This window comes from Vespa velutina, chromosome 1, assembly GCF_912470025.1.
Source record: "Vespa velutina chromosome 1, iVesVel2.1, whole genome shotgun sequence".
NCBI classification, from domain to species: Eukaryota; Metazoa; Arthropoda; class Insecta; order Hymenoptera; family Vespidae; genus Vespa; species Vespa velutina.
The window spans coordinates 11,031,721-11,103,809 of record NC_062188.1 but is presented as its reverse complement, the minus strand read 5'-3'; the positions used below and the strand labels follow the sequence as shown (position 1 = coordinate 11,103,809).

At 32.1% G+C, this 72,089-nt stretch overlaps 1 pseudogene; it reads left to right on the top strand.

The window, feature by feature from the left end:
- The first annotated feature begins 46,030 nt into the window (after positions 1-46,030).
- LOC124947994 lies at positions 46,031-48,721 on the top strand (annotated as a pseudogene).
- The last annotated feature ends 23,368 nt before the right edge of the window (positions 48,722-72,089 follow it).

Below are 72,089 nucleotides of genomic sequence, written 5' to 3'. Positions count from 1 at the left end.
ATTTCTTCAATTCAATTTCTTTCGTTTAACTGTCGTTCGGTTTATTTCACACTTACACACACACACGTACACACACACACACTAGCAAGCTCTGGAACCTTGCAATTACAATATACATATATAATATATAATATTTCATTAATATTTATACAGAAAGAGAGAGAGGGAGAAAGAGAGAGAAATGCTGAGAATGCAATCGATAAGAATTTCTCGTTCAATGTATCTTTACAAGTAGTATTGTAAGGGATAAACGATACCGACTTTCGAAATCTTTTTTTTATTTATAGCGATCGCGAATACTAAAAAAAAATATATATATCTAAAAATATATTATATATAGCTAATGATTGGCAACTAAGTGATCGTGGACTTTAAATAAGTAGGAAAATGCAAAATTTTTGTTTAAAAATATAACTTTATTCAATTATGTATTGTCCGTTTTTGTGATGACATTTTGCCATCTTTCAGGCAGTATCATAATTCCATGTTCATAAAACTTCTGATTCTTGCCAGCAAAAAACTGAATTAAATGTTACACCACCAGCGTCATTAAAAATTTTACCGTTTAAGGAGTTCTGCATGGAACGAATTAAATGGTAATCTGAAGGCGCAAGGTCAGGGCTATATGATGGATGTGACAACACATCCCAACCTAGTTCCAATAATTTTTGGCAAGTATTAAAAATAATTTTTAAAGATGTGTGGGGCTTTGCATTATGCTGGAAAACAACACCCTTACGATTTGTCAATTCCGGCCGCTTTTCTCGAATTGCATCGCTCAGTTTGGCGAGTTGTTGAACGTACACGTTTGAATTAATCGTTTGGTTTTTTGGTAAAAGTTAAAAATGTAGAATTCCTTTATAATCTCACCAAACTAACAGCATAATCTTTTTTTTAGTGAATCTCAGCTTTTGGTATCATCTGGGCTGGTTTATTTTGCATCACCCACGATCTTTTCTGATTAACGTTGTTATAAACTATCCACTTTTCGTCGCCAGTTATCAGTCGTTTCAGAAATGAATTAATTTCATTGCGTTTCAGAAGCAAATCGCAGATGCTATTGCGTTGCATTAAATGAATTTCCTTAAGCTAATGAGGGATCCATAAATTGAGTTTCTTGACATAGCCAAGTTGTTTTAATTTTTTTTGAATGCATGTATGCGATACATTGAGCTTCTCTGCAATCTCATGTGTTGTGCTATGACGATTTGAATCGATGATGGCCTTGATATGGGTCTCATCAACCTCGACTGGACGGCCAGATCATTGCGCATTTTTCAGTGAAAAATCACCAAAATGAAATTTGGCAAACCAATTTTGACACTACTTTTCTTTCAAGGCTTCATTTCCCATATACAGCACATAACTTCTTGTCTGCTTGCGATGCGTTCTTGTCTTTTTGGAAATAATACAATAAAATATGTCTGAAATGCGCGTCTTGTTCTTCCATTTTTAAATTGGGATAAAAATGAAACTAATCGATACAATTTTTTGGCTAAATTAAAGGCGGAAGTCCAAACAACAAGAAAACAATATAGGTTAGGCGCTTTAAACACGTTGACAAACAAAAGAATGTGCTAAGACCATTTATTGACAAAATCCGCAATCACTTAGTTGCTAACCCAATATATATATGTTTCTGTTCTATATAAAGATTATAATATTATTGTTCCTATTTTTCCTTCATTAAAAAATGTCCTATAAATTTTCGCAAATTTTTTCCAATATTTACGATAAATCTCATAAAAAATCGTTTGAGTAATCGTGACAATAGTAATAGTGATAGTAATAATGGTAAGTTTAATTTGAATCAATGAAAATGCAAATTAATAAATATTAAAACTATCTATTTTTATGTAATGAACATAAATTAAATTAATGTTGTACCCAATAATGCGATGCTATGTTAAATGTAAATACATACATATGTGAAATGAAAACATTATATGTTGCTGTAAACTCGAACTTCTTTCAATGACGTTATTTCCATAAATTTTAAGTACAGACAGTATTATTGATCATAATAAAAGTGAAAGAACGAATTATAAATGCAACGAGAGCACATTAAAAAGTTATATTTCCTCATTTTCTAAACATGATCGATTATCACGATGAAAAAAGCATTAAAGAGAATTAGAAAAAAAATAAAAGAGACGAAGGGAAATGTATAGATGTGAGTCAATTTTACGAGAGAACATGGTTTGGTCGATTGTTTGAAAGATCATCTTTAAATAACCGAATAGAAATATATGTGTCTTACAGCTGTTCTTTGTAAATTGAGTTGAATTGTTTCTCTTTGTCGTCTCTCATTTATCATCCATTACCTTCCTTTATGCTTTGCCGATGACTTTGTCATCTTATCTAGGAATACGAATATTTTTTTCTCCTACGTCTGTGTGCTCATATTCTATGTTTACTAAGATAAATAATGTAGTGAAGAATATAAAAATATATGAATTGTTGAGATTTTATAGAATGTAGAAATGTTTCGGATTCAGTAGTCAATATTATTAAACGAATTTTAAGAATATTATCAATATTTACTATATATATAATAATATATATACAATCATATATATATTTATTTATTTTGGAATTCAAAAATTATGTTAATAGAATAATTTTGTGCAAAGTAATACGTCGTCGAGAAATAAAAGAAAATGTTCAAATATAATAATTTCATTATTATTTTTAACTACACAAAAGCAATTTATTCTTCAGTCAGATCAATAGTTAATGAAAGTTTGGTATACCTTCGAGCAAAAATAAGAGTTAGAAATAAAAGAACAAGAGGAAAAAAATCGTTCGAAGATGGATCAAATAAATGGTAGTCATTTTTAAGAAACTTCCGTTATCGTGTGTTTCTTCGTTCACGAAAGGAAAAGATTGTGCATGAAAAGGATAACCAAAAACGTTAGACGAAGACAAAAGAGCAACATATTTTAAGGAAGCGAAAGTAATATAGAAAGACGAAGAAGATGAAGAAGCTTTCGAGATTGTTGATTTATGCAAATGATAAGATGTGCGACATCCGTGTTATATCTACATACATATCTCTTTCATATAGGACGATTAGATTGATTATGAGAAATAAAAACTGGAACTTTCGGTATCTCCTTTGCTACAAAATTTTTCGTATAATATTTTGTAATTTAACGGAGTATTAAAAAATAACTTTGAAAGAATTGGTCCATGTAATGTCTATCTTTTATTTTTCACTGCATTTTTGTTGTTTTCTTTTCCTGCAGAAAGCACTGCTGCTGCAAGTGTCTTATAAGACCAGACAACGCGTTGTTTAGTTATAGAGATTTTTTAATTACATTTGAAATTCTCTACGAATCGTAATATTTTATAAATATGTGCATATTTTTTTTTATCCTAACAATTATCTTTCTTTTTCTACTTTCTTTATTTTAGATATGATTATCAATCTTCTGTGACAATGTTTCTTTTCATTGTTTGTCTATATGTAGAGTTCCGAGAATCAAGAAGAATTTCTGGCCAGTACGATCAACAATTGCCGTCAGTTTTCGTAAGTAGAAAGATGAGGATGGTTGATGGAAGAGACGATTTCTAGATGCAATTAACAAATTATTGGTTGTCTCAGGAGTAATTATTTATTTATTTATTGGTGAGAGATATACGCAAATTTGTGCAATGTATTTTAGTTCATTTCTCGTTGCTGGTGTCGGCAAGGCCTTTGTATTCGAGTATTTTAAAATAATTTTTATCAAAGCTTCGTCATTTTTATAATCACAGGTAACTATGACATTTTTTTATTTAAATTGGAGATTCTCTCAATATACCAATCGATATTTGAATATGCGCTTTCTAAGGTATAATGTTCATAAGTCGAAAGAATTTTGCATTCAAATGATTGCGTGACAATAAAATTCATGCATAATTGTGTTCACTGAAGGCCATTACGTTATACTTTTTTTTTAATTTTCTTCTCTTATTTCCGCGAAATATATGCTTCTTATGTTTTTTTGTTGGTCAATCTAAAAATTTGTAATTTGTACGTATTTTTATATTAAATAATATTTTTTTGAATAATATATATATATTATATGTATATTGTAGGTATACATAACACACACATACACGCTTGTTTTTATAAATCATAAGAATATGAGAGGACTGCAATTTATTGGTTCAGTAATTTTAAACATTTAACGAATTCATAAATGCATATAATAAAATATCAGTACATAATATAAATGACGTCGTCTTGCTTAATTATTTATTCTGACCAAAGTATTCATATATTAGGGGGACCAAAAAGTAATGTCGTTTTCTTAAATTAAATTCAAACGAATAAATTTTTAACAAATTTTTATTTTTAATCACAATCAAATATCGACATGCGCATAAATGACATTACTTTCCGGTCCATTTAATACATTGACCATTTATTTTTTCAAAGACACTTAACTGATAAATAGAAATACTGACTAAATAAAGGAAAGTGTCAGAAAAGTTATTTTTATTGTATTTGATATTAATCTTTTAAACATTATTTATATCTACATTCTCTTTTAAAAACAATTTGTATTGCACACAACACACACTTATATTGTTTATAATTCTAATCAAAAGGGAAATTTTGTTAATTTTATATAATAATATAATTTTAATTTAATAATTTTATATAATAATATTATTTTAATATAGTTTATGAAGTAATGTGTTTCACAGAAAATGACTGATTATAAACATAATTAATATTTTTCATGAAAAAATACTGAGTCGTTTTGAAAGATCTTACGTAAAAGAAAAAACCAAGGATGTCGAACTTGGTGAAAAATGAGAATCCTCATCGAGAACAATTCGACATCACAAATTCGAATTGAATTATATTTGATATTAATAAAATGCTATAAAATACTATAAATTTAATTTTTTTAATGATATAACAAACTCGTAAAATTAATAATATTTTCCAGGAAAAATTCATATGCAGTCCGTTTATTTTTCATTTAGTATGTTTTGCGTGGGAAGTTTTCATGACGTAAGTATTATTTTATTTATTTATATCAAGATTTTTTTTAATTGAAGGAATTGTGTCTAAATTTATTGATATGAAAACTGAGTATATAATAAACTCTAATTTAGTTGTCCTATATTATATTGACGTGAATAATATAAAACTTTATACTGTACATATATGAAATGTCTTTATTAGTATATATATACTATGTAGGTATTATAAACATAAATAATATATCAATTTTTGTGTATTATAAGAGTTTTAGAAATTTTACTTTCATTGCATTTAACATTATTTTTATCTTCTAAACATTATTTATATCTAGACATCCACTTTTTACAAATCTTGAGTAATGTGTGTATATAGTTTGTGCCGAAGGACAATTGGAATATATGAAAATACAAAATTATTACGACTGATTTAGAGCTGGTATGAATATATTGGCTGAATATTGCAGTATATGAGGCATAAAATGGTTAGATAGAACTGTTGAATTTGATACATTACGAGCTATTGATAATACTGAATATACATTCAGAGCAGTTGACACATTAATGATTTTTTATCCGATCAAATTTTTTTGAATACAACTGGCATAGCCCGATGTTGAAGGATCTTATATATTTATCATTAAAATTATAGACGTACGTTATTATCATCTCTCAATTTTTTTTGTATTATTTGTTATATTTATAATTATATTAACCGTTTGCGTAGCACGAGCTACTTTCGCGCTCTTCAGATTTTGTGTCGAAAAAAGTCAGGGCATTTGGCCGAAATAAACAACTGATGGCCCACACGAAATTTGTCGAAACGCGCTCAGACGCATGTACGTCGCATCGCTATCAGTAACCCAATTTGTATTGTATTGTTACCTATTCTGAATTAATAGAATATATATATATATATTTTTTTTTTCATTCATAACTGAATTTGGTATAAAAGAAATAAACACGAAAAGCGCGGTCCCGTTGTTTACCGCATTGAACATGACAAGTGCTATCGCGCTCTTCGGCTTTTTTCGATACGTAATCGAAGAACCGCGATCGCGCTGGCGTTTTTCGATCATATTTTGTCAAAACCCTCTGGTACGCAAACGATTAATATGAGTGCGAAAATAGTGTTACAGAATATTTGTAAGTCATTTGTTGTATATGCTGATAAAATGGCTACAAAAGCAAAGACTACAACAAAAAAGGCAGTAGAATTTTGCGAAATAAGTTCAATGATGGTTCGTTAAAAAATAACTACGCGTATTAGAGTCAGTACATCATTGAAGGATCTTAACCATCTTTAATGTCAACCTACTTCATATTAAACCACCTACGAATCATTCATTCTTAATTTTGACCTAAATAGTGGACGAATATTTTCATGCCATGGCAGAACTTCTTAAGTAGTAAATGTTTTAAGTCCCTTCAATCATAGCGAGGATGAAAGATCTGAATCTGCGATTAGCTGTAATTAATTAGTAGAAGAACATTGAGATGAAAATTAATAAATAAAATCTCTAAAAAAACATGAAATCAAAAAAGACAAATTATCTCCTTCTCTCTCTTTCATTCTCTCTCTATCTCTATCTTTCTATTTCTCTATCTCTATTCCACTATCTCTCTATCTCTTTCTCTCTATCTCTATCTTGCTATCTCTCTACCTTTCTATTTCTTTATTTCTCTACTTTCTTGGAACGACAAATTCGCTTCTATCGTTCCGATAAAAATTATTCTTTAGAATTATTTTCTATCGAGAACAAATTAGGGAAAATAATTATATCGCGAAAAGAATTAAATATTATGACCGGGAACGTCGAGAGAATTAAAAAACTTGCAATTAGAATAAAATATATAATACGAATGATCGAATTTATTTTACGTAATATAAAAATCGATGATACATTCATAGCAAATTTTTATGTGAAATATTTTTCTTTTTAATATAAATTATAGTACGAGTTTCACAAATTATTTTATTATTTTAATCATTTTATTGCATCCATAATTCGATACAATTAAGAATCGTTTGGAAAAATGATTTCACGTAGAAAAGAAAAGAAGAAGGAAAAAGATAATGATGATGATGCTTTTTTTTTCTTCTTTTACTTTCATAATTTCATTTATTTGTCTTTTCTTCTTTTTCGTTAACGAAATGTACGACCAAGTAAATGTTTCGATGGCCTTAAAACGTGAAGCAATTACGAGTTGAGATCCTTTCCACATGTGTATAAGAAAAACATATATATAAAGAGAGAAAGAGACAGAGAGAAGGGAAAAGAAGGAAATAGGTTTTTAAGGAAGGAAATGCCCTTTTTTGAATTATGCAAGCTAGTAAACATTTTTGCTACGATGATTTCGTGTTTAAACTAACTTCCAAGAGCTAGATAACTGGTAAAATTGATTAAACAGCGAAAAAGATCGAGTAGAAGTGCCGGAAAGTACATAAACAATGCATAATTTAAAAATGACTTGGTATACCTCGTGAGTTCATGTTTCGAATGAATGGTTCGCTTTGGGAGAGACAAAAAACGCTAGCTATACGAATGATATAAATTATAAAAAGCAAACAGGGCTGCATTGGTTATTATATATCCGACCGAACAAGCAGTACATACTTAGAAAGATAGAGAGAGACTGAGAGAGAGAAAGAGAAAGACAAAGAGAGAGAGAGAGAGAGAGAGAGAGAGAGAGAGAGAGAGAAAGGGAAAGTGAAAGAGTAATGAAAATACGAGAAGGGAGACGTTTTTCGATATTTTTCGTTTATTTGAACTCGAATAATATTTTTTACATACTGAAAATACTAAATACAGAAGATAGAAAAATAAAAAAAATAAAATAAATTTTAATTTGCACACAGGAAAATATCAATGATTCCTTTGTTAGAATCCGATGGTAGTAAACGAGTAGATGATAATATTTTAAGATTTAATCAGGTAGTCGTTCCTGCATAAGTAACTATTTCTTTGAATATCATTCCGACATGGTGAAGGATAAGACGAGAATTTGATTTTTTTTTATTATTACAATTTTTACTTCAATCAAGTGTGAAGAAAAAATTTTAAAAATGAAAAAAGGAAGAAAATGAATTGAAAAGTCGAGCCAAATGAGAAAGGAAAGAAATATCACAAAAAAATATTTAGAAAAATTCTTCTATTGAGAGTGATCCAAAAAAAAGAAAAAAAAGAAGAAAAAGAAAAGGAAAAAGAAGAAGAAGCAAAAAATAAATAAGAGAGAGAGAGAGAGAGAGAGAGAGAGAGAGAGAGAGAGAGAGAGAGAGAAAAGAATTATAGAACCGAGAAACTGATGTTATACATTCGTTATTATTTTTTTTTAAAATAAAGGCCCATAAAATTGATTCAATCGCATAGAATTTCTATAAAACGAACCCTTCGTTACGTACATACATACATACTGTACGATGAAATGACTCAATCTTCGGAAAAGGTTATATAATATCCTTGGTTCTGAGTGAACTATCTTTTACGATGGTTGGTTGATCAAAGCTATATACACGACGATAGGACGAAGAAAAATATTCGATTAATGGTCACCCAAAAATCCTCTCCTTAGAGCGATCCCGGCTCCTAGACCGTTTCTTTTTACCACCCATCGTATTTATAATTCGGGAAAGGATTAAAATTCAGAAACTTAAAATCACAATTTGATCTAAATATGTGGTCTATATAACATAAAAACAATGAATGAGTATTAACAGCCAGGAGACGTCACAGGTGCCAGAAACCGCGCGGAGATCAATTGTTTTGAGCTCTGAACTTGTGGTCTGAGACATGAAAGTAGTGATACTACCTTCGTAATCTCGAAGTGCGAGACACGAAGGATAATTATTCATCAAAATTGCATTAAAATATTTAAAATAATATAAAAGAGTTTAATGAGTGTGGTTATATGTGAGTGAATAAAATGAAAATGATACTGAAAATTCTTCTATAAAAAAAAGTTTTAAAAAAATATTCATTTAGACGTATGTTGAAATTTTAATAAAATCTAGTAGATTTAATAAATCCTCCTATTCTAATAAAAGAGTAATAATAGATTTAAACAATTGAAATAATTTTTTATTCAATCCGAAATGAAGTCTCATTTTTGAATACGGATCATTCATTTGATTTGATGTTCGTAAAGTAATATTTAATAAAGAATTTATTGAAACAAATTATCGTTCTATTATTTTGAAACAAATTTTGTTAAATTCAAAAAGACATAATATCTTTCCTTTCGGTATATCAGAAATAAATAAATAGAAATTCTTATTTAATTAGGTTGAACAGAAACGTCGAAATGTTTTTTTTTTCATAATTAACATGCCTGATGAAAATCAATCTTTAATAGGAATAATAAAAGTCAATATACGTGATTTTTATTGCGGTTTTATTCATCAGAATTTTATTATTAATGGACTATCATGGAGTTTAAATAAAATTAATTTAATATCGTTGGCAGATCTCTTTGACTGCATTTTTCAAATTGATCTTTTTAAAACGATTTGAACAGAGAAGATAGACTGGTGATTGGAGCATGTATAATAGATTTCTCATCTTATCTTTCTCTCTCATTTTCTCTCTCTCTCTCTCTCTCTCTTTTTCTCTCTTAACATATGTACGTACACCAATATAAAACAGATATTGATGATGAAGCAAAAACTTTGATCTATTTCGAATATCTCCGTTCTTTCTTAGAAATATTTAGAGAATTTCGATTTAGAAAACTTCGTTTTGGAAATAAGTAATAATTTTCTTTACAGGTGTATATTGATAAATGATATATGAAAGTTAAATGTATTGTCTTTCTTTCATTTTTTTGTTTTTTTCTTTTTAACGGAATCATATTCCATCTGAGATAATTTCTGTTTCTGATTGGTTCGTCGAGTTTGGCGTTTTCTGTAAAAAAGAAAAAAAAATTAATAAATAAAAAAAATATTGATCTCATACGCATATGTATATGTGCAGATATAAAATTATTAATTCAAGAGATATATTTTAATTTAAATATCGCTAATAGTGCAATTAAAAGAGAATTGTCCAATCAATCGATGCTATTGAAAAAAGTATAATTGCATTAAAAAGAAGGAAAAAAAAGAAAAAAGACTCATCTATTGATTTTTGTATATCCTTTACGCTTTCTCCTATAAGAAAATTGTCGCTGTGATATCACGGATCCCTTTGTACCGTACAACTGTTTTAAATGAAGTTGCTGGATATTTTTAAAAAGAATGGAGATATTCAAAGTTTTATTCTCATCCTATATATATATATATATATATATATATATATATATATATATATTATAATATTTATATTTTTTTCATAAAATTTTAATAATGCTTTAAATTACTTATGTTTGTATAACATTTTTTTCTTATTTAGAATCATAAAATACACTGACAAAATTTGACTATTAAATCTGCAAACATTCTGCACACTTATACACATACATATGTACGCAAAGATTGTTGACACTTTATGTACTTTAGCTTCTTTTACCTCTCTTGTAATTTTTGTAACGTGCGTCGAATCATACCGTATGTCTGGGCATTGCGTGAAAGGGAAATAAGCAGATTGCTTATGCAATAACATCAAGAAAGAACCATAACACTCTTTGATATCATACCATTAAACCATCGAAAGGAACGGTTTGCTCGAACCTGTATTCGTTTTCGAGTATTGATAGCGAAAGTGACTTAAGGAGTAATTATCGAATCAAAGGATATTTCTATCACTTTATCAGCAAGGTATACAAGTTTTTTGATTTCGATTAATTTTTCATCGTCCTATAACGTTTAATTTTTTAAACAGACTTTTTAATAATCGATGTATTATTTGTGTTAATAACTATCATAATCTTTCATGGGTAAATAATATATTGGAATATTTATTCGTATAATTTTCTTTTTTACATTGGATTTAAATAATATTCGGAAATATATTTTTAGTCCTCTCTCTCTCTCTCTCTCTTTTCAAATAAAAATATTTTAAAAATCAAGTCTGTAAAATCGAGCATTAAAATTATTTAACGCATTCGCTGTAAAATCAAATAAATTTTATAAAACAATATATACATATAATAATTTTTTTTTATAAATATTAGATACATATTTATTGAAATGTCGCATGAGAAATCTTAAAAATGTTTCAAACGCAACTTGTAAAGTAATTAATTAATAATAAATAATTGTTAATGTTTTCCCATTTTCTTTACAATTCGACTCACACGATTTCGACTAACAATCGTAACGACCCAACTGGATTAGATAAACAATAGTTCAGACTCTGTGGATGGACTAGACATGCTCGTGTAATGCAATATTAAAAATTCATTGAATCTTTGTCCTTTGATCCATCCTCTGTCCCAGATTTTTCTCACGTTCATCTAATAACATCATATATATATCTACTCTTGCGAATACAAATTTATGAGTGAATAATAAAAGGACAATTCTACTTTCATCGATTCAGACAAATTCTCTTTGATAAGAATATCTTTTATCAAAGCATATTCGAACGTACGAAATGACATGGGAAACTATCAAAGGAAATAATCGCTTGGTTAATACATTATGTTTCCGTAAATTAAGTCATTTCATTCAAGAGATCTAATAATGTTATAATAATAGATGCTCTCGTTATACTAATTATTTTTCTATCATACATTCTCTCTTTCGCTATCTATCTATCTATTTATTCATCTCTCAGTAAAAAAGAAAACTATGATTCCTTTATTTTTTTATATGATGTAATTTTCTTAAAAAATTCTCTACTTTTTCACTTCCTACATCGTATATATCGAAGGGCGAATGTTTAATACGATAAGCGAATATATATATATATATATATATATATATATATATATATATATATATATATATGTATACACAAATCTTACGCTCAAAGAATTGACGTTCAGATGCGATGAGTACTACATTGAGCATCGTTAGTGCATCGCACTTCAGCGTCAAGTTATCAGTTTTCTGTTCACAAAATACATATTATTTAACAAGGAAGATGAGAAAACCTATTAGCAAGGTTTAATGTAACCGATGATCACTGAAATTCATATTATGGGAATTTCTATAATCCCACTTCTGAAAATCTATGTATTCTATATATTCAGAAATAGCCGAGATTTATAAAGAAATAAAACAACAGATATTTAATATGTAACAGTAACAAAAGAAATAATATAATATACATATACAGAATGTTGATCTTTCCAGACCCGGAAATACTACGACTCTTCTTTGACCAGAAACTACTAACTCACTTGCTAGTTTTCTCCAAACCGTTCTGTCCGTTGTTCTTTTCTCACGCCCCGTAGTCAATTCATCTCCACTCATATCCGTACATACGCATTTGGCATATTATTACTCTTTATCCTATCCCTTGTTTTCGTTACTCATTTCACTCATACCGTATTTCCATCTCTTTTTCCCTTTCTGAACCTTAACCCGTTCTCTATTTCTTATGAACAATGTATTTTACGAAGGACGGACCACGCTTTGTCCGAATGTCGATAAACTTATTTACCTTATACACACGTATAGATACACAGTTCATTAATTCTTGAACCTTCTATCGTTTGTCTAATCGTCAATATGTTTAACACGTTGCCGCAAATGACGGCTATAACCGTCCGATTTTTGACGGTATGTAGGTAAATGACGGCTATAGCTGTCTTGCACATGACGACTGATGCTCAATTTCATATGGCAGTCATAAACAATTGAAAAAAAAAATGTGTTTCTAAGCACGATTGTCAAATTAAAAATGTGTGGCAATATGTTAATCTTGATACACACATCATACACACACACACACACACACACACACACACACACACACACACACACACACACACACACACACACACACATACACACTCAATTAGCTAATTCAGGAATCTTCTCCCTACAATAAAACCAGATTATATAAAAATTACATTTTCAAAGGATCTGAAATAAAGTACGATTTCCTTTCTAAAGAATACGTTACTCTTTAATATTAATCGAATCGACCGTTAAAAGCAACCAAGCAAGTAACTAACCAGATAAGTAAGGCATGTAATATAACAACTTTTCAAAGGGATTAGGTTTATATCGCGATTAATTTACACAGGTTATCGTTCAAATTACTTGAACAGTGATATCTGTGCACGTGGATGAAACTGATGGAGATAGATACAGATAGAAATATAGATAGATAGATAGATAGAAGAGAGAGAGAGAACCAAACACGAAATCCATTATCAGTTCATCAGACAATTGTCGACAAAGGTAGATGGATGTACACGTATATTGATCGTATAAATAGTTTCGAAGCCCTGAGAAATGGACAACATTGTGCAACGTGCCATCGTAATTCGCCTCTTAGATAGCCAACGTCAATACGGATCTCGGTTCTAACGAGATATTTGACACTCAACGTGTAAAGGTTTTCTTCTTGTCTTTTTCTTTCTCTCTCCCTCTCTCTCTCTCTCTCTCTTTTTCTCTCAACACCTAGGAGACAAAACTGAATGAGTTGCAAATATCGCAAAATTGGGCAATGAGAGTTATGTTGTAATGCAACAAATATATTACAATGGAACATATGTTGCAAGAGTTTAGGCAGAGGCCATGTTATAATGTAAATATATTTATTTTTAAGACTATAATGAATTTACTATCTAGAAAATTAACTAATAGGTTAGAGACAGTAAGTAATGAAAACGGAAGACATACATGATAAGGCGGAGATATTATACAATTTCGTAAAACAAGGAGTGCGCAAAATAGTATGTTTTTTGAAAGAGTGAAAATATACAATGACTTACTATCCGAAGTAAAATAATGAGAGATTATACTCGTTTAAAGGAATGGTAGAAGATTATATATATTTTAACTTTTAATGTAATTGTTGAGGAAGTTTAATCAATCTATCTGTTTCTTTCTCTCTTTCTCTCTCTTTCTTGTCCGTCTATATCTCTCTTTCTCTCTCCCACTAACTCTCTCTTCTTTTCATGGAATAATCCATTACGAAAATTAAGTTAAAATCTCGAAAAATAAATAAAATCAAAAAATACAAATCATTTTCCTCTCTCTCTCACTCATTCTTTACCTCCATATTTCTCTCTCACTCTATATCTCTTTTTCTCTATTGCTCTCTATCTCTTTGTTCATACATGGAAATATTCATTGGGAAAATTAGTAGTTAAAATTTTCTAAAATAAAAAAACAACCTCTCTCACTCTCTCTTAGACTCTCTTCCTCTTTCTATCTATCGTCATCTTTCTTTGTCTTTGTCTCTCTGCCTCTATCTGTCTCTTTCTTGTCTTTCTCTCTCTCTCCACATTTCCCGTTTCTATATGGAATTATTCATTGGAAAAAATAATAGTTAAAATATTAAAAAAAAAAACAAAAACAAACATCACAAATTATTTCCTTCCATCACGTATCACTCTCTTTTTCTCTTTGTCTCCTGTCTACATCTCTCTTTCTCTATTTCTCATTACCTTACTCTTCAATAGATAAAATAAAAAACACAAATTATTTCCCTCCCTCTCGTGCCTTTCTCTTTCTCTGTCTCTCTCTCTCTCTCTCTTTCTCTCTCTCTTTCTCTCTCTTTCTCTCTCTCTCTCTTTACCTCTCTCTACCTCTCTCTTCTTTACATGGAATTTTTCTAGGAGAAAAATAATAGTTAAAATCTCCATAAATAAATAAAATCAAAAAACATTTTATTTCCCTCTCATTCCCTCTCTCATTCTTTTTCTAAAAAGAGATCATTTTTGATAGAAACGTTTACTTATATACGATAGCATTTTGTATCTTTACTATTTTTATAAGAAACATTTTTTTTGACATTTTTATTACGATGTTTAACAAGAGCATGATTTCTTTTTTGTCATATTTCTATATGCAGTATCCAAGAGAGAAAATAAGTCTAATTGGATAGTTGTCAAAAATAAATAAAAAGAAATTTCCATTATCTTCTTTCCTTGTCTATTGTTCTATCATCTATATATATATATATATATATTTGTTCTATATAAAGGTTATAACATTATTGTTCCTTTTTGTCTTTTGAATTAGAAAATTTTCGACTTGTTTTACTGATACATCTTCTATCAGCGTATATGAGAGAAAACAGTATCAGCCAATATTGGAGCCTTTTTTTCGAAATCATAACGAATATATTGACACTTTTGATTGAAGGTAAGAAGAATTTTTCTCATATTTCTTTGCTTTGTTTACGAATTTTATAAATTCTTTTTACATGTAATGACGTCACAAATAAAACCATAAGTACATTGCGCATTTTGCTGCGCATATAGCTTTTGGTGTAACCTTCAAATAGTTAATATGGACATATCATTTTTTGGCACAATATATTTTCATTTCGTTAATATACCTGTATTTTCTTATTATTGAATAATATTAATTGATATTTTTTTATATGGGACTTGTATATATATAGATACGTACGATACAAAGAATAAAATAATTAAAGATTTAAAACACGATAATATGCAAAAAAATACTTGTGCTAGATTAATTTCTTTTTTTATTTTTATTTTATTTTATTTATTTATTTATCTTTTTTTTTGTTAACGAATAATTCATTAAAGTGATAATTCGTTTGAATATAATTTTTTTAAATTAATGGAAAAAATAAATATATTCTGTGTCTAGAAATGTTACTTAATAAAGCTCTAAAAGATTAATAAACTCAGTGAATAAGACAGAAAGCGATTAAGTTATTGGTTTTGTACGTTTACTAATTGATTTAAAAATTTTTCAGGTTATATGTGTAAAATATTGATAATGGATTATTTTACTACTCATAAATGGATGAAAAAATTGAATTGTTTATGGAATATGCATAAACTTACAAATACAAGAGCAGCAAGAAAACTAATTTAAAGGAAAAATAGTTAATGTAACATTCATTCTAATCTTGGATGTAATATAGCAGTATTTTTTTGTTGTTATCATCCTTAACAGAAGGTAAGAATTTAAAACTGATTATATTTTCAAGTATCAAATTTTGTCATTAGTTCTGCTTACACTTTAAGTACTTTATAAACATTTTTACATTCCATTTATATAAGTACAATATTTATAATAAGGTTCATTTATATTTTTTTCAGACTAAACGCAAGATCTTGACATATGAAAGTAATCGTTGATGTTGCAGAAAAAGATATATACATTTTTGTAGGAACTTTTGATCTAATTTCTGAAAGAGTTATCATTATTTTTTCATTCTTTTTCTCTTTTTTTTCTTTTGTTCTTATATCTTTGCAATTTGTTAGAAGTAAAGTAATGGTCATAATAAATTGTAGATATGTCTTTGTCGAACGCTTGACATTGTTCATTAATTTAAAATCATAATTACAACATTATTTTACGCGCGCGCGCAATATGTAGAATTATTATTTTACAATTACGTGATTATCATGGTTGCATCTTACAATTAATACATTGTGAATTGTCAAATATAATCAATTTTATTGAAAATTCGCAATATTTAGAGTCAGTGAAACAGTTGGTAGTCAATAAGGATCAACCTTCAGTAACATCAGAGCCAGACTACATATGTAAGTAATTATGTACTTGTAGAAATCCATATAAACTAGAAAACGTGTGTGTGTGTGTGTGTGTGTATATATATATATCAAATGATTATAATTATAACACACACACGATTGTGTGTGGACTACGCACGATTTCTATTTTTTATGCTAAGTCATGGAAATAGGAAACAACGTGTCTCGCATACTCATCCCTGCAGTCAACCAATAAGTATCTGCGAGCATATAGAAGATACATGAGTACATATTTAACTGCTCCTGGGTGTACCAAACATGTCGATGGATGAAAGGTCCGAACCTCAGTCGTATAGACGGGCAACAGTGACTGTTGACGCACATGTGCGTTTCTCTATTCTTCATGGTACTTTCTTTTAAGGGTCATATATCACCATCGAAAATATTTGTCCTTGGGAACCTATTGTATTAACTATCAAAACGCATATATAAAAAACACATTGTCTGGGCCTAGGTATTTTTAGTAAAGTATCTGGGTTTTGATAATATGTCATTCCGGGCAATAAGTAAACAGTGAAAGTAGATATGTAGGCGCGATAAGCCAAGGGTTATCTGGCTTCTAGCTTTGAAATATTCATTGGCATCCTCTAACCACACCATCATTAGAACAAAGAAGACATACATGGAATGTTTAATTCCGATGAACTATAACCAATCAATAGGCATTTATTCTTTCCCTTTCCATACTTTAACTCTGCCCTTTTTATTCTCTTTTCCAATCTCATTACAGTCTGCGTGGATAGTTCTAAAGACACTAAAAAGGTAGTCAAGTTACATCTTTCAGACTTACAACATCTAAGCTCTCAAATTTCCTTCAGATACAGCCAGTACCACTAATTACACATCATTACACGAAACACATAAACAATTGTAACTTATTTCATCAAATATACGGTGATAATTTCAACGCGCGCAACATTTAATATCGCGCATTTACTTTTCGAATCTCACGGAATCCTTTAAAAGAACGCGCGTTCTCATTAATTTGCGAGAACGCGGCGAGCGGTATTTTGCTGACGGTCTACAATGGTATTCTAGCCTAGTGTCGTCACCCTTATTCATCGTGACCAGTGGGTCTATAGCTCGGACAACAAGGATGAAACAGGGGATATTTCTCCGTGCAAATCGACTGTCATCGCTGGTCTGGTACGAGACGTGTATCTAAAATCGCTTTCGTAGTTGTGACGAAATAGACGACGCAATAGTGACGGTGATGTTAAATCTTTAAATCTGTCTTATTATTAAATCTGTTCGAACAATTTAGCGGTTTTACGAGAGTAACAAGAATATAACGTGTTTTCGAGGATACTAATCAAACTGTAACGAAACATGCTATTCTGGACATAGATAATTATGAAAGAAAATTATTCCGGCAAAAGTTGTACTACAGTTTTGGAAATGTTACCAAACGATTGGGCGGACTGAATTACATAAGGAGCAAATCATTGTTGAAATAGATTCGAGGTTTTTGATATCTTTGTATTACGTTTAATGTCGACTTTGATGTATATTAGCGTAGGCAAAACATGAAAAGTTGAAATCTCTTCTGATTCTTTCAAAACTGGATTTTATCGATACGGATTAACGAGAGTAACAGGAATATAACGTTCTTGCGGGGATACTATTCGAATTGAAACAGAGAATTGTCGCAATATCGAATAAACGTGCGATTCTGGATTCAAATGGATGACAATCGAAATAACTCCGACGAATTGTGCGACAGTTCTGGAACTGGTTATCAAACTATTCAGCGGATTGGATTATATATGTATTACGTCCAACGCCACTCTTACACTTAGCTGAATATTTATTATAGTCATTTTATTATATAATATCAGATATCTTTCCTTGTGTCTGTCATATAGGGAGTCATTTTATTAAATAACATATATAATATATATACTATTGTAATAATCCTTTACGCATGATATATTCTCTTAATATAAAATATAATCTTTTACTTATCGAACGCTATACTGTATAAATCGCTACTTCTTGAACATCATGTGTATTACACGAATTTCTACTTTTTTCGAAGTACATAGTTTTTATTACGAAAGTACAATAGCGTTAAAATAGCTGACTTATAACAATACATCTCGATTAGCTGCTTACGTCTAAAAAATAAACAGCAGGAAAACAACGTGACACGTCTCCAAGCGTTTGCATCGCCAAAAACAGATAACTGAAGGATACAAACAAGGCACGGGAACATGTGTTTAGTCCGCCGAAGAGCAAGTAACAGAAGGCCATTAACAAAAATACGTTACTACGTGTTTTCTTCGTTAATTCCTAAGACCGCACTATTACTTTCTTCATGCCCTACATTAAGTAGGCTCCCCTCCACGACGTCATAAGATTTTTCGAACTTCCTTCCTCAACGCCAAGGCAACGGCTCTATCCTTCACCTACGCTGGAGCTCTACGCATGACGCTCCAGAACAATGGCAGTGCAACATTATGGTCAACGTAACCTCATTGGCTGTCTTCTCTTCGCCTAAGATGAAGAAGAGGGCGGACCAATAGCAACGCAGCATCCAACTGCTTCACACTGATTGGACAACGAACGCAATATAAGCATTTCCACGAAGCTCCTTCACTGATATTGCACTTCATTCTTTGACCAATTAAATTTATTCCGATCTTTCGACACGAAGCGACTATTGTGAAACTTATAATTTCTTTCACTTTTTTAAGATTAATAAATCTAAGTTTTATTATACTTCGTGTTCATTCTATAACCCCGGTTGCGTTAATAGTAAAAGAAAAGTATTCTCGTATCGCGATAAGTTCTTAAATCATTCCGAGTTCGTCTTAATTTCGAACTGCTACGTACGGGCAATAACTATAGGTGAGAAAACTCGTATAGACGATATCTTTCCAGTTTTTTTCAAACTCACGTATGCCGAAGATACGACACGCGGGTAGAATATATCATTAGCGTAAACTTTACGTATCATTATATGACCCGGATCGAATCAATAGCAATACGATGAGTGTCGTAACATAGACAGAATCCATTTTTGGACGAATTAAATGAGATTTCATGTTCCGACTGTGACAATATACACGATAATAGAAGTAAAACGTAATGAAAAATTATCAAAAACCTCGAATCCGTCTCAATCACGACATATTTCTTATGTTATTCAGTCTGTTGATTCCATTGGTAACATTTCCAGAAATATAGTACATTCTCTGTCGCAGTTATTTTTAGTCATACCTATGTGAGGAAAGAATTTAAGGTTTCTCCAATATTACGTCAACTCTGCGTTGAAGTTCAAATAATATCTTCGACAGCATGAATCAGTATTGTTTTTCTCTTTAAACTAAATCGATAGAATCCGTTTTCAAAGGAATCAGATGAAATTTTAACTTTCCGTGTTCCGACGATTACCATATACGGACGGAGAGGCGTAAAACCTAGCAATATGATATCAAAAACCTTGAGTCCGTTTAAAATGAGATTTGATTTTTATGTGACATAATTTATTATATTGCTTGGTAACATAGTATAAATGGTGGCATAATTTCTTTCCGAGTTATTTCGAGTCTTCTTATCTTTGTCGAGAATCGCAGGTATCTTCGGTATTGCACACTAATATTCCGTTGCTGTACGTACTGTATTCTTGTAACTAAATTATACTCTGGTTACTCTCTTTATTCTGCGTTGAAAGAATGTCTCCAAATGTATTGGACTAGATTTCAACTTTTCATTCTCCGACGATGCCTGTATATTGACGAAGAGACTTAAAATGTAATAAAAAGATATTAAAATTCTTGAATCCGTTTAAAACTAGATTTGAATCTTATATAATGGAGACTGCTGAATCGTTTGTTAACCTTTTCTGAATTGTTGCACATCTTCCTTTTGAGTTATTTCGTTTTTTTATCTATCTTTATCGAGAATCGCTAGTTTCTCTGATATTTGGCATTAATTCTCCGATACTGTACGTATTGTATCCTCTCATACACTTTATTTTCTTGTTACTTTCTTTATTCTGGTTTGATAGAATCCGTTTGCAAAGGAATCGAACAAGATTTCAAATTTTCATTTTTCGACGATGGCCGTATTCGTGCAAAGAGGGGAAAAACATAACGAAATGAATTCAAAAACCTCGAATCCGTTTAAAACGAGCCTCGAATCCTAAGTAACTCAGTTTACTGAATCGTTTGGTAACATTTTCTTAATTATGGCACAACTTCTATGGGATTTATATTGTTTTCTCTTATCTTTATAGATAATTGCGCGTTTCTCAGATATTATTCGCTTATTCTCCGTTGCTGTTCGTATTATATATTCGCATGCAGTTAATTTTTTGTTACTCTCTCTATTCTAGGTCGATAGAATCCGCTTTCAAATGAATCGGACGAGATTACAACTTTTCACGTTCCGATGATGGACGCATACATAAGCGTAAAGACAAAAGTTGTGTCACATTTTCTTTTGTTTCAAAAGAATTCAGCAGACTGCTTTACGTAAGAATCAAGTTTTTGTTTCAAACGCTTTCGAGGTTTTTGAAAACATTTTGTTGTTTTTTGCTTCTTCGAACTTATACGCCAATCATGTATAAAGAAAAATGAAATCTCCGTTATATAAAAAGTTGAAATTTCTTCCGATTCCTTTGAAAACACATTTTTAGGAAGTAGGATAAATTGTGCCGTATGTGTGAGCATACTGCGTTCCAGCGCAACATCCGTCAGTTGAAATTGATATAGACAATGTGACTATTCGGTACGCAATGATATTGGCTTTCAGACCTGATATCTGCAGCGTAGAAGTTATCGATAGAATTTCAATATTGAACGTGGTCTTGCAGGCTTCTGAGGTCGTGCCCATTAGGTATATCTTTCTGCCTTTATGAACGACAGACTCGTATTATGCCATTCAGCAGTGATATATTAGGCGGTCCAGTTCTACACGGCACTGGTGTACATGTGTCTGTTCGTAATCTTCCAGGTGGAAGAGCTGGATATAGATTTGCGTGAAGTTTGGTGTCTGCATAGCGGTGTCGCAAATCCCGTGTCCAACAGTGATAGAGTCGTGATGTTCATAATCCCTTCTCCGCAATCATATTTCAAGAAAGCGGGGTAGATTTTTACCGAATATACGATTATTGCCGTTATTGATAACGTCTACGTCATTGTTCTGAAACAGAGTATTACCTATTCGACTTAGGCTTACATTTTTTTAATTTGTTACTGTTCACTATCTTTGTTCTCCCGTGCATCTGCAATCTAACGTTGTTTTGAGATAGCAGTTCTAGAATCTTATGGAGGCTATTGTTGATTTCCCAATTTTAATATAGGTTCTTTCAGTAAAAATATCTTGTCTCCTTCATTCAATGTTTAAGGATTTATCTTGCGATCATAATATTTCTTTGACGATTCTTTGACGCTTCTAAGATTTCGTCGTTCTACCTCTTACATATAATTAATTCTATTAACAAATTTTACTTAGTAATCTAGATATTTCTGATTCATGCTTTCGTCAAAGTGCGGGTCTATCGCCAGTAGCCAAGCTATCCTCCCGAAAACAAGTTAATGGGGTGAAAAATGTGTTCCCTCATGAGTGCTGATATTATACGAAAACATGGCAGTATCTAGCCATTCGTCCCAATCTTTTTCCTTACTTGTGAACTGTTTCAGATATTTCGATAGTACGTGATGTGATCTTTCGATCGACCCATTACATTGCGGATAGAATGCTGTTATCTTGTATTGCTTAATTCGGAATTTCATCGCTATCGCTTTCATTAGTGAACTTAGAAAGTTGATGGCTTAGTCCGTAATAATAGAGCACAATGCCCCGAATTTGCATATTAGGTGAGTAATCATTGCATTTGCAATGTCTATAGAGAGGTATTGTTGCGGAGGGGTACGGCGATGGAGAAGTTGATAAAATGATCCTATATTGTCAGAATGTATTGGACTACTAACTACCTTTATTGGAGGTACACACTACATTTATTGGAACCTTATTGAACGCAGCTCTGAGTGTATGAGTTTTGCATCTTTGTTTACCCTTGACCATCACTAACTTTTTTAATTGGCAATCCAGACAGTTCTGAATGAATGTCTGAATTTACTCCTTCATGTGTTCCCAATGATATCTTTGCCGCATTCGATTGAATGTTTTTGTGACCTTCTTATAACCATCCAGCTCCGACGAATGATTTTCGTGTATCAGATTTTCTTTCTCGTGCTCTTCAGGTTTTCTTATCATACTTTTGCACACACAAATTGTACAAATCTCTCGATCGAATAACTCTCTTAGCCTCCGTTGAATGTACGGCCAGGGTACGTAATCAATTACCGTTGTTTGCGATATACAGATCGAATGGAGATCCAGCTCCCATGTTACCGACAGAAGTTATTCTAAAGCGGAATCCAGTATCTCACTTTCTAATATGATGTTATCCGTTTCTTTGACAGGTAGAGATATTAACTTCTTTGTTCTTAAGATAGTCACACGTGCCCGCCCCAGCATCATGTCGTTATATTTCAGGAGCTCTCCTAATTCGGCTAACTGTCTTGCTCCTTCATCGCACGGCGCCCTACACATGGTAATGATGATTGATATGTTATCCATTTTCATCAAAATCCAATCGCGTGACTCTATTAAATTTCGCGAATCTCTTTATATCTCTTCGGATTGAGTATACGGGGACGAGGCCGGATCGAACATGTCATCTGAGCAGGCTTCTGAATCGTATTTGCTTTGATCGGGGTAGAGAGAGGTACTCGAATCACTTTCTGACACTTCATACAACACCTTACCCGATTCCGGACGGTCATAATGTTTCGTTAATGTGTGTGTCTAACGGTGTCGAGCTTTCTGTTGGTGGCTCTTTTCTCAGTTCTGTTATTCGTTTATTTAAACCAGTTCGTCGAGATGATTTACTCTACAATTGACTACAATTGACCAGCTACAATTGACCGGCTTAAGTATAATGGAGGAAAATTTGTTAGGTTGGTGAATGGACAATATCTGGTTCATCCCCGGAGGATTTCTGGATAAGGCGTCAGTGTTCGCGTTAACTGTTCCAGATTTGTACATTACTTTGTAATTGTACTCAATTAAACTTAGCTAGTTTAAGAGTCCGCTTAGTTAGGTGAAAGGCTCGGTCTTTGACCGATTTTAGCTACGCCAAAAGCTTATGGTCCTTAACTAGGTTAAATTCTCGCCTGTATAGGTATGGGAGGAAGTAGAGTACCGCGTAAACTATCGCTAGTAATTTCCTCTCAATCGTAGAATAATTCCATTCTGCTTGATTCAATAACTTCGAGCAGTACGAAATCGGAAGTTCCTTTCCAATTTGGTCTTATCTTAATATCCAATTGTATATTTCCATTGTAAGACTCCAATTGTATATTTTGATGTTCCGGAGGGAAATGAATGCGTCGTTCTGTGCCACGCATTCATTTCCCAAATGAAATTTCAATTTTTCACGTTCCTACAATTAACGTATTCTAGTGAAAATGCGTATTTAGAAGGAATAATTTGGAAAACTTCGATTCCGATTAAATCGAGACTTGGTTCTTATGTAATGCAGTCTATTGAGTCAGTTGGTAACCTTTTTTGAATTATAGCTAATCTTTCTTTCGAATTATTTTTATTCTTACATAACTGTGTAGATTATCTTAGATTTCTCTAATATATATTATTAATAATTCTCCATTGCTGTTCGTATTGTATTATCGCATGAACTTTATTTTTCTGTAATTCCTTATTCTGCGTCAATAGAATCGGTTTTTAAACGAATCTGAAGAGATTCCAACTTTACATGTACTAATGATGACCGTATACGTACAAAGAAACGTATGCCGTTACTTGATGATATCAGAAACTTTGACTCCGTTTAAAACTAGACTTGATTCTTATGTAACCAATATACTGAAACGTTTTGAAACATTTCCTAAACTGTAGTACAACTTTTATCGAGTTATTTGTTTTCTTATCTACCTTTGACGAGGTTCGCAAGTTTAGTTGAATTTACACGGTAATTCTCCGATGCTGTTCGTATTGTATCTTTGTATGAAATTTATTTTCTTGTTGATCTCCTTATTCAAAATCGATAGATTCGAAATCGATAGAAGCAGATCTGTTTTCAAATGGATCGGTATAGATTTCAAGTTTTTATGTTCTGGCGATTACCGATTATGTGTGAAGAAGGGTAAAACGTAAGTAAATGATATCAGAAACTTTGAAACCATGTAAAGTAGTCTTGATTTTTACTTAATGCTGTCTGCTGTAACGATTGATAACATTTTCTGAACTGTGGCACAACATTTTTTCGTATTATTTTGTTTCTTATTCATGTATGACCAGAATTGCACGTTTATCTGTTATTATGCGATAATTCTACGACACTGTTTGTATTGTATCCTTGCATGCACTTCAATATCTTGTTTCTTTCTTTGGCGTCGATATAATGTTACGCATCGTGTGACTTATTTCAGGACAATATAAAACTTTACGTTGAGCCATAGGATTACGCAGGAACTTGTTTTTTTATCATATATAGTATATATAATATCTTCTTTGTAAGTTTCACATGAGGGTCTTATATTTCGGACCGTTGGCAGTATACCTTTTACTTTAATCTAAATCATATATATATATAGTCTCACGATCGGCATTATGAAATATTTCTTCCTAATTATTAGTTAGTTAATAATTACAGTGTTGAGTAATGTCACTTACAATTACATTTTAATTAATCTTTTTTATTATATTACATTATTTATGTTCGTTTATCAAATATCCTAATACCTTCATTTACTTTATTTACTCAGTATATCGTTTAGAATGTAGTCATTTTAAAAGTTAATATCATCAGTAATGTTGTTATTTCCCTAGATTATATTAATAAAAGCATGTTACGTTATATCGATTGGATATATTGTCGGGATGAATTCCACCAGAACTATTCAACCCGTCGATAACCTACAATCAGTAATATTACTGTCGGTAATGCCACCACAGGTAAAAGTGGAATGTTGATAATAGTTAACTGTCGGTAATAACTACCTGTCAGTAACCTCATTTGTCGGTAACTGGTAAACAATGAAATACTTCTAGATAATCAACAGCAATAATAATAATGATAATAATACTTTATAATTTACAATGAATAACAACTTGAAATGACGGTTAACAATATACTGAATTTACTAATAACTAATTTTTATTATTATTATTATTAAATCATATTTTCAAGTAATAAATATAGCTTTTATTAGATAATAAACGATAACTTAAGAAAATATTTTATAAAATAATAATCAGTTATGCCAATGATTCTGATAAATAATAATCAGTTACGCCAATGAGCAGAAGCTCTCATGCAATTTTTTGATTATTTAAGTGATAGTAAATAACGATCGTAATATGCGCAACCACCAATTTTAACGTTATTTCTTATCTGATCGTGACGTCAACAGTTTGGTTTTGAATGGCTGTAGAGTAATCGAAGTGCCTGCAACCTTCCAATTACACCAACCTAATCACGCGCCTCTTTTTCGGTCAATCCTTTTGGAATCTTACACGGAAGTGAGGCCCTTTTTCTTCTATTTCCTTTACAATATGGCAGTTAAACTGCGCCAGGAAAGATTTACTTTAACTTATTTACTCGATGAAATGATGAGAGATACTTCGACTATCGTTTCTCGCGTCTATATTTCTTTCGTGTATTTCGGATTCTGCTACTGACTCTAGAATTGGTTCCTTCTTGTTAATGATAGCTGAGGAGTAGTAAGACGAAGCTATGCTAGGTATTCGACACCTTTTTCTTCTCTTTTACGATCTGATTTATTAAGCGTAAAATTAGTGATGGAAATTTACAAGAATATAAGGAGATTATTTGTCCTAATTATCATAATTGCTAATTGTACAGAACTGTGCTTAGCGACTGACTACAACGAAGTGAAGTTAACGACAGATTGCAAAGAACTGATCTCAATGACTGACTGGAACGAACTGACTTTGACGGCTAACTGCGATGATTTTATCTAGACGACTGCGGATGATGAAGTTCTAACGATGAAGTGCTGACGATGATGTGCTGACGATGAAGTGTTTTCTGCTGCGGGTTCACCTGCAGCATCTTGTCGCTTAGGCGCATACTGTGCATGCGCTTAGCCTGCACCCGTCTCCTTACACGAGCCGTTTTCCTGTCGTCAAGGACGATAAGTTATTACGTTACGCTGTTCCTGCATGTACTTCCTTGGTCAGCTTTATTTCTGTACGCGTGGCTTTTGGGCGCGCGTCGCTGGCACGGGTGGAAGAGGCATGATGCTTCTGCATTCCTGCACGTACTTCTTGTCTTCCTTTGCTTTTTCGTATTACTTTACTACGTGTTTTATAAGTAGTTCTAAATTATTTATCAATTACAAGCTGCAAATGGTTATACTTATTGAGAAACAATTGAAAAATGGTATTGCTCTACATGCATACGTATTAGTTCCTATATGGGTTTTTCTTCTTTAAAGTGTCTTTTATTGGTTGGTTGACCTACACACGGAGACATGACACAATAATAATTTTCCATAATTACTAACTGTATCTTTTTTTTATTACAACAATAGTCATAACCTATGGTAATATGACAATTAATTAACAACGTTCCGTATAAGGACCATTAATTTCAAATTGCATTATATATATTTTTTTGTTATAACAAGTTGCATTATAATTCCAAGACTTTTCTATCACAAGTCTCTAGACTGCATCCAACAATAAGGACATGGCAACTTCGAGCTCCCGACGAACGAGCCGATGACTCATGCACACGTGCATAAAGAAAGTGAAAGCGCGCGTGTTGAGGCACGCGTGGAGGAATACACCTACGTTGCGATACTTTGCCCTTGATAAGGAAGCGCGCGCGCGAGCCGCGTCTGCAGAATGGCGCGTACAAGCGGCGTGTCTGCGTATTGACTTATCTGGTGACTCACCACCGCGACATGGCAGCGACGCCATAATCAGTCTTCGTTTAGTCTCATCGGTACGGTCGCGAATCACTCTTCTTCCGAATTTTACCAGTTACAAGTTACACATTCTTTGCGAAACCAACTAGAATCTCTGGTTATTAACGATGTGTACTAAAGGTGTATTCTAACTTTATTCTAGTGTTTAAATAAATTGTTGTTCTTGTTAATTATTAAGTATGGTTAATTGTTAAGTATGGTGCTTTATGAAGATCTAAACATTTTCTCCGAATTACCCTCATTCCGCTTCCGATCATACTTATCAGCCGTCATCAACAGAGGCAGACTCAAGGAAAGGGGTATCCAAGGGGATGACTATCTAGGATTGTTGTGAAAAGTTTCAGACACAAACAGGAATTAGTTCTATGGGCCAATATCGGGCAGTGAACACACCAAGTATTAAAGCATTCTTGCAATAATGTAAGATCTAAAAAAGGCAAATTTTTTGAGGGAGTTAGATTGTACGTTAGGAGGGAAATAAAAGGGCCTCATCTCGAGTAAAGTTCTATACTAACCAAAACGAGGCATGTGGCTTGATTGGAGTAAATTGAGAGAGAATATAAGTTACCAAGGTCTACTTTATTTTTGATCGATACCCACGACGTCACATATTGTTAGAGAAAATTTTAGAGAATTACTAGCGATAGTTTACTGCAGATATCAGGTGTGAAAGTCAACATCATTGTGTACCGAATAGTCACACTGGCTATATCAATTTCAATTGACAGATGTTGCGCTGGAAGGTAGTGTGTTGATCCGTACGGCACAGTGACATATTCAGTGAATGTCGACCTTGAGAAATACTCTGCTACATTAAAAATTAAAGACAATAGGGTGATTCTCCAAAATGGAACCATATGCGTATTTACGGATGGTAATTACATCACGGACGAGGAGGGTAATATCTACTGGTTGACTCATCCTGATTCAGCTTACAATTTTGTACACTACAATATATTGCATGACTGTTCGGCAACCAAATAAACTTTAAGTCAAATGGATATATTTCCTGACATTTACATGCTCCCAATGATGACGTCACTTTCGCTTTGGATAAATAAACAGAATATCATCTGTGTGGATACACGATGTTGAAAAGTGAGCACTCGAAGGTATTCATACCAGATACTCCCAAGTGCGGGAGATTCGCTACTAAAACGAAACTGTCGATCGAAGGCCTTGATTTGTTCGTCTACATCAACTATAAATTAGTCTACCTGGAGAACTATATGCCAAACCAAAGACTGCGTTGTATAGTGACGTCATTAAACAGAAGTATAAGCTGCAGAAGCAGGTTATAGAGAACGCTTTAACACTGGCTATGCTTCGCCCTGATGAATTCGCATATATTGTAATGAGATAATGGTACGGTATGTTACATGGTTGTGATGGCGGGAGAAGTAATACACATAGTCAAGTGCACCCACGTCGCAGCGAAAGTAAGACAGTCGGAAGAATGTTACTATGAACTCCCGGTGTACCAATAGAAGTCTATATTTGACATCCAAATAGAGAGTATTAGTAAAAACGGGAATCATTAGGGAATGTAACACTTCATTACCATCGATTTTCTCTATGGGTCTTACCCCCAAAAGTCCTTCGTTCAATGATAAATACTATCTGGAAATATACAGACACGCAACACTTAATGACAAGTGGCATCTATCTACAGCAAAACTTAGAAAATTTAATGCGACTACATTACGTTGTCAGTCGAAAACCGAGCCTCCTAAATGCAATAGCGAGAGGGACTACAGGACATCATGTCCTACCTAACACAATATGTTGTAGCATGTTGTAGCTATACAACATGCTTGGGGAATCTGAACTCAATAAGATCATGGAAAACGCTATTTCGAAATAGTGGCAGGTATTTTTAGCAATCAGATCGTCAAATACTGGAGTAATGTGACTTCTTTATGATCAAATGGGTAAAATTCTGTGGGGAAGCGATAATCTGAGGGTACCTGCTCATACAGTATATAGTTGAAGTCTACACCTGGTAGAAGCTGTTTAGAGCTCGTTAATGCATCTCCTTTAGTGCGAGCATGAATAATGACTAACCAGTGATGACAGAGGAAAGTGATGTGACACCAACTCCCACATCCAATCCCCACACCCAACTCCAAAATATCCTATATTAAAGAAAATAATAGTTGGGAGCAGTACTAAGCCATCTGGGAACGCAATGTCCTGGCGACTTTCTTAGGGGGAACGTGTCACGTCGCCGTATGACTCATCCCAGGTCAGTATAAAACTCTACGTTAAGCCAGAGGAGTATGCAGGATCTCATGCTTCTAATCATAGATAATACATACATAATAGTTTCCTTGTAAGTTTCACATGAGTGTCTTATATTTCAGACCGTGGGTAGTATACCTCTTACATTAATCTAAAGCATATATAAATATATATATATATATATATACATATTCTTACGTTTGGTATTATGAAATTTTTCTTCCTAATCATGCTGGTTAATAATTATTGTGTCGGGCAACATCATCTACATTTTAATTAACCTTTTAATTATCCTTTTAATTTTTTTAATTAATCTTTTCTATTATATCACATTAGTTACGTTAGCTTATCAAATATCCTAATACCCTCATCTACTTTATTTACTTAGTATATCGATAAGTATGTAGTCACTTTAAAAGCTAATATCATCTCAGTTCTCATTTCCTTAGATTATATTAATGAAAGTCTGTTACATTATATTGACGGAATATATTGACGGGGTGAACTCCGCCAAGAATATTCAATCCGTCGGTAACCATATCGTCGGTATCTTACAAACAATGACATTACTGTCAGTAATGCCACCACGGGTAAACGTGAACTGTTGATAATAGTTAACCGTCGGTAATAACTATCTGTGGGTAACCTCCTTAGATACCTTGTCGGTAACTAATGATAAACAATAAAATATTTCTAGATAATCAACAGCAATAATAATAATGGTAATAGTACTTTATGATTTATAATTATTAGCAACTTAAAACGATAGTTAAAAACATTGAATTTACCAATAATTAATTTTTATTACTTTTATTATTATTACACCATATTTCCAAATAATAAACATAGCTTTTATTAGATAATAAACAATAACTGAAGTTATATTAAGTTAATTATAATATAAGCTATTTTTTTGTAAATAATGATGAATTACGTCAATGATTCTGATAAACTATTACCAGTTATATGAATTAGCAGTGGCTTTCAAATGAGTGGCCTATGCAGAAGTCCTCAAACAATTCTTGGACTATTTATGTATTAGTAAATATTCTCATCCAGCAAATTTAACATTATTCCCTAACTAATAACAATATATCATAATTACCATCTATTTGATACTTATGTAAGGCAATCTGCTGAAACAATTGATAACATTTTCTGCACTGTGACACAATTTCTTCTCATTTGATTTCTTATCTACCTGTGTTGAGAATAGTACGTTTTCTTGATATTACGCGCTAATTCTTCGATGTTGTTCGTATTGTATCTTTGCATCCATTTATTTTATTATTACCCTTCTTATTTTGCGTTGATAGAATCCGTTTTCAATGAAATCGGAGCAGATTTCAACTTTTAATGCTTCAACGATGGCCGCATACGGCCGAAGAAATGTATAATGTTACGAAATGATGTTAGAAACCTTGAATCCGTTTAAAGCGAAACTTGATTTTTTTGTAATACAGTCTGAAGAATAAGTTGTTAACTTTATCTGAATTATGGCTCTTCTACATTTCAAGTTACATCGTTTTTTACCTATCTGTGTCAAGAATCTTACGTTTCTTTGATATTATGCGCTTTTTCTACCCTGCATTTCGAAATGTATCGTTGTATATACTTTATTCTTATAACTGTTTTTATTCAGCGTCGATATAATAGGGTTTCAAAGGAATTGGACGAGATTACAACTTTTCATGTTTCGACGATTGCCGTAAATGGACGAAGAGCCGTAAAACGAAACGAGATCGCATAAAATTATTTATTAAACGAGTCTTGATTGTTATGTAACTAGTTTACTGTAACATTCGGTAACATTTTATGAACTGGCACAACTCTTTTTCGAGTTATTTGGTTTCTTATTTTTCTGTCTAAAATCGCAGATTTATCTGATATTATGTGATAATTTTCCAATACTGTTCTTATTGTATTCATGCATGCATATTATTTTCTTGTTGCTCTTTTTATCCTATAAAATCCTTTTTCAATGAAAATGGAAGTGATTTTAATATTTCTTGTTACAATAGTGAGCGTATAAGATCAAAGATATGAAAAACGTAACGAAATGTTTCAAAAACCTTAAATCTTTCTAAAACAAGGCTTGATACTTATGTAGCGCAGTTTGGAGAAACATTTGAAAAAATTTGCTGAACGGTGCCAGAACTTCTGTAGGATTTATATCGTTTTCTACCTATATTTATCATTTGATGCTATTTGTATTATCTTCTCGCATACACTTTATTTTTTTGTTATTCTTTTTATTTTGCGTCGACAAACCTGTTTTCAAATGAATCGGACGAGATTTTAAATTTTCATGTTTCAACGAAGGACGTATACGGGCGATAAACTTAAGGAAGAAATTTCAAAAACCTCGAATATGTTTTAAACTAATCTTGATTCTTACGTATCGGAACTTGCTGAAACCTTCGGAAACTTTTTTTGAACTGTGCCACTATTTCTTTAAGAGTTATTTCATTTTTTATCTATTTTTATCGAGAATTGTTCGTTTTTCTGATATTTCATGATGTTCGTATTGTATGTTCGTATTGTATACATGCACTTATTTTTTTGTTACTCTCTTCATTATGCATCGATAGAATTCGTTATCAAAGGAATCGGACGAGATTTTCTTTCTTTAATAATGGGTGTATACAGGCTAAGAAGCGTAAAAAATAATGAAAAGAATCGTAACAGATTTCAACAATTTTTTTTTAAATGATTGCGAATACGGTTGAAGAGGAAATGTTTTCGAAAACCTCGAATCGATTTAAAACAAAACATGATTTTTATGTAAAGCAGTCTGTTGAATATTTTTGATTCATTTTCTGAACTATGGCACAACTTCTTTTCAAATTATTTAATTTCTTATCCATTTGTGATGAGAATCGCACGTTTACCTGATATTACACGATAATTATATAGTGCTGTTCTTATAGTATCTTTGCATGCACTTTCTTGTTACGCTCTTTAATCTGCGTCGATAGAATCGCGTATTCAAAGGAATTTTGACGAGAATGCAAATTTTTAAGTTCCGGCAATGGCAGTATATGGACGAAGAGGCGTAAAACGAAACGAAGTAGCTTAAGAAACCTCACTTCCATTTAAAATGAATTTTGATTCTTATGTAACGAAGTCTGCTGAAACGTTTTGTAACATTTTCTAAAATTATAGCGTACTTTTCATAGGATTTATTTCTTTTTACCTATCTGTGTCGAGAATCACAAGTTTATTCGACATTATGCGACAATTTTCCGATGCTTTTTGTGTTGTATTCACGCATGCACTTTATTTTCTTGCTCGCTTTATTCTTCGTCGATAAAATCCGATTTTAAACGAATCGGACAAAATTTCAAATTTTATAACCGACGATGGCTGTATACGACCGAAAAGGCGTAAAACGAAAGGAAATAATTTAAAAAGTCTCGATTCTCTTTAAATCGATATTGGATTCTTATGTAAATTAGTCTTCTGAAAAAGTTTGATGATATTTTTTGAACTGTAACACATTATCTTTTTCAGTTATTTAGTTTCTTATCTGTCTGTGTCGAGAATCGCACGTTTATATGATATTATGTGCTAATTCTCCGATGGTGTTCGTGTCCTCGCATATTCGATAGAATCCATTTCAAAATAAATTAGAAAAGATTTCAAATTTTCTTGTTTCGACGATGGCTGTATTCGTCCGAAGAAGCGTAAAACGTAAATAAACGATATCAGTAACCTAGAATCCGCTCAAAGCGAGCTTTGATATTTATGTAACGCTGTCTGCCAAAATATTTGATATCATTATCTGAATTGTAATACAATTTCTTTTCAACCTATATGATTTCCTATCTATCTGTGTCAAGAATTGCAATTTTACTAGATATTATGCGATAATTATCCGATACTGTTCGTATTGCATCTATTCATGCACTTTATTTTTTTGTTATTCTCTTTATTCTGCATCGATAGAAAACATTTTCAATCGGACGAGATTTCAACTTTTTATTTTCCGGCGATGGACGTATACAGACGAAGGGACGTAGAATGTATCAAAATGATTTCAAAGATCTTTAATCCATTTAAAGCAAGACTACTTCCTTGTGTAATACAGTCTGATGAATAGTTTCATAAGATTTTTTGAGCGGTTGCATTACTTCTATAGAATTTATATCGTTTTTTACCTATAAAGTTCGAGAATCGCAAGTTTTTCTGTTATGACACCCCACTTTTCCGCTGTTGTTCGCATTGTATACTCGCATGCACTTTATCTTTTCATAATTCTCTCTATCATATGTCGATAGTACCGTATTTAAAGGAATCGGAACAGTTATCAACTTTTCACGATCGGATGGTGTATATGGTCGAATAGGTTTAAAACGAAACGAAATAATTTCATAAATTCGAATCTGTTTAGAATAAGACTTGAATCTTATGAAATGTGATATGCTGAATCGTTTGTTAATATTTGCTGATATGTGACATAACTTCCTTGCGAGTTATAACGTTTTTAATTTATCTGTGTCGATAATCGCTTGTTATTCTGATATTACATGCTAATTTTCTGTTGCTAATCTTATTGTATCCTCGCATGCACTTTATTTTCTCGTTACTCTCTTTATTCTGCGTCAACGGAATCTGTTTTCAAACGAATCGGATGAGATTTCAACTTTTAATGTTCCGACAATGCTCGCATACGTTCGAAGAATTGTAAAATGTAACGAAATGATATTAGAACCTTCGAATTCATTTAGAACGATGCTCAATTTTTATGTAAAGTTTTCTACTGAAACGTTTGGAAACTTTTTCTGAATTGCGACAATTCTTTTTCGATTTATTTTGTGTCTTATTCATCTACATCAAAAATCGCAAATTTTTCTGACTTTATGCGATAATTTTCCGACGCTTTTCGTATTGTATTCTTGCATGCACTTTATTTTCTTGTAACACTCTTTATTCGTCGTAAGTAGAATTAGGCTACAAATGAACCGGTCAAGATTTCAACTTTTCATATTTCGATGATAGTAGCAAAAGTGCGAAGAAGCGTAAAACGTAAAGAAATGATATTAGAAAATGCAAATCCTTTCTAAACGAGGTTTGATGCTTATGTAGCGCAGTCTGCTGAATGGTTTGATAACATTTTCTAAACTGTGGCACAACTTTTCTTCGAGTTATTTGGTTTCTTATCCATATGTGTGACCTCGCAGATCGGATCTCAATTAAAAATAAAATAGAACTGAGTAACTTATATTCTCTTTTGATTCATTCCGATCTAATCATGTACCTTGTTTTGTTCAGTATAAGACTTTACTTGGGAGGAGGTTCTTTTAATTCCTCCCTGACGTACAATCTAGCTCCCTCAAGAAATTTGTCTCTTTTAGATCTTACCTCGTTTGATGTAATGTTTGGTGTGTACACTGCCAGATGTTGACCACCGGAATTAATTCCTGTTTGCGTCTGTGACGTCCCACGACGACCCTGGATGGTTACTCCTTGGATATCTCTTTCCTTGAGTCTTCCTCTGTTGGCGATGTCTGGCAAGTAGGGAAAGAAACGAAATAAGGGTAATCCGGGGAAAATGCTTAAGTCTTCATAAAGTACAATACTTAATTAATAAGGAAAACCATTTATTTAAACACGAGAATAAAGTTGAAATACACATTTAGTACAATTTGTTAACAACCAGAGAAGCTAGTTGGTTTCTCAAGAAATGTGTACCTTTTTTTAGCATAGAATACATATACAGTCGAAACTATTTGTTTTTATAATTATCGAATAAGAATGATAAAATGCTTGCAATTGATTGACTATGTAAAATTAGATTGGTAAAATTCGGAAGAATAGTGAGTCATAACCGTACCGATAAGAATGTAGACGAAGATTGACTAGCTTCGCCGCTTTCTAACGGCGATGAGTCCCGAGATTATTCAATGCACAGGCGAGCCTCTTGCATGTTGCTTGTTATAACAAAGATTATGATTGTATAGTAATTATTAAAGAAAAAATATAAAATATAATTTGAAATTAATGGCGTTTATACGGAACTTTGTTAATTAATTTTTATATGACCATGAATTTATTTTATTATTTGTAAAGATATTTATGCGGTATTTATCTATTATTTATTAATTGCGAATTATAAGATTTGCCATTAATTATTACAAAGGGCATTGGGTGTAACTATTGTTGTTGTATAAGAAAAAGGTACAGTTGCTTTTTAAGGTAAATTATTATTGGTAACTGGATAATGCTACAATTACTGGTTGCAATTATTACGATCGTTATTTACAATTACATAAAAAATCGAAGAATTGTCTGAGAGCCACTGCTTATGCCACTCACTTGAGAGCCGCTGCTCATTGGCCTAATTGGATATTATTTATTAGAATTATTGATGTAGTTGATTATTATTTTATGAAACACTTATTTAAGTTATCATTTATTATATAATAAATGCTATGTTTATTACTGGAAAATATAGTGTAATAATAAGAATAATAATAAATATTAATTATTGGTAAATCTAGTGTGTTGTTAACCGTTGGTTTAAATTGTTATTCATTATACATTATAATGTAATATTATCATTATTATTATTGCCTTTGATTATTTAGAAGTATTTCATTGTTTATCATTAGTTACCGACAAATGAGGTTACCAACGGGTAGTTATTTCCGACGGTTAATTATTATCAATAGTCTACGTTTACCTGTGATGGCATTACCGATAGTAATGTCATTGTTTGTATGATACCGATGGTTAGGTTACCGACAGATTGAATATTCTTGGCGGAGTTCACCCCGTCAATATATTCCGTCGATATAACGTAACAGACTTTTATTAATATAGTCTAAGGAAATATCAACATTACTGATGGTATTAGTTTTTAAAGTGGCTACATACTAGTCGATATACTGAGTAAATAAAGTAGATGAGGTTATTAGGATATTTGATAAGCTAACGTAATTAATGTGATATAATAAAAAAGCTTAATTAAAATGTAGTTGTAGGCGACATTGCTCAACAGAATAATTATTAACCAGTATGATTAGGAAGAAAAATTTCATAACATCAAATAACTCGAAAAAGAGATGTACTATATTTCAGAAAAGGTTATCATCCGATTCACCTGACTGCATTACATAAGAATCATGTATTGATTTAATCGGAATTGAAGATTTACAAATTATTTCTTTTCGTTTTATGCATCTTCGCCATCGTCGTTAAGTGAAAAGTTAAAATCTCGTCCAATTCCTTTGAAAACGTATTCTATTGACGCAGAATAAAGAGAATAACAAGAATATAAAGTGCATACAACGATACAATTCTAAAAACAATGTGAATTAGCTCAAAATATCAGAGAAACGTGAGATTCTCAACACAGATAGGTAAGAAAAAATATAACTCGAAAGGTAGAAGTGCCACAGTTCAGAGAAGGTTAAAAACCGATTCATCACGCTGCATTACATAATAATCAAGTCTCGTTTTGTACTTAATCGAGGTTTTTTATACTGTTTCTGTACATTTTACCTTTCTTCGCCCGTATACGGCCATTATTGAAACGTTGATGACTCGTCCGATTGCTTTGAAAATGGATTCTATCGACACACAATTAAGAGGGTAAAAAGAAAATAAATTCCATGTAAGGATACAATACGTACAGCATCGAAGAATTAGCATGTAATATGAGAAATATGCGATTATCGGCACAGATAGATAAGAAATTAAATAACTCGAAAAGAAGTTTAAATTGCATATGAGGATAAAGTACAAACAGTATCTCAGTACTATAAAACTCTACGTAATCCATAAGATTACGCAGGTTTCTATGCTTTTAATCATAGATAGTATAGTCATAATACCTTTCTTATAAGTATCACATGAGATGATATACAATAAAGTTTCACTTATATTTCGAACCGTTGGCAGTATACTTCTTACTTTAATCTAAAGCATATATATAGTCTTACGTTCGGTATTATGAAATTTTTCTTCCTAATCATACTGGTTAATAATTATTCTGTTGAGCAATGTCACCTACAACTACATTTTAATTATGCTTTTTTATTATATCACATTAATTACGTTAGCTTATCAAATATCCTAATAACCTCATCTACTTTATTTACTCAGTATATCGACTAGTATGTAGCCACTTTAAAAACTAATACCACCAGTAATGTTGATATTTCCTTAGACTATGTTAACAAAAGTCTGAACTAGGACTATTCAACACGTCGGTAAGCATACTGTCGGTAACCTACAATAATATTACTGTCGGTAGTGCCATCACGGATAAATGTAGACTGTGGATAACAGTTAACCGAAGAAAACAACTAACTGTCGCTAACTGCATTTGTCGCTAATTAATGATAAACAATGAAATACTTTTAGATAATCAACGGCACTAATATTAATGATACTAATACTTTATAATTTATAATGATTAACAACATAAAACGACGGTTAAAAATACACTGACTTTACCAATAACTGATTTTTATTATTTTTATTATTATTACACAATATTTTCTGGTAATAAACATAGCGTTTATTAAACAATAAACGGTAAATTACGTAAGTATTTTTTAAAATAATAATCAGTTACGCTAATGATTCTGATAAATAATAATCAGTTACGCCAATGAGCAGAGGGTTTCAAATGAATGGTCTATGCAGAGGTTCTTAGACAAACATTTTCTAAACTGTAGCACAACTATTTTTCGAATTATTTGATTTCTTCTCTATCTGTGTCGAGGATTGAACTTTTGTCTGAAATTTTGCGATAATTCTCTGTTGAAGGGTATTTTTGGTTTCAGTCTGTTGAACAATATAGTAACATTATCAGAATTGTGGCATGAGTTATATATGATTTATATCATTTTTAGCTATCTATATAAACAATTGTGTGTTTCTCTTATATTACGCGCTATTTTTCCGATTCTGTTTCTATTATTTATTCGCATTCACTTTATTTTCTTATTACTTTTTTTATTCTGCGTCGATAGAATACGGTCAAGATTTCAACTTTTCATATTTTGACGATGGCCTTATACTTGCGAAGAAGCGTAAAACGCAACGAAATGATTCCAAAAACCACGAAACGAGATTTGATTTTTATGTAACATAGTCTGCTGAATCGTTTGGTAACATTTTCTGAACTATGCCATAACTTCTTTTCGAGTTATTTGATTTCTTATTCATCTGTGTCGAGATTCTTATATTACGCAATAATTCTATGATGCTATTAGTATTGTAACCTCGTATGCACTTTATTTCTTACTATTCTCTTTATTCTGAGTTCATAGAATACATTTTCAATGGAATCGGACGAGATTTCAACTTTTCATGTTCCGACGATAGGCCTATACGGGCGAAGAGGCGTAAAGCGTAACATAATGATATCCGATATATTGAATCAATTTAAAACAAGGCTTAATTCTTATGTAACGCAGTCTGCTGAATCGTTTGGTAACATTTTCAGAACTGTGGCGCAGCTTTTATAGAATTTATATTGTTTTGTGACGTCGCAGATCGGATATCGATCATAACTAAGGTTTACCTCAGTAACTTAATCTTTTCCTTGACTTATACTGATTTAGTCACGTGCCTCGTTTTGGTCAGTTCTAAGACTTTACTCGGTATGAGAATCTTCTATCTTCCTTCCGGACAAACAATCTAACTACTTCAAGGAATTTACCTATTTCAGATCTTATCTTATTAGATATGATAGTTAGTGTTTTGCTGCCAGATGTTGATTTTTAATGAGATAACAATTTACTTAAACACAAAAAAAAATAAAATTGAGACTTGTTAGACTCGCGTAGATACTCGTGTCTAAGTAAACCTGTTAAATTTAATGATTATCGACTATAGTCGACAGCAAATATTATATATAAGTATATAATATTTGCAGTTGGTAGAAAGAGCACGTTGCGATCGTATTGATGAGAGACTAATATGTAGACTAATATACCCGTAGCAACATTTTTACGGCGGTGGGTCCTGAGATAAGTTAGTGCACTTATCACTGGATGCTGTCTAGACACAACATGTGCATGAGTCATCGGCTCATTTGACGGGAGCTCGGAGTTGATATGCACTTATCGCCGGATGGAGTCTAGATTCAACGTGATAAAAGTGTTTTTGAACTATAATGCAGCTTGCTATAACTACGTTTTTATAGAGAGAAGAAAAATACATTGCGATTAATTATTTTATATAGTTAATTAATTATAAGTACTGTTGGTAATTATTATATATTGTTACTAGTTTAATTACTTAAATTACCCTTCTGTTATTTATAACGCTACGTGTATTACTAGAAAATATAGTGTAAAATAATAATTGGTTAACCGTCGTTTTAAATTGCTTTTTATTCACCGACCGGTGAAGTTATCAATAGTTAAGATTTTACCGACTAAATAAAATAGATAAGGGTATTTAATAATATAATAACTTAACATAACTAATGTGATATATATATATATATATAAAAAGGAAAATATTAATCGAATTGTAATTATAGGTGACATTGTCCCAACCATATAACTATTAATTATCTTATTTAGAAAGAAGAAAATTTCGGTATCGGATGTAAGCCTATATATATACGCTTTTGAATTTAAGTAAGAAGTATATATTGTCCTGATATGAATTATACGGCGACGTGACACATCAGACTGCATTACATAAGAATCAAGTTAAGTTTTAAATTGTTTCGAAGATTTTGAACTTATTTCGTATAGTTTTACGTTCCTTCGCCCATATACGGCCATTGTTGGAACATGAAAATTTGAAATATAGTCCGATTCCTTTGCAAACGGATATTTTCTATGCAAAATATAGAGGGTAACAAGAGAATAATTTGCATGCGAGAATACAATCTGGAAATTGACGGAGAATTAGCGTGTAATATTCGAAAAATGTTTGATTGAAGGATAACTAAGAAAGGACATAACACGAAAGGAAAATGTGCTATTATATATATGTGTATTACTTGTGTGAAAAATAAAATTCTGAATTTAATTTCATTTAACTTAAAAAAAGTAAAAGAAAATAAAAAATTCTGGATACTGATATAAAGAAATAATATTTTCACTGAATGATATATTACATTTGTACCGTGTAGCAAAACTTGGAGAAATTGGCACACATTCCGTTCTGGTTGTTTCAGCTGGACGTGCATCTATATTCAGAATATTTTTAGTGTTTTCCACAATTGCCGTATCGTACACGTTTCGCTGATATATAACTTTAATATAGAACTCGATTTTATTAATAAAAAATTAAGAATTTAATTGAACTTTAGAATAATATACACTGCAAACTTTCTGTCTCGATTGTAATAATAAGAATACATAAAATATGAGATAATCCTATTTGCGTACGCGCGGCAGTATCGAATTGCAGACGGAATGTTATGTAATTTATCAATTCTACACTCCTACAGCCTTCACCACAAGAGAATTTTGAGTGAAAGAATGGTACAATTATTATATGACTAAGATCCATTCTTGAAAGTTTCTAGAAAACCATCGATAATTACTCAATAATCTAATAGTTGCCCTCTTGAACCACTATTCGTAGGGCTTCTTTGGCATATCTCCTCTTCTTTACTTCGTGCCCTAACCTAATCGATTAATACTCAATTACTGTAACGACAAAATTTAATTTAAAATTCTTTGATATAAAGGAAAACTTTTATACAACCTTAACAAATCTGGAAAGTATAATCCTTATTTTCTACGATAGAAACTAATTACTATGTTTTTGAAAGATATCTGTTAACAGCGTAAGAGAAATTGGAATTAGTATATTAATCGTTGAAAATCCTGAGCTAATAATTCATTAATTTATCATCTAGGACTGCAGACTATGGTTCTACAAGAATCTTTGCGTTTTTAACAATAATTCTACTCTACATATCTCTTTTAAAAGCAATGACTCTATCGATATTTTTCTTTTATCAATCAAACGTGATTAAATATTTAACTCATTGTTATTTAAAAATATAAAGCAAATCATTGAACGCTTTTTTTTTATATACGGTAGTTTTAATTATTGTAATGAAATCATGCATGGTACCTTTTGTTATCCAAATACTATTTATCGCGAATATCATCTTGATAATTATTTATTAAAACTCATGAATAACGATTTGTTAATATTTCCTCACTAGAAAAATATTTAAAAATAAATTAATATATTCAAAATTTGAAATTATTATAAACGCGCATAAACAAGAAGAATTTATACTAATTTATTAAAGAAATAAATCAAAAAATAAAAACAAATCAGGAGTAAAACCCCGAAGATATTAAATATCTTATTAATAAATTAATAAATATTAATTAATAAATTTTTTTAATTGTCACTCAATGCTCATCTACTGAATAATTACAATCAAGTACTTGTGCCAATTCGTACTATTCGTCTTCAACATGATTGAGTGATCGGAGGGAATTAAAAATTCACTCACTACTTATGAAATTCTGCGATGGCTCCAAAACACTCCTCAGGAGATTAAATCGAGTTTGAGGGTGGAAGATTCATTATAAGTTTGAAATTTATCAAGATCTTCTTCAATGATGAACTGAACCTATTATGCGATAAATATGGTTTAACGAACTTACTTCGATCAAGAATTTACTTCGATCAAGAAAATCTACTGTTTTTTTATAAATACAGTCTGTGCGACTGATAAAAAATCTAAATGCTTTACGAATAACCACAGACTCTATCTATTGCTTTGACCACAATCGATGCAAATATACTTCTTGTTTAAATTGCGAAATCTGACCAAACAATTACTGCATCTACTTCACGATATTCTTATTTCAGCGATACAAATATTCGATTACATCTTTACTTAGCGCGTAATTGCAATAATGTTCTGAAATAAAAAAATATAAACAAAATAATTACTCTCACTGTTATAATAAGAAACTGTACAAATTATTGTAAAAACGTGCAATATAGAAACACATTTACATTAATTATTCGTTGATACTTGCAATAGAGACATCCTGAGAGATTTTCGATGATTACTCGTCCAAAGACAAGAACAGATCCGATAATCGTACAAATCAATAAAAAGTCAGTTTATGTTCATAAAAAAAAGCCAACAACACCAAGATAACATTTTAAAATGTTGGAAAATTATATTAAAATTATTTTATGTTTGTCGCGCGTGTTCTTTTTTATAATGTTTAACCGAAACCACTATTGTTTAAATATTACACCATTGTGCTCCGTATACAATTATATTGTTAAAATAATTATAAAATTAACGAAATCATTAATTTATAGAGTTCTGCGTGAAGAAAACGAGAGAACCGATGTGCATTGGTCGGAGTGCAAATTGAAACAAAATCGGTAATTTTCAAAGTTAATAAAAAAAGCGTTTATGTCAATAATGCACATGACCGTTAAGGTGGAGAGACAAATTTTTAAGAATTGACATTTGTTTTCAAATTATTTTTATTTTCTCGCGCAATTCACTCCTTTTAATGTTTATACAACTGTATTATTGTTTAAATATTAATTTATTCTATATCCCGTATTAAAAATTGTTAAAATAATTGAAAAATTATCGAAAGTATTAGTTTATAAGTTTTCGCGTTTAGAAAGGAGAGTGTGATGTGCACACGTCGGAGTGCAACAGAAAACTAGTTAAGTTATCATTAAGTTATCGTTAAGAAAAAAGTTAAGAAATAGCGTATTTATGCTTATATTACACAAGGCCATCAACATCGAGATTAAAATTTTTAAGTTTTGTCATTTGTTTTAATATTATTTTAAGATTCTCGTGTGTTTCCATGTTCTTAACGCTTAAAGAAATGTGCTATTTATTAAATTTTACTTTATTCTGTTCTGTATCTATTAGAGACGGGTCTGAAAAGTTATTTGATTTTTAGTGGAATATATGTTGTTTTGTACATTGTTTGAATAATTACAAGATTTTCGTATCTGTAAGATAATTAAATGTAGCGATACCGAGAGATTCTATTTCGACGTTTTCTCTTTAGAGTACGAAAGGAGACTGATGTGATAATTCGCATTGTCCATTCAATGATCCTTCTTGTAGACATTATCGAACGACGAATATTGAAAGAAAATAATAATATTTAAGGCGTCTTAAGATCTATGTAATGCTTTACGTACTATAATATTGTTTAATTATTACCTCATCGTACACCGAGTGCAATGTACTTTGTTTAAATATAATAAAATTATAGTATCTAGAAGACGATAGAATATGGCCATACGGAAATATTCTATTTCGACGTTCCTATTAGAGAGAAAAAATAAATAATAGAACGAAAATGGAATTTATATTAACCAAATTTGTGTTTGAACGAAACTGATGTAATAATCTATAATCGAATTAGTCCGATAAGAAATTCAAAATTTATTCGCATTAGCCGACGAGTTTTTCGCAAGGTAAACTTCCGAAATCACATTGCTCGATTGGTAGACACCGTGGTTACTATTTCTGTCATAGTTTTCATCATCAATAGTTTTGATTCTGAAAACTCATGTAATATTAGCGTATCTGATTTATTATAGAGGAAAAAAACGAATTATTTTACTTCTACTGGGTGACTACTTTAATGATGAGTAAAACGATTGTTAGCACTAGTTAACCCGTAAGTTTTCGTTCTGTCACACATACAAAAGATAATAATCACCATTTGTACCCGAAGACATAAAAGGAGGGGAACTTGAAATATATTTCAGGGAATATTTCGTATATATGGAAAGACCTGTAAACAATGCGAATCATATGATTCAAAAGACTTTGTGAATAAGAGAAATATCGCAGATTTGAGTTAGTTAACAATTCGTACCATTATGTTGTATTAAAATTCGTACAAACAATTCTTCTTTAGTTCAATTTTCCTTTCTTAGATTTGCATTGAACTATTAATTCTGTATTTTCCATCGTTTTAACGTCCTATGTATGAATGCTCCTTATGACTGTGATGGAATTACAAAATACTCTATGTCTCAGCTTATTTACTTACGTCAAATGAATGTTAAAGCAAACACCAAAATATTTCATGATATTTTTTTTATGTATTTTTAAGGCTAAAATATCAAAATTCTGTCTAATTTATAAAAGATTAATATTATCACAATGTTCTGGTAATAATCTAAATATAAATGTTTTTCTTCGCTTTGTTTTCTTCTTCTTTTTTCTTTTTTCACATTTTTACATAATATTTCATTTAATTCTAGCCAAGCGAGCGCAATGCATTATCTGGTTTTACAATGTAAATATAATATTAGGGTGTCCCAAAAGTTTCTTTCTCATCGCCCTATGAATGGCCTTATCTGGCTCTGCTTGTGTAAATATGCAAGCTGATCTATTAGCCGTCTATGTCTTCGGTTTCAATCGTCCCAGAGCTCTTTTACAGTACGTTTCGTTTGTGTCACAGTCTCTTTTAAAACTTTCATCCACAGCGTTAAACATGAATAGAGAAAGGCGACATTTACGACATGTTATGCTTCATTGTTTCAAAAAAGGTGATAGTGTAAAAAGTACTGTCAACGAGATTTGTACCTTGTACGGGGATGGTGTTATAACTATTACAACCGTTCGCAATTGGTTTAAAAAATTTAGAGGGGGAAATTTTAATTTGGAAGATGAAGACCGCAGCGGCCGCCCAAAAACGACAGATACGGACCTTATCAAAGCTATGGTTGATGAAAATCCGCGATATAGTGTGCGCGAGATAGTGAATTTCACTAGGATTCCCAAAACAACAGTGCATAATCACCTAATTAAGATGGGATATGTTAATCGCTGCGAAGTTTGGGTTCCGCACTTACTAACGGAGACCACATATTGCATTAACGGTAAAAGAAAAGCTCTTACAGTTTGATTGGGATGTTTTATCGCATCCTGCATACTCCCCAGATCTCGCTCCATCTGATTATTACTTCTTTCTATCCATAAAAAATTCTCTTCGCAATAAGCGCTTTAAATCCATCAGCGAAATAAAAGCGCATCTCTAGGATTATTTTTTGTCCAAAACAACAATTTTGGAAAGAAGGGATAATGAGGCTTCCTGAGAATTGGAAGAAAGTAATAGAGTAAAAGGGTTCTTATATAACAAAATAAATAATATTTTAAACAGTAAACATTGTGTATTTATTACATATTAGAAAAAAGAAAGAAACTTATGGGACACCCTAATATATAGAACAAGTTCATTCCAGATATAAATATGTAGTATAATATGAATATCAAGTCTATGGAATCAATTGCTAGTAGCGATGAATAGGAATTCGTAAGTGTCTAAACTACAACGAACGTTACTTGCAAAACCGATGTTAAAAATTGCCAATAACAGAAATTTCGATGATCTGCAAAGTAATCTTCATGAGGTATGAAAAAAGAGTTAATCAAAGGAAAACTTACAAGTTACATGATTGGTTATTTCCTCATTTAAATGTCTTAAGGTGTTAACGGAAGATTCAATAATGCAGTGTAGAGATTAAAATGTAACGTATCCTAGCCAACAAAAAAGCTAAGAAAGTGGACAGAGGAAATTTTATAACGTTAGTTCCTGTATAAATAGTTCAGAAATGTAAGACGTCATGAAACCTGATGGTTTTAAAGAGGAGGGTAGTATTTGCATTTATTCTACGACTAGGCACATTCAATAAATTTGGTATAAAAGAAAATTTAAAAATTGCAAAAGGAAGATTTGTTTGTTTTAGAATTAAAAAAATTATAGCATGTTCAACAACAATGCACTATTTTCAATGGTGTTACGTATCTGGGAACTGCAGCAATAGGTGCACCAAAATCATAATGTAAACGTAATATGAACATTTTAAATGCCAAACAATCTCTTAAACTGGGTATTAAAATTTTAGTCTTTGTACCGAGTAGTTCCCATGGAATTGTTTAGGATAAAAATTTGATATGCTAAAGATGAAAGGTAAAGTGAAAGTTCTTTTTTCATTACAATATAATAAAACGTAATTTATTGATTAAAATCCATTACTATCTTGATTTTTATAGTTCATACAATGGTGCCACTTAGCAAATAATTGCCCAATATGAAGTATAACAAATTTTATTTTATACACGTGGAGAAAGTTCTGGTCTGTGTCTCACATACTTCACTTTTCGGTGGTGTCATTGTGAAACCATGGAATCTGCTATTTATCAATATCATGTTTTTTGATGTAATATATCAGAAGCAGTGAATGTTATATTATAATTAATTTTTTTGCTTTTCTCGATTATCATAAAATCCATTATTAATTAATTATTTATCTACAGGATAAGTGTTAACTTGTTTTTCTGAAGCCTTTCTCAGAATACAACGATCAATGACAAATTCTTTAACAGTGTGTGACTTTATTAATATTGACTCGGTGAAATAGTTAATTCTCGTGCATTTATTTTTGAAGTTGATTGAAGGAAATAATGGAGAAAGATGGAAAAAATTAATTTAATTTTGTTCCTAATGACAGGAATTGTTTCAAATTTCGGATTAATTTAGTAAAGAAAATTTGTTTGATTATACAATAAGTATACAGCAAGGAAGGAGGAATTATTCTTGAAGTTGAAAGATGTTTTGGTGTTCTTAGTAGCACAGGATATAATGTAAAACATAGTAATATGCGAATATTTGAAATGATATGCAATATTAATTTGGCAATAAATTAAGATAAAATTAAAATTATTATTTATATGATATTAAATCGTTATTTCTATCTGTGTATCTACATCATGTTTATAAAAATACATATATATCGTATTTATAAAAATTTTTATTGTTACAGCAAGTCAGTACTGGCTCAACAGTCCAGGATCGATGTTACAATATATATGACCAGTGGGATCCAGCTGAACCAGTTTTGGAAACTCATAATATAGAGACATCTAAAGAGGGCAAAATATTCTTAACAGTAGCAGTTGATTTAGTTATAAGAAGTATTAGGGAATATATCTTCTGCGAATTTCGATATCAATTATTAAGAATCGTAAAATCTTCGAACGAATGTGCACCACAGTTTGGAGAAAGTTACCAAACGATTCAATACACTGCATTACGTAAGATCTAGCCACTCTTCTAAACGGAACCGTTGTTTTTATATACATTTCATTACTTTACACGATTTTTCGATTAATGACGAAATTCGAAAGGTTGAAAACTTTTTCGATTTTTAAGATATCCTATTCTAACGCAGAATAAAGAATATAACATAAATATAACGTTTCAACAAAGCTTGAAGAAAAATTGATGAAAAATTGTTATATAATGTTAATGAAACAAACAAATTTCGATGACGATACGTAAGAATCTTAAAATCTTGGAAGGCATTTGCACACAGTTGAGACAATGTTATCAAACGATTCAGCACACTGATACATTATATATGATCAAACTACTGTTTTAAACAGAAATGCTGTTTTTATCTTTATTTCATTGTTTTATATGATTTTTCGTACGGTTACGCTAATCGTCGAAATACGAAAAGTTGAGAACTCTTCCGATTTCTTAGATATCATCGCACATGCTATCGACGCAGAATAAAGAATATAACAAGAATATAACAGTTCTGCGAAGTTTATATAGGTGAATTGATAAAAAATTGTTGTATAATGTTAATGAAATAAGCGAATTTCGATACCGATATATAAAACTCGTAAAATCTTCGAAGGATTTTGCACAACAGTTTAGAGAATGTTATCAAACGATTCAACAAACTGCATTACATAAGATCTATCTACTGTTTTAAACGGAACCGAGGTTTTTATTTTTATTTCATTACTTTATACGTTTGTTCGTATGTATACGAATATTTCAAGACTCTTTCGAAATACGAATCGTCGAAATACGAATATTTCAAAACTCTTTCGCTTTCTTAGATATCGTATTCGATCGTCGCAGAATAAGAAATATAACAAGTATATAACGTTTCTATGAATTTTAAATAGGTGAATTGACGAAAAATTTTGTATAATATTAATGAAACAAACGAATTTTGATACCGATAAATAAGAATCGAAAAATCTTCGAAGGAACTTACACCACAAAACATTAACTTTAATTGTAATAATAATAATAATAATAATAATAATAATAATAATAATAGTAATTCTAATTGTAATTATTATAATAATAATTGTAAATGTAATTATAATATGAATATTCTAATTATAATAATAACGATAATAATAATTGTAATTGTGTTATTAATTACAGTTGTAAATGTAATTATAATATTAAAACATAATGTGAAATATTAATAATAATATTAACAGTATATATTATATTAATAATATTAATTGTAATTGTAATAATAACACTAATAATTGTTTTTGTCATAATAATAATAATAATAATAATAATAATAATAATAATAATAATAATAATAATAATAATAATAATAATTATTATTATTATTATTATTATTATTATTATTATTAATATTATTATATAATTCTTATATATCTTATTAATAGTAATAGTAATGTTCATATTAGTAATTGTAATATTAATAAAAGAATTTATAATAAAAATAATACCATTTGTAATCTTAATAATAATAATAATAATTATAATATAAGTAATAATAATAATAATAATAATAATAATAATAATAATAATAATAATAATAATAACAATAATAATAACAATAATAATAACAATAATAATAACAATAATAATAACAATAATAATAACAATAATAATAACAATAATAATAACAATAATAACAATAATAATAATAATAATAATAATAATAATAATAATAATAATAATAATAATAATACTTGTGCTTAGCATTGTAGTCCCCTAGTACTATAAATTTGTTTCCTAGATTTTTAAAGAAATTTGAATATTGCTTTTGAGTAATTTTATATTTTGGCGGTGAATATATAATCGATATTTGTGTTTTTCCAGTTATAGTTTCTAGTGTAATTGTTGTTGCTCGTGGATAGTCAAGTGAAGTGTTAGCGTATAGATGGTGTTTAATATTATTTTTAATGATAATCGCAGATAGCCCGTGTGCTTTTGCCGATGGGTGCTAGGTATCATATATGCTGTAGTGTGGTATTTTTATATAATTTTTAACTGTAAGGTGAGTTTCTAAAATTGCCATAATATCGATGTCATATGTACAAATGAAAATTTTGAATTCTTAAAGTGTTTGTTGTAATTCTAAACAGTTATTCTAATTGATCCATCTATTATTTGTAAGTATTCAAGAATTTTTTTAAGAGATCTAACATGATGATTATTTGATGTGTTTGTTGCTGTAACAGTGATGTTTGTATTGAGAGCATGTCTGTTATGAGTTCTGTATTTTTATCTAATTGGATTAAAAGTTGTTTAAGTTCTGTATATTTGTTTCCAGGAGAATATTTTGAGCAAGTAGGAAGTGCTAGGTTTTGTTGTTGCGAGGTCTGTTTGGCTTTTACTTGTGCATAGGTTCTGTTATTTTTGTAAAAGTGTTTAGTATAATTTTGGAAAGTGTCTATTTCTGGATTGTATTCTGTGGTATAAAGAATCTGGTTATTGTAAGTTTCAGATAATGTTCTTCGTCTTAGTGGAGGAAATGTTTTGTGTTGTAGTTGCTTAGGTACCAAACAGCCTTTATAACTTGCTGGATGATTACCTTGACAATTAAAATATTTTACGTTTACTAGTTTACCTTTTTGTGGGCAAAATGTAGTTAAGTAATTGCTTGCATATTTAACACAAGCAGGTAATCTATCGCAGTAATTCTTCGTATAGCCATAGGTTTGGCAGTGATGGTATTGAGGTATGTCACGTTTCGGACTGGGCGGGCCGAATTTAATTAATCTGTTGAGTAGTTTTTCTATGCTGTATATGTCCTTGTTATTATTATTTGGTTCAAGTTCAATAGCAAATAGAGGTAGTGGCTGTTTAGTATAATAATTAACTATATTATTAATCGACTAACAACGTGTTTGTGTTGCTTGAGTTCGTCAATGATTTTCTATAAATTTGTTTTTGGATGAATTCCGCGTAGAATTACCTCGTAACTTCTTTCAGCTTTAATAGGTGTAATTTTTTTGATAGGTGTGAAAATTTACGATTTTGCTTTTTAACTCAATTATTACTTTCCTATAGTGATCCGAGGATGATAACTGGATTTTTGTTTGATTATCTTTGAGTTGGTTTAAAGTAAAATTGTTGTTAACTGCTTGTTGCACAAGTAATTCTATCAGCAGCTCAATGACTTGGGCCTGAATGTAAATAGGAGGAGGTTTATTTTCTTCATTTGTTTTGGTGTCTTCATTTGTTTTCGTGTTACGTGTTGGTGTAGCATTGGTTTCAAAGAGTATATCATATGAGTTGTGTATAGGTATATCTCGTGACCTCATTTTTGATTGATGGAACGTATGTGAATTTCTTATATCTGCGTTTGTATTAAATTTCCTCTTTTTGCTAATAGATAGGAACACAGCTCGGTAGATTGAAGCGTTAGTGAACACGTCGATATCATCTACTTCGTTATTTGATGTGTTCCGTATGGAGCAGGTGTCACTTAATTTTGAGATTTTTAGCATTATTGATGGCATATTTGAGCCAACAGCTATACGATGTACGCTTACTATCTCAACGCGCCGAGAAAAGTACAAGTTAATGTACACTATAAGAACTATACTTTACATAACTACAAAATTTGAAATCATAAATAAAATACCCATAATTATATAACAAAATTGTATATTGAATTATATAATTAGTATGTTGAATCAGTTAATTATATTACAAAATTATAAATGAAATACACATAATTATATAACAAAATTGTGTTTCTAATTGACGAATGCTTGAGACGAAACGTTAAATAAATCGTCGCCCGCAAAGGATTAAGAATCATAAAATCTTCGAGACAATTGTATCACACTACGAAAAGTGTTACCGAACGATTCAGCATACTGCTTTAAAAAATATCAAACTATTTTTTTAAACGGTATCGTGGTTTTTAATAGTATTTCTTTACGCTATACGAATTTTCGTGGATGTACCGATATCGTCGGATTATGAAGAGTCAAAACCTTTTCTAATTACTTAAAAATCGGATTCTGTCGATTCGGAAGAAAGAATATAACAAGACTATAACGCGTTTGCGTAGAATAAATATGAGGATTAACAAAAAAATTGTTGTATAATTTTAGCAAAACATGCGAATTTCGTGACCGATAATTAAGCTTCATAAATTCTCGTTGGAACTTACTCCATAGTTCAGAGAATTTTACCAAACGTTTTAGTACACTGCATTATATAACATCAAATTACTGTTTTAAAGGAAACTGTGGATTTTAAATATATTTCCTAATGCTGTACGTATTTTCATGCGTATACTAAAATCGTCGCATTATGAAATCTTAAAATCTCTTCCGATTCTTTAAAAATTGCAGAGATAATTTATCCACTCAGAATAAAATAATATAACAAGAATATAATGTGTACGTGGACTAAATATGAGGATTGACGAAAGAGTGTTGCATAATGTTATTGAAGCAAGCCAATTTGGACACCTATAAGTAAGAATCGCATTAAGTTCGAAGGAATTTGAATCATACTTCGAAGGATGTTACCGAAGGATTGAGCATACTGCATTACATAAGATGAAATTACTGTTTTTAAAAGATTCGTGGTTTTTAATAGTATTTTGTTACGCTATACGAATTTTTGTGCATATACCGATATGGTCAAATTTGAAAAGTTGATATTTCTTCCATTTCCATAAATATTAGATTCCATCGACGCAGAATAATGAATGTAACAAGAATACAACGTGTTTACGAAAATTAAAAAGGAGAATTTACAAAAAATTGTTTTATAATCCAATTGTATCATGCAAATTTCGACACCGAAAATTAAGAATCGTGATATTTTCAATTCAAATTGTACCACACTTTTGAAGATGTTATCGAATGATTCTGCAGACTGCATTACATGAAGTCAAATTACTGTTTCAAACGGAATCGTAGTTTTTAATAGTATTTCGTTAAACTATACGAATTTTCATGCGTATGCCGATATCGTCGGAATATGAAATTTTCTTCCGATTCATTACATATTGGATTCTATCGACACAGAATAGAGAAAATAACAAGAATAGAACGTATTTACGTAGATCACATACAAAGATTAACTAAAAATTTTCATATAATATTAGCAAACATGCGAATTTCGACACCGATAAGTAGAAATAGTAAAATCTTCGTACGACTGGCATCACAGTTCGGAGAATGTTACTAAACAATTTAGTACATTGCATTACATCAAATCGAACTACTGTTTTAAACGGAATCGTTGTTTTTAAAATTATATCTTTACGTCGATAGAATCTGATTTCTAAAGAATTGGCAGAAATTTCAAGTTTTCTTATTTCGACGTGGTCGATATGTATATGAAAATTCGTATAACATAACGAAATATTATTAAAAACCACGATTTCGTTTAAAACGATAGTTTGATATTAATAATACAGTGTGCTGATTCGTTTGTTAACATTATGCAGTACAAAGTCTTTAGAAGATATTACAATTCTTACATATCGGTGTAGAAATTTTAATGTTTCTTTTATATTTTAAACAATTTTTTGTAACACCTCGTGCTTAAATTTAATAAACACGTTATATACATGTTATATTCCTTATTCTGCGTTGATGGAATCCGATTTCTAAAGAATCGGAAGAGATTGCAACTTTTCATATTCCGAAGATGTTTGTATAACCACGGAAATTCTTATAACGTTTTGAAATACTGTTAAAAATCAGTTAAAGTCGGAGTTTGATTTTATGTATTACAATGTGCTAAATAGTTTGGTAACATTCTCCGAACTGTGATACATATTCCTTTCAAGATTTTACGATTCTTACGTGTCGGTTTAGAATTTCGCTTGTTTATTAGTTACTTTCACCCATTTTTCTTTATTCCTCGTATATGGTCTTAATAAACATGTTATACTCTTGTTATTTTCTTTATTCTGCGTCGATAGAATCCGATTTTTATAAAAATATAATTTATAACAAAATATGAGTCATGTGTAAAGCGGTCTCCTGAATCGTTAGGTCAAATTTTCATAATTGTACCACAAATTCATTTCGATATATATTTTTTCTTATCAATCAATGTCGAGCATCACGCCTTTCTCTATTATTATACGCAATTTTTCCGTTGCTGTCCGTTCTGTAACCTTGTACGCACACTATTTCCTTGTTTCTCTCTCTATCTTACGTTGACAAAAAGTTTTCGAACGAACCTAAGGAGATTACAATTTTTCATGATACGACAGTGGCCGTAAACGGGCGAGTAATATGAAAAGAAGTGGCATAAGAAATTACGATTCTTATTAAAACGTGTATTTATTCTTATGTAACGCTGTCTGATGAACCATCTAGTAATATTTTCAGACATGTGGTACAACTTCTTGTCGAATTATTTGATTTTATATTTATCTGTAACGAGAATACCTCGTTTCTATAATATTTCATGATAATTCTAAATTGCAGTTCGTTTGTTATTTCCGCTCTCATTTTATTTATTGTTGCATTTTCTTAGCGTCTATATTATCCGTCTTCAAGCTAATAGGAAGAAAATTCAACTTCTCTTGATAAAATGTTTAGCGTATAAAGACGAAGAAAAATTAAAGGTATATTGTCATACTCGTCGTTTCTGTTTATAACAACATATGATTCTTATATAAAGCAGCCTACTGAATCATTTGCAAACATTGTCTCAACTGTGGCACAAACTCATTTTTATATATATGGTTTTTATCAATCAGTGTGGAGCATTTCGCCTTTCTTTGTTATTGTACGCAACTTCTTCGTTGTTTTTCGTTCTATATGTTCGAACGCACATTATTTTCTTGTTACTCTTTCTATCCTGCGATGATAGAATGTGTTTTCAAAGTTATCGGAGAAGATTACAACTTTTCACAAAATGACGATGGACGTATACAAGTGAATAATAAGAAAAACATAAAGAAATCGCTTAAGAAACTAAGATACCAATTAAAACGAGAATTAATTCTTATGTAACGCTATCTGATGAAGTATTTTGTTAGATATTCTAAATCATAGTACAATTTCTTTTCCAATGGTTTTATATATAACTGTAACAGGAATCCCACGCTTCTTTGATATTTCATGCTAATTCTACTTTGCGGTTAGTATTGAATTCTCTCTTGCACTATATTTATTGTTGAACTCTTTATTCTGAGTCTACATTTTCCATGCTTTTCTAATAGGAAGGTTTTTCAACTTTTCTTGTTAAAATGTTTAGCGTATAAAAACGAAGAGACAATAAAATTAAGGGTATATTGTCATTTTCTTCGTTTCCCTTTTTTTAGAAAACATGATTCTTATTTAAGCAGTCTTCTGAATCGTTTGGAAGCATTTTCTTAACTGTGACACACATTCATTTCGAGTTATTAGGTTTCTTATTTATTTGTGTCGGGCATCTCGACTTTCTCTGTTATACGCAATTTCTCCGTTGTTGTTCTTTCTCTATACACGCACGCTAATTATTTCCTTGTTTAATTCCTATTACATTGTTAAATTCCTATTAAAACGACCATTGATTCTTATGTTACACTGTCCGAAAAAACATTATGTTACATTTTCTGAATTGTATTTCAACTTTTTTTCAAGTTATTTGGTTTTATATGAATCTGTAACGAAAATCGCGGATTTCTTTGATATTCCATTCTTATTCTATCTTACTGTTCATATTGTATACACGGTTGAAATTTATTTATTGTTATTCTCTTTACTCTGCGTCTATATTATCCGTTTTCAAATTAGTAGGAAGAGATTTCAATTTTTATTTTTAAAATGTTTAGGATATAAATACGAAGAGACGATAAAATTACAGGTATGTTATCATACTTGTCATTTCCGTTATTAATATGTGTCGTCAAAGATTGGGATTCGATCAAAAGTAAAATTACCACAGTAACTAAGTTTTCTCTCGACTTATACTGATCTACTCACGTGCCTCGGTTTAATAAATTCTACAATTTTACTCGGGATGATATCCTTCTCTTTCAACTACGGATGAACAATCTAACTACCTCAAAGAGGATATTTACTATCGATCCTTCCTTGTTAAAGATGATGATAGATGCGTTCCTGCCAAATGCTGCCCCTCAGAACTTATTACTATTGTGTCTATGAAAGCCCAAGGAGATCCTAGATTTTTGTCCCTCAGCTATTCCTTGTTTATAAAATGTGATTGGAATTGGAATTAATATGATCCGGAGAGTATGTTTAATTATTTAAAACATTTCACTTTTTAACAACTTAACGGAACGGAATTATGTAAACAAACATCAGAAATGAGAGAGGAACCACCAGCAGAAACCTCGACACCGTTAGACAGGCGTGTTAACGAAACAATTTATGATAATCTGGAACCGGGACAGGTATACATGAGGTGTTAGGTAGTTTTTCGAGTACTTCTATCTGCCACGATTAAGGGGAATACGATTTTGATACCAGTTCAGAGAGCATGTTTGATCCACCCTCATGTCCGTATATTATGCCGCCTCATTTGGAAGAAACATATAGAGATTCACGGAATTGAGTAAAGTCATGCGATCGAATTTCAATGAAAAAAGGTAATATAGCGATCTTTATCATCATGCGCGGAGGATATTGTGATGAAGGAGTAGAATGGCTGGCCAAGTTAATAAAACTTCCGGAATATAAAGATTTAATGCTAGGACGTGCATGCGTGACCAATTTAGGAAATAAAAAATTAATATCTCTACCGATTAAAGAAACGGATAATATTGTATTAGATAGTGAAATACTAGATTTCGTTCTCGAATCACTCTTGTCGGTAACACAGGCGCTAGATCTCCGTACAGTTAGTATCTCGCAAACGGCAGAAATCGATAACATAACTTGGTAATACATTGAACGAAGACTGAAGTTATGCAAAGAAGAAACTTGGAAATACGCGTATGTAAAAATGTAATAAGAACACCTCAGGAGTATGAAAGAGAGGACTTAATACGCGAAAATCTTCCGTCACCACTATGCGGTCATAAGAGTGTCACTAAACCATACAATAAGTTATGGCAAATGTACTATTGGAAAAATATGAAAGAGCATATTTAAACGTTTATTCAAAATTTCCTGGATTGCCAGCTAAAAAAATTAATCAGCGTGAAAAATGAACAATCAATGTTTATTCACGGAAACACCAGGAGCTGCGTTCGAGAAACGTAAATGCATTTCATGTTGCAATGGACGTAATAGGTCCTCTCCCTCAAACTCAGAAGGAAAACAAATAGATTTTTACGATCCAAGATCATCTTACCAAGTTCTCCTTCGCCATACCCCTCAACAACACCACGTTCATAGATATAGCAAATGCAATGATCAACAGTTTAATGTGTAAATACGGGGCACCGCGCACCATTTTCACAGATCATGCCGCTAAATTTTTTGAGTTCGCTGATAGAGCGATAGCGCGGAAGTTCCGAATCAGACAATACAAAACAACAGCATTCTATCTGCAGTCTGATGGGTCGATCGAGAGATCATATCACGTGCTTGTGGAGTATTTAAAGCATTTCACTAATAAGGAAAAGATTGGGATGAATGACTAGATACTACGTTTTCGTATAACACTAGCACTCATGAGGAAACACACTTCTCACCTAATGAACTTGTTTTTGGGAAGATAGCTCGGATATCGGAAACAGACCCGCCTTTAGACGAGAGTATGGATCAGATGTACTTAGATTATTACGTCAAATAAGTAAATAAGATTAATCATAGGCAAGACGTAGAACGACGGAATCTTATGAGGGCCAAAGAACTGTCAAAGAAGTATTATAACTGCTAAATATATTCGCAAATATTGGAAGTGGGAGACTAAGTATTTTTGTTAAAGAAATCTACATCGAAATTGGGAAATCAATACTCTGACCCCTATAAAATTCTAGAATTGCAACCTCAAAATAACGTTAAGTTGCAGTTGGATGAGAAAATAAAAGTAGTAAACTATAGTAAGAAAAGAAAATCAAAAATTAAATCGAGTAGACAGTAGATATTAGATTGTTTTAGAACTATGAGGCGGGTGTTAATGAAAGCAGCAATAACCACATTTTCGCTCTAATTCTGTGTCTCGGATACGATTGCGGAGGAGCGACTACGAACATCATAATATTATCATTATTGGACCCGCGGAAACTTCGAACTCCACGGAGGTTTACATTCAATTTCTCTAGATGGCAGATCATGAGCATACGTAAATGTATCAGTGCCGTGTGTAACTGGACTTCACAATATATCATTGCGGAATGGCATCACATGTGATTGTCGTTCACAATGGCAGAAGAATCTGGTGAACATGACCTCGATAGCTTGCAAGGCTGCGTTCATCATCGGAATTTTATTAACTCCTACGCTTCAGATGTCGGGTTTAAAAGCCAGTATTATCGAATATCGAAACGTCACATTAGCTGAATCAATATCAACAGACAGATGTTGCACTGGAACACAATATGCCGACTCGTACGGCACATGAGACGACGTAGTAGTAAAGGCGTCAGTTAAGGTCAATCTCGAGGAATATTCTATCACGATGAAATGAAGGACAATAGTGTGATTTCCCTTAAGAGAACTAGATGTGCTTTTATGAACGGCACTTGTATTACGGACGAGGAAGGTAAAACCTACTGGATGACACATTCTGATACAACCTGTAATTTCGAGCATTATAACGTATTATATAAGGGATTGGCAATTAATTAATAGCTTCATGTCAGGCGGAGACATTCCCTGATATACATATGCTCACAACTTTTGACGTCACCTTTGCTTTGGAAAGAAGAACGGAATATCATCTATGCGGATATACTTTATTAAAGAGCGAATATCCAAAATTATTTATTTTAGTAACATGTGAGGGCAGAACTTTTGTTTCCAAAACAAAATTTTCGATTGAAGGCCTTGATCTGTTTGCTTATGTAAATTAAAAATTCGTCTATTTCGAAAAATACATGAGAAATCAAATGACCGCATTATATAGTGACATCATCAAGCAAAAGTGTGAGCTGGAGAAGCAGGTATTAAAAAACGCCCTGCAATTGACTATACTTCGCCCTGATGAGTTTGCATATACAGTAATGAAGTCAGCTAATTATATGGCTGTGACGGCGGGAGAAGTAATACATATCGTCAAATGCACCCTTGCAGCGGTAAAAATAAGATCATCAGAAGAATTCTATCACGATCTCTTGGTATACAACAAAACGCCAGCCTATTTTTCACATTTAAGTCAAGAGTGTTAGTAAAAACGGGAACCACCAGAGAATCCAAAACATTATTGCCGTCAATGTTTTTTATGGAGGGGAGTTGATTTCGGCTCGCACCTAAGCCGGTGAAAGTCCTCCCTGCACAAATCCTTCGTCCGATGATCAAGCCCATTTGGAAGTATACGGATACGCAGTACTTGATGACGTGTGCCATCTATTTTCAACATAATTTGGAAAATCTACGTGAACAAAACATATTCTCAGCTGAGAGATCGAGTGTCCTGAATACGATAGCGATAGATGAGTTACCGGACACCATATTCCACCATATTCCTAACACCATATCGCCATACAACTTGTTGGAGGAATCTGATCTCGATAAGATTACGGAGAACACTACTTCGAAACTGTGGCAGGTATTTCTAGTATTCGGATCAGCAAATGCTAGAGTAATTGGCCTATTTACTGTGATGAAGGGAATAAAATTTTGTGTTGATGTGATAATTACGTGCTCCACAAGGTATATGGTTGGAGTTTACACTGCTAAGGGCCATTTGGAGCTCGTTGACGCATCTCTTTTTACACATGGGTCACCAACAGTCACCAGAAAACAGTAAGTACGATGCTGCGGACCAAGTGTAAATGTGGAAAACGAATAACCAGTGCTAGCAGAAGGAAGTGATGTGACTCCAACCCCCGCATTAAGGTACTTGGTAAACTACCCAATACTAGAAAGTATAATTACAGCGTGTGTTACTAAGTCGCCGGAGAACGCAATCTCCGGACGAGTTACTTACGAGTTACCATTGATAGAACTCTAACAACCGATATCCTTACTATCGGTAACCACCCATCGTCTGTAAAACTTTTGATAAACTGTCGGTAAATTTATCGATCGGTATATAAAAATTAGCAACTTAAAATATAACTAATTATTATTTTATAATATATTTTCTAGTAATACATGTGGCGCTATTAAATAATAAAAAGATAACTAATTATTATTTTACACTAGCAACTATATATATAATAATTATCAACAGTACTCATATATAATAATTAATTAACTATATATATAAATCATTGCCAACAGCACTAATATAATAATTAATTAACTCTATAAAATGATTAATTTTCAATCACATTGTATTCTTATTCTGTAAAACTTAATAATAATAAGTAGCGTTACTATTTCAAGACACTTTTATCGCAAATGTCTAATTACATCCGACGATAAGTACATATCAACTCCGATCTCCCAGCGAACAAGCCGATGAATCATGCACAAGTTTCATCTGGACTTCATCTGGTAATAATATCATATTTTATCTTAGAACTTATTTTAGAATTCAGCGAAGTAAGAAGGCTGCTACGAACAGTTTAATTTTATACTCTGATCGATACGGTCGCGATGCGCTCTTCTTATCAATTGCAAATATTATATACTTATTCAATAGTTATAAAATTTAACTGCTTCAAATAGATGCGAAATTCTGCGCATGATTAATATCTTTTATGAAAGTCATTATATCCATAATTGTTTAGCAAATGTGTTAAAAGTGTATGTAAATTTTATTATTTTTCTTTGTTTGTTTGTTTAAATAAATTGTTATTTTGTTAAAAATATGGTGTTTAAGAACAATTAAATATTTCCTCCGTATCACATAAATTCCGTTTCCAATCCTGTCAAAGGTAAGGAATAGCTAAGGGGCGACAATCCAGGAGCTTCTTGATCCTTCGTAGAAACAACGAGAATTATTTCCGAGGGGCAGCATCTGGCAGCAATATATGAATCATCATATCTAATAAGATAAGATCTGCAACAGGTAAATGCTTTGAAGGAGCTAGATTGTTCGTCCTAAAGGAAAATAAAAGATTCTCATACCGAGTAAAGTCTTAGAACTGACCAAAACGTGACTAAATCGGTGTAAGTCGAGGAAAACATTAAGTAACTGAAGTAAATCTTACTTTTGATCGAGACCCGATCCTCGACGTTACATATTAAAATTTATCACGTTACGATGATGGCTATATATGGGCGAAAAGTGTAAAACGAAATGAAATAAAATAGAAAAACGCGATACGGTTTAGAATGAGTCTGTATTCTTATATAACGCAATCTGTTGAAACGTTTGGTTTCATTTTCTGAACTGTGGTACAACTTTCGAGATATTTGGTTTCTTATATATCTGAATCGAGAATCGCACGTCTTTCTGATATAACGTGATAATTATCCAATGCCATACGTATTGTATTGTCGCATATATCTTATTTTCTCGTTGCTCTCTTTACTCTGCGTCGATAGTATCCGTTTTCTAGCTAATTTGAAGAGATTTCAACTTTCTTTGTTAAAATGATTCCTATATACGGGAAGAGGCGATAAACTTAACGAAATGTTATCAAAACCCTCGAATCCGTTTAAAATATTCGTTGATTCTAATAAAAAAGGAGTATTCTGAATCGTCTGGAAACATTTTCTTAACTGTGGTACAACTTCATTTTGAGTTATTTGGTTTTATATTTATCTGTGATGAAAATCGTACATTTATCTGATATTACACGATTAGTTTCCGCTGCTGTACGTATTGTATCCTCGCACGCACTTTAATTTCTTGTTACTCTATTTATTTTGCATAGTTTTCAATGGAATCGGATTATATTTCAACTTTCAATATTATGACGATGGGCCTGTACGAGCGAAGATGCGTAAAACATGATTTCAAAATCCTCGAATCCTTTTAAAACGATGATTTATTCTTATGTAATGCAAACTGCTGTATCGTTTAGTAACATTTTCTGAATTGTCGCACAAATTCTATGAAATTCATATCGTTTTTACTCATCTTGTTACTCTTTTTATTCTGTGCCAATAGTATCCGTTTTCAAACGAATCGGACGAGATTTCAATTTCATGTTCTGACGATGGCCGTATACGTGCGAAGGATTGTAAAGCGTAACATAATGATATCAGATACATTGAATCAATTTAAACGAGGCTTTATTCTTATATAACGCAGTCCGTTGAATAGTTTGGTAACATTATCAGAACGGTGGCGCAACTTTTATAGGATTTATATTGTTTCTTATCTATCTGTATCGAATGTCACACATTTTTCAGATATTACGGGCTAATTCTATGTTGCTGTCTGTATACTATTTTCGCAAGCACGGCTTATTCTTATTACTCTCTTTATTCCACGTCGATAAAATTCTTTTTCAATGGAATCGGAAAAAAATTCAACTTTTCTTGTTACTTTGATTGGCCTATATGGGCGAGGAGGTGTAAAACGGAAAGAATTAAGTTCAAAATCCTTGAAACAATTTAAGACGAGAAACAATTCTTATGTAATGCAGTCTGTTCAATCGGTTTTCGGAACTGTGGCACATCTTCCTGTGGCTCCATGGAGGAATTTCGTTTCAAAGTTATCTGAGTTGAAATTCGCTAGTTCTACTGATATTACACATCAATTTTCCGTCCTTATACAGATTGTATCTTAACATGCACTTTATTTTCTTGTTACTTTCTTTATTTTTCATCGACAGAAACTATTCTTAAACGAATCTTACGAAATTTAAATTTGTTATGTTTCGACGATGGTCACATACTTGTGAAGAAACATAAAACGTAACGAAATGATTTCAAAAACGTCTAATCTGCCTGTAACGAGACTTGACTCCTATGATCGCAGTCTACTGAATCGTGTGATAACATTTTCTGAACTGTGGCATAGCGTGTGGATATTATACGATAATTCTCCGTTGCTGTTCGTATTGTATCCTTGCATACATTTTATTTTCTTGTTAATCTCTTTATTTTGAGCTGACGTAATACGTTTTCAAAAGAATCGCAAGAGATTATAATTTTTCACATTACAACGATAGCTGTATACGGACGAAAAGGCGATAAATTTAATGAAATGTTATCCAACACCTCGAATCCGTACAAAACAAAACTTGATTCTTATGTAAAATAGTCTACTGAATAATTCGGAAACATTTACTTCATTATTTTAGTTATTTGATTTCATATTATTCTGTGTCGAGCTTCTTGCTTTTCTTTGATATTTTAAGCTATTTCTCCGTTGCTGTTCATTTTGTATACTCGCAAGTACACTATTTTCTTATTACTCTTTCTATTTTGCGTTGATAGAAAACGGTTTCAAAGAAATCGTAGTAGATTACAACTTTTCACGATCCGATGACAGTCGTATACGGGCGAAGAAGGCGTAAAACGGAACAAAGACGCTAAAGAAACTTCGATTACGATTTTTTATTCTTATGTAGCACTATCTGCTAAAACATTTTGTAACATTTTCTGAACTGTGGTACAATTTCTTTTCAATTTATTTGGTTTCATGTATATCTGAGTCGAGAATCGCACATTTTTCTAATATAACGTGATAATTCTCCAATGCCGTTCGTATAGTAATCACGTATGCAACTTATTTTTTTTTACGCTCTTTATTCTGCGTTGATAGTATCCGTTTTCAAGCTAATCGGAAGAAATTTCAACTTTTTTTTTTTATGTTAAAATGATTTGTGCATAGGAACTAATAGGAGATAAACTTAACGAAATGTTATCAAACACCTCAAATCCGTTCAAAATAAAACTTGATTCTTATGTAAAACAGTCTACTGAATCGATGAGAAATATTTTCTTAACTGTGACACAACTTCATTTCGGGTTATTTAGTTTCTTATCTATCTGCGTCGAGAATTACACGTTTAGTTAATATTACGCGAATATATTCCGATGCTGTTCGTATTGTATCCTCGAATGCATTTTATTTTCTGGTTATTCTCTCTATTCGAATTCGATAGTAACCGTTTTCAATAGAAACGGACGTGATTACTTCTTTTCACGTTCCCACCACTGCCGTATACGGTCAAAGAGGCGTTAAACGAAACGAAATAATTTACAAAACATCTATTTAAATGAGACTTGATTCTAATATAATGCAGTCTGATTAATCGTTTGGTAACATATTCTTAAATGTATAGGTTGTTCGGAAAGTAATTTCGTTTTTTCCCGACAGAGGATTTAATTGTATTTTTTTGCACACAACTTCATACTTAAGCCGCATAATCATTATATGTTTTGAGAGCTGATATAGCAAGGCTTGTGTGTGAAAAAGTTCTATTGATTCTACGCAGTAGTTTTTAGTTGGTGCCCTTTCAAACATGGAGAGCAATAAGGAGCATTTTCATCATATTTTACTTTTTTACTATAGAAAAGGTAAAACTGCTGTCCAAGACAGAAAGAAATTAACCGATGTGTATAGAGAAGATGTGTTGACAGTACGCCAGTGCCAGAACTGGTTTACAAAATTTCGAAACCGGTAATTTTGATGTCGAAGATGCACCACGTTCTGGAAGGCCGGTTGAAGCTGATAAAGACACGATAAAGGCATTAGTTGATGCAAACAGGCGAATAACAACACGTGAGATCGGTAAGAGCATAAATTTATCAAATTCAACTGTTTATGACCACTTAAAAGACTTGGGTTTAACTTCGAAGCTCGATATATGGGTTTTCCATGTTCTCACGGAGAGAAATTTATGTCGTCGCGTTGACGTCTGTGATTCGCTTCTCAAACGTTACGAAAATGATCCATTTTTTAAACGCATCATTATTGGGAACGAAAAATGAGTTGTATATAACAATGTCAAACGCAAGAGATCATGGAGCAAAAAAGATGAACCGGCTCAAAGCATTTCCAAAGCCAATATCCATCAAAAAAAGATGATGCTGTCTGTTTGGTTGGATTTTAAAGGAATCGTTTTTTTGAGATTTTACCGGATAACACAACAATTATTTCGGAAGTCTACTGTCATCAGCTGGACAAACTGAATGATGTACTTTAACAGAAAAGGCCAGAATTAATCAACAGAAAAGGTGTAGTGTTCCACCAAGATAATGCGAAATCTCATACAAATTTGGTCTCTCGCCAAAAGCTTTTACAGCTTGAATGGGATATAATGCCACACCTACCATATTCTCCAGATCTGGCACCTTCGGGTTATTATTTATTCCGGTCACTGCAAAATTTTTTAGACGGTAAAACCTTAACTTCAAATGAAGAGGTCAAAAACCACTTCGATCAGTTTTTTGCCAGCAAAGACCAAAAATTTTATGAGCGTGGAATCATGCTACTACCAGAAAGATGACAAAAGGTATTGGACCAGAATGGCCAATATATAATTTAATAAAATATTTGTTCATTGTATGAAAATTGTTTTTCATTTTCACAAAAAAAACGAAATTACTTTCCGAACAACCCATATGCTTTTTTGTTTGCTTATTTCCTTTCACTAGTTCCACGTCGTGGGATCGTGGAATCGGAAAGGAATAATTAATAAGTATGATCATTTTACTGACATTTAAACAATGTATCATATATGTAAAGTATAATTATTCAATATTTAAACATTAGGATGTTCTAAGCAGCGTCATGAATGTTATATATATGTAATATAATATGCAATCGATTTAAAATTGAAACGCATAGAAAACTTTTCTATCATATTTATGTTCGCTGTCATTCATATTTTTATTCTTATATACTCTTATTAATTACTATTTCTAAATCTTGGGTGGGACCTACAGGATGGACCCATGGTTGTGGGATTCTATGTGAGCTGTTGTCTCAGCGTCCTGTAGAACTGCGTCTCTATTATTTTATTCCTCTGGCTCTCTTTTCTTTCCTTTCTCCGACTCTCTTTTCTATATCATATTTTCTCTCTTTCTCTTTTTTATCTTCTCTTCTTCTTTTCCAAAATTCAACGTCCGATCATTGTGGGATCATCGAGGGATTATCGAGCGATATTCAATATATCCACCTCAAGTTCTAAGTTTTATCGTTGGTACCTGTTCGCACATCTCGTCTATCTTTTCTTCTCTTTCTCTTATTTTCTCCTTATTTTCTTCTTCCACATTATTACTTATTGAAGGATATATTTAACTGGATTCGTATAAGTTCGATGTATTGTCGTACGGCTGATTTATCGTAGATATTTACGCGAGAATACGGGAAATATATAGAGAACACTAGCGAGTGTGTCGGTGAGCACACTAGAGTGTGTGTGATCACGGGCGCGATTAAACGTTTTTTCGAACATCCCTGGAAAGCGGATTATATAGTAGAATCATCGTTTTTTGTCGATAATTAATTTTGTCGAATTTTTGTCGATAATTATAGATAATTTAATTTTTCATTTACGTTACATTCCTTGTTATCTGATAGTGTTCAGCTTAATCATTTATATTTTATTAATCGTATGTTCTGCTATTATTTTCCTGATAATTTGTTCGTTTTTACGTAGTTTTAGTCATTAATCGTACATTAAATAGCTTTCACTTCAGGTTATATTAGATTTTTACATACATTCAAATATTGACGCGAATTTTACTGAGGATTATTCCAAGAGTATGCGAGGTAAATAATACTTCAAATGTTTTTGCAGTGAACGATAGACGGGCAAGCAATGGCAATTATTCGTGCTATGGATACCAGCTCGATAAGTCCTCGTACTGTCCTCGTTGATTTCAGTTAATTGGTAGATTGTTCCATTATACACACTTCTCATATATAACAATTGGTAATTAAAAACACGACATATAAGGGGTCGCGATCGTAAATTTAAGCATTGTCGCTTTTAAAAGATATTCAGTAAAATGAAATCAATTTGCTGAGCAGTTTTCCACTTGAGAAGAAATTCATATAGATTTTGTAATAGTAATGTAGTACTTAGTACATGTTTTATCCTTGTTTAATGCCAGTAATACGAAAGATACTAAGAAACGAACGGAGAGTGTACTAAAAACAATACGTGGCAACACGCTTTTCATGTGGGAAATAAGATATCCTTCGTTTGGGCCGATCGTCATTTCTATGACAGAGGTGTGACAGTGAATCTTTCAGAATTGCGTTAAGAGTAAAAAGAAAAAACATAAACAAAAGAACCGAACCACACGACAAGACGCTACTTCACAGATAAATAGATAGGAATTAGTATTATGCTAAAATAATTTTTTAATAAAACTTTTCTGTCGCACTCATTTCATTGTCATTTTTATTTATATTTATTTACTCTCCTATTAAATATTATTTATGTCTCGGTACGATCTTTGTGAATAGGATTGCACCTCTTTAACCCTCTATGGGCCCGTGTAACTTTCGGGTCACATTTTAATTTATCAAGATTTTACCAAATAATTATAGTTTTTTCATGAAATGGCGCATAAATCTTAATTCTATAACGTTGTCAAGACAATCAATATAATATTTATGACCGTTGCTAGGCTCATCAACCTGAAATAACAAAGTAAATGCTGTGCAAACTGTCCGCAGTAAATATAAGCGAAACCATTTGATTGAATTGATATTATTTATGCTTCTCTCAATGATTACGAAACTAAAAATAGTGCACATAATAGCTCTGGGTTCGTATATCAATAACAACCTATTTGTTTGCATTTGAATTTTCAATTTGTTACTGTTTTTTATGATACAGTTTTGTAACTTTAAGGTCACAATGGGCTATTATGGCAGATTTCGATACATTTAGAATAAAGCTTGTGCTTTCTCCTGTTTTCAGATTTATACATTATATACCCAAAATATGAATATAAAATCACATAGAAATAACAGAGGAATTACAATTAGACGCATTAGCGGTAATAGGTCCGATGATTCCTTATTAGATTCCGAGTCCGATGAGGATGTAATAGTATTTCCCCCACGACGAATAAATGTTATTGATAGTGATGAAGAATTTAGTACTCAATCCTCGTCTGATGAGGAAGATGCAAGGCCACAAAAAATTGTTTGGCAACCACTATCCCAGACGAATAATAATAGTTGTTATCGCCCTTGGAAAGGAGATTGCCCTAACGTCCCTGAAGCACCCCATTCTTCTATGACTTATTTTCGACAACTATTTGACAAGGAAATTATAAGCATTATAGTTGACTATACCAACATGTATGCACTGCAATGTGATACAGCAAAATCCATTGCTGTTTCAGTGAATGAAATCGAACAATTCTTTGGCTGCTGTTTTTTTATGTCCATTTACGGATTACTGAGAACTGAAATGTATTGTAATTCAAAGACAAGAGTGTCTGCTGTTGCCGATACTATGATTCATACGCGATGGAGAAAAATAAAATCAAAAATACATTTTAGTAGAAATTTACAAGCCAATGCAACAAACAATGCAGAAGTGACCGATAGTTTACAAAAAATAAGACCCATTCTGGATAAATTGGTGAAAAATTTTAATCGCATTCCGATGTCTGAACACGTATGTGTTGACGAGCAGATTATACCGTTCAAAGAAAGACATAGGCCAAAAAACTATATGCCCAAAAAACCTAAAAAATGGGGCTACAAAGCTTTTTTACTGTGCGACTCATCAGGACTCATTTATAATTTTGAAATTTACACCGGCAAAGTGATACGTGATCCCGAATTATCTAATGTCAGAAGTAGTGGTAATGTGGTATTACGTTTAGCAAAAATTATACCCAAACAATTGTTTTACAAAATTTGTTTTGACAATTGGTTTTCAACATTGCCTTTAGTAACTGAATTAGAAAAATTAGGAATTCAGAGTGTTGCAACTGTGCGGTCAAACCGACTAAAAAATAGTTTTAAGTACATATTTTGAATCAGATACTAACTCGAATATATCGCAATGCGTGTGCTTTACCCTGCTAATCATGTTTCAACAAGTAAAAAAGTTGGATAAGTAGAATTCTACAATTAATTCTTAAAAAACTTTTTTATCGCACTTATAATGTTGTTACTCATATTTTTACTTATTTATTCTAGTTTTAATTATTATTTATAAAAAGCAGGTAGTATCTTTAAAAATAAAGTTGAGTCACGTTTGGGTCTACTTTCGATCGGTTTGCGTTTTGCGTTCGTTTGCTTGTATTATTTGTATCTGCATTTATATCAGTTGCCTTTTAGTTACTTCTATGTTTCTTCTTAGTTGCGTCTGTAAGCATCACAATTACACTTTACAATCTTTTGGTTGCGTCTGCGTTGCTTTATATCATGAATATACTTTGAATCTGATTTCAGTCCGAAAATGTCGAATTAAGTACATTTTACATTGCTAGTTATACTTGAATAGATAAATAGATTGGTTATGGTAGAATTCTAAAATAATTTCTTAGAAAACTTTTTCGTCGCTCGTATTTCATTATAATTCCAATTTATTCTTATTTACTCTCCTATTAATTATTATTTATAAGTCTCGTGTAGTATCTTTGATAATAGAGATTCGTAAAATTAGTGTCTGGATTGCGTCTGGAGTATGTTTGCTTGTAATCGTTGTGTCTGCATGCGTTTTAGTTGCATTTTTGTATATCATAATTGTATATCACATTAGATCAGTTGCATTGTGTTATTTTAAGTATTAATTTTGAATGTAAATTCAAATCTAATATATCGATGGACGTAATAAGTATGTAAGATGGATGTAATAATTTATGAGGTTTTCTAAGAATTTAATTTATAATTCAACAATATCCTATCTATTTATTTGTTTAAGTATGATTACCAATGCTAAATGTACGTACTTATGTATACTCGAGTTGGAATGATATTAAAAAAATATTATTTAAATAATGTATCCATAGACTCAATCGAGACTCAAACTGTAGGATGTAAAATGCAACTATGACACATCCAGACGCAACTGAGAAGCAACTAAGAGGTAACTAAAAGATAACTGATACGCATGCAGACACAAATAATAATGGCACATCCAATATAGAAGCACACAAGAGCAAATCAGAAGCATACAAGACACAAAACGTCACCAAACCTTCTTCTCACAGATTCTTCCCAATACTTATACATAATATTAACGTACTATACAATTTGGAGAATCTTACCAAACGATACAGCACACTGAATAATATAAGATCAATCTACAGTTTTGAATGGTACCGTGGTTCCTAACCTTATTCAATTACGTTATACCATTTTTCATGTTAATTTCAAACTAACGATAAATAGTTGCGTAATTTTAGCGAATCTTGCAAATTTCCACAAAGATAAGTGAGAATCGTAAAATCATCGAAGGAACATGCACAACACTTTGGAGAATGTTACCAATAGATTCAGCACACTGCATTACTTCAGATTAAACTACTATTTGAAACGGAATAGTGGTTTTTAACATTACGCCTTTACGTTATATGATTTTTTGTGCGTATATACCAAGCGTAATAATACGGAAAGTTGTAAATTTATTCAATTTCTTGGATATTATATCCTATCGATGCAGAATAAAGATTACAACAAGTATATATCGTTTTTATGAAATTTAAATACGTGTATTAACACTTACGTTGCGTTTCCCCGAGTAGTATGACAGGGTCCTCTTTATGGCCTTCTCAACTTCTGCTGCCGAAGTGCAGCAATCGCAGTCCCTTATCTTCAGGGTAGCTCTGGGGACCAGTTCCGTGATGCTGCTCAATTCTCCCACTTCTTTCCTCAGGGTTTCTGCGAAAGAGGTCTTGATTTCCCCAGTAGTCCTCTTGAGCTGGAGAAGAACCCCTCCTTTTCTTGTTTGCCGGGACAATCTAACGTCTACCCTTGCCGCACTGGTCTTGATGAGCTGGTGGATGGCTCCGTCTACGTCTGCGTAGATTTTACCTTGCCCAGCTTTCAGGAGAATTGCGTCCGGCCTCGTTCTTCTTCTCGGCCTGTCCTCCGCTTTGCTCGGGTTCCTTTTTTCCTGCGGTGGGGGTTTCGTCGCCTTCTTCAAAGTTTTTTCTTTTTTTTGTTGTTTTTAACGACCTCCGTCCACTTTATGGTTTCGTTCGTCTTCGCTTCTTGCCTCGGTTTTTTGAGGCTTTCTTCAGAAAACTGCGGCGGGCTTGTGGCTACTCTCTTAACTGTGCTAGCATCAGCTACAGTGTTAGCACGTGGACGCTGAGAGACTCGGGTGGGGATCCTCGCTCCCTCATTTTCCTTTATTCGCGATATATAAAGGAACTCGAGGCTGTCCATTATCTCCTCCAGTTCTGGGATTCCTTGTTTAATGGCGTTATTTACATTGGGCTGCCTAGTCACGGCCGCCCTCATCTTGGCAAGGAGGACTTTCGCTTGCGCGAGTTTCTTTCTCTCCCCATCTTTTGGTGTCCCCTTTTGGTGAGCAGCGATGACTTTTCCAGTTGATATTGGGATGTTTTGCTGTTTGTTTTTGACTACTGTGATTTGTTTTTCCATAAATTTATTTAACCCCAGAGTGTCAGGCCGTCTCCAAACGCAGCGCCTCAGGAAGTGGGGAGGTGATCACCCTTCCAATTACCCCCATTGTTGCGAGAGGTTTTGGATATAAGGACGGGAATGGATCATCTATCCTTGCCGTTCACCTACTTCCTTCATCGGCTTCCTGACACTCCCGCGGGTGCGACGCGTTAACGCCGGGAGTTTTCCACGAGAACCGCGCTTTACATATCATCCCGCACATCCCTTTCGGACAGCGTCAACGTACACGCTAGTCCTAGCGGGCCTGCCGTAACCCTGGCTAGGAGCCCTTACAGAGTACTTTCATCCGGGACAGATGATCACTGGCTTTTTTTTAGGAGGTTGAACTCCTCGTATTTCGGGTCCCGACAGCGTTACTCGTTAGAAGGAGAGGAGTGTTCCAATTTTACTCTTGGTGGATAATAATAACATTTATGCTTTGTTATATAATATATTATTAAAATATATTAGATGACATTTGTTCAGTTCCATCTGTATAACCACGATCACATCCGCGTTCTTCCCAATGAAGCATTGGATATATATAACCAATTGTTGAGTTTCGCATAATTTTCTTTCCAGCTAATCGAAGCGCCTCCTATGCGATGAAAATAAGAGTTTTGTAGTTCTTAGTCATAGATGCAGATGTCGCTTGCGCTGGCGGCGGCACTGCCATCGCAGTCCAGAATAGATAACGCTGCATGAGTCCTCGGAGGACTATCGAGTTTGCCGTCCAGCCATA